This window comes from Pithys albifrons, chromosome 7 (genome assembly GCF_047495875.1).
Source record: "Pithys albifrons albifrons isolate INPA30051 chromosome 7, PitAlb_v1, whole genome shotgun sequence".
Lineage (NCBI taxonomy): Eukaryota > Metazoa > Chordata > Aves > Passeriformes > Thamnophilidae > Pithys > Pithys albifrons.
The window spans coordinates 41,908,581-41,969,528 of NC_092464.1; the positions used below are offsets into that span (position 1 = coordinate 41,908,581).

At 39.7% G+C, this 60,948-nt stretch overlaps 1 protein-coding gene across 1 annotated transcript; it reads left to right on the plus strand.

Moving 5' to 3' along the window:
• The first annotated feature begins 7,477 nt into the window (after positions 1–7,477).
• STT3B (STT3 oligosaccharyltransferase complex catalytic subunit B) lies at positions 7,478–59,923 on the plus strand. Its single transcript, XM_071561135.1, has 16 exons — positions 7,478–7,904; positions 30,465–30,573; positions 32,197–32,484; positions 34,145–34,210; positions 37,703–37,802; positions 42,260–42,358; positions 43,618–43,764; positions 47,133–47,181; positions 48,794–48,948; positions 50,342–50,553; positions 50,651–50,838; positions 51,320–51,491; positions 53,911–54,084; positions 55,018–55,131; positions 56,115–56,327; positions 58,288–59,923. Exons 1-16 carry the CDS (start codon positions 7,672–7,674, stop codon positions 58,366–58,368), a joined length of 2,400 nt encoding a protein of 799 aa, XP_071417236.1. The 5' UTR covers positions 7,478–7,671; the 3' UTR covers positions 58,369–59,923.
• Positions 59,924–60,948: the final 1,025 nt, after the last annotated feature.

The window sequence follows — 60,948 nt, forward strand, 5'->3', positions numbered from 1 at the left end:
TTTCTCTATCACTTTAGAAAAAAACACATCCACCTTTTACTTGACAGTGCAGGTTAAGACAGTGCACCTTAAGCTACTGGCCACAGTGGGGTGGTGGAACTGCACAGAAATGACACTGTATTTTTCCCAAGCCTGTCAGAATTACTCTAATGCTGTTAAAAGAGCATTTGAACATCGTCTTCTCCTTGTTGTTACCTAACATAATGAGTTAATGAAGAAAACAAGAGTGTCACAAATTCAAGTCATTATTCTCTCTGGAAGAAGGATAATTGTTGCAGAAATAAGAAAAGATTAGCATAATTCAATACTAATAATTCAAATGGCAGTAATTAACACCTCAATAAAAATTGTCTAGGATTCCCACACAAATCTTACCATCTGCCTGCAATAAAAACCATGAAGTGTATCTCTGCTTCAAGTGGAAGTCACATGAAGGAGATGCAAGAAGAACCAATTCAGCAAATTAAAGAACCTTGCAAGTCAAAATAATGGGCGTATTTTCTCTAAAAAAGAGGCTCATTATCTTAAAAATTCCTGAATTTATTCTCAATATTAAGAAATAAGATCCTCTCAAAAGTTGTGGGACTCCATAAATACATACAGCCTCCAAACATAACATTCAATGTGTGGCATTGTATAAATAAGAACAACGTGTTAACCAAAAGGCTTTTGAGTAAAGTAAAAAATTCCTGGTAACCAGCAAAAAGATATCAGGATGCAGATAGCTCTGTCACATTCCCTGTCCAGCTTGCCCAGTGGACTTGGAAACCTGTATTGGGTATTTGGGTATTTTAAACATTATTATTCATTGTTTCAAAAAATATGATAAAGAAAACAAACAAACGCGTACCAGAATTTCAACTGGATAACAATAAATCTGGGATTCAAGTACTACAGTCATCTACAAAAAGCAATTCTGGGAGTAAGAACTGAAGACCTACAGATATCACAGAACATGGTGTCTCAATTCACATGTGGACGAAGAGCAGTAAAAACCTCCTAGTAATTTTACTGCAATACAACAGTCTTTCTCTTCTGAAGCCTATAATTATTTGATGCTGCTACAGCAGCCAAAAATATTTGAGTCATATAAAGTCATGAAGTAGTCATTGCTGAATTCTCTCCTTGACAATGATGGAGTCCTCACTTCACATCTATATGTGAGGATGGGTTGAAACTACACTATCCCAAAGCACCCATAAGCTCCTGGTTTGTGCTGCATCATGCATTTTGACACAGTTTATTCCACAAGAAACTGACTTAAATTCTTTTGTAATTCTGATGCAGTTATTAATGCAGCAGCTGACCAGAAGAATACCTACAAGTAGTCTAGAAAGCAACAAGCACAATTAGACTGAATTGCTAGCAAGAAAAAAGCACTGGAAAAAACCTGTTGTAAACTTTTCTTTCCTCAAGGCTATGCACATTTAGGCTACAAACCCAGTTACAGAAAGCACTGCACAATACTTGCAGAGAAATTTTCAGGCATGGGGAAGTCTTTGCTGATACTGTACCACACAATCTTTTTTTTTTCCTACTGAATTAGTTAATGCACTGAAGTATTCTTTGGTACTGTAGAAGAACTTTCCAACTTAAACAACATGCTCAAACTTACCAGCCAAACTAAAATCAGAAGAGCTAAGCTTTGATGGACTATGGCAATAGTTTACAGACACTCTTCCCCTTCTCTACAACTGCTACAAGGAGCTGCATAGAATGTTCTGGTGAGGGAGGCAATGAAGAAAAATACAACTCAAAGGTAATCAAAATCCCACCAAGAAAAAACTCCCACTAATTTCAACAGGCTTTAAACAGCAACATAATTATCTTTCCTCTCTGCCCCTCGGTTCTCTGCTGCTTCCACATGTCTTACCTGATGCTGTAACAGCAGTTGTTGTTACAGCCAACAGCAGAATGCTCTTTCCTGTATTCTGCTCTCCCCTCTCACTTCAATCTAGTGACAAAATTCACCTTAACCACAACTAAGCAGCAAGAGATGTCATATATTTAAAATGGATACAGCTCTTACTCCACTCCCCAGAGGTTGGCTTTACCCTCCAGCTGGTCCCCTTAGCAGCTCTCCTGTTCCAACAAAACATTTCAATAAGACCCAGTGCCTACAACATCTGGGTACCCAGCATTTACATGTTAAACATCACACTTCAGATGGGCCATTTAGTGATGTCCCTGAAGAAATTGGCCTTTTTAAAACTTAATATTTTTTTGCTGATCATCCTCAAGGCAGCACTTTCCTTCTTACCAGAAGGAATAAAACAAAAGTTTTGCAAAAACACTTGACTACAGCATTTCCCAAGAACAACCAAGTTCTGGTTAAGGTGTTTGCAAACACTATAGATGGCAAAACACGCTTCAAGAAAGGTACTCCAGAGGTCCACAGGTTTTAAATGTTGCACAGCACTTACGCACGTGAATTAGAAAATACAGACATAGGATGTTGAGTATGGTATGATTTTACTTATTTAAAGAAAGGCCCAATGTGTGCCTCTTCCTCAGCTTTTCTAACAAGAGATGAAGGCTTAGCAGGGCTGGCACCAGCCCACCAGATCAAAAAAAAAACATTTCTTCACAAGAAGTAAAGACAGGTTGATGCAAAAGGTTATGGTGGCAAAAGAATATGCCAGGGGTTCACTCAGGAGAGCAAAAAGCATTGTGACTCCTGTCAGGCCGATGCAAACTGGAGTGACTTTTACTACTGTGCAGATCATGGGAAAGGAAAATGAAGCAGTATAATTAAGACAGGAGAAGCAGAGGAGCAACATCAACCAACTTATGTTTAAAGTACTGGAAAGGAAGAGATCACGTCAAACACTGCTTTAAGGTATATGTTGAGTTTCCACTGTTATTGAATTAAATCCTAGATGGAGCCTTTGTCTAAATAAACGAGTTGCACTATTCCTATTCAAATCAATTACAAACCTCTCTGTGATTACACAGGTGCACAGTTCTTTGCAGACAATCTTTTATCAATTTACAACAGGCTTAAGTGATTTACACACATCCACAAAGGGTTGTAGCTGCTGAATTAAGCCAATTTTAAAATTATTTTAAAATCATGTCATTTTGTCTACACGGAGACCAACAGACAGTAATTTTTCAATGTATTAAACTTCAGATTCCCCCCAAAAATTATGGGCAATAGTGTTACGTTTTCTCTCATTTAAAGACCATCACGCATTTTTAAACAATGATCATCTGAGCACACAGCTGAAATCAAACATCCCCCACCACATCAAGGCATGTTCAACTGTGCTGCTCTAATATTCTTCACTTCAGGAAGTATTTTGACATTGATTTCTAATGCTATCCTCAAAAGCTTAATAACTTGTTTACCTCCAGGACCACAAAGTTGGAAAGACTGTTTAAGACACTTGTTTATTCACTTCAAACCTGAACTGCTCTTTAAATGGCTTTCTAAATTAAGGTGTCTACTCCTGTTGATAAGCACTGCTGAACTGCTGCTAAAGAATTCTGGTGAAAAGTATGAACAATTCCCAACAACCATGAGTTTGTACTTCTGGTTAATGATTTATTTCCTGGATGTGTCACGTGCAGATTCTCCTGCCCCAGTTTTGTTTGCCATTCTTTCAGTAGCAGGCTCAACATCAGTGACACGTGTTGAGAAATAAGGAACTCTCATCTGACAGTTTCCTATATGCAGCTCCACAACTTTCAAGATATTCTAGTTTGTACAACCATAACATGAATTCTGCACTTGGCATTATCTCCTGTATAATTCCATTATTAAGGAAGCTTGGAAGTGAAAGATTTTTTTTTCCTTAAGACACCTGGCTATTATTTTACATGCTCAGAATAGGAAACCGATTTTCTATATGCAAAATGATTCATAATCACTATGCAAAGTCAACTCCTCAGTCACTAATGTGGACATTTTTGTAGGGTTTTCTGTTCAAAGAATGCACCACCACACAGAGTGGAACAAATCACTCGGAATTACCTTGAAACAAATCAAAGAACATGAGAGGATAGGAGAGGAAGGAAGGGAAAGTAAAAATAAAATAATATAAAATAAAAAGTTATGCAAAACATCTTTCCCTATCAAGTTATTACTATTAGTTGAATGCAGTTTCCTGTAGGCACATTTTGTATCTCCTCTACAGAGATGTACTTTCCCTTGCTGTCATGGCAGTATCGTATCAAACCCACTGAATCCTTCCATCTAACTATGGGAGTCTCTGAATTTCCATTTGTGCGCATTTGTTTGATTGATTTTAAAGTAAGAACATTAAACCTTATTCCATATAACAATTCAAACAATATATTTACAGAAACATTAATAAAAGCTTTTACTAGACCTGTGCTTTTGCTGCCACTAAATTTCATTGCCAAAGCTCTGAGATATTCAACAGTACAGACTTTTGAACGGTTTGAAAATGAATAGGCAACAATATCATTTGTTACCAATGACAAAGAAACACTTTACCATTAGTCAGCGCTCAAACAAATCACATTCTCTGGGCTTGTCTATGCTCAGAACATTGTCTGATCTAACTCTGACAGTATAGTCAGAATGATAAAACTTCCCTGCTGCAAGTAAAAGTTATAGCACTGAAATTTAAAGTAAACACCATATAACCTTATCCACACCAGGACCTGCAATGATTTCTAAATAAATCAGATTTTCAATCAAGAAAATTTAACATTGGTAGTAAATTTTACATAAAAAGAAGCTCTGATATACACATCTTTCCCCAGCTAATATGAATCATTAGTCTTTTTTGGCTTCTTAACACGCAGAAAAATGGTCAGGGAGGGAGGAAAATACAAAGGTATTCCAAGTACGACAGTGCCATTTAAAGCAGCTCCTCTGCTGCATCATTAATCTTGAACTGCTGTTACCGAAAACAAGATCCCAACTGAGAGAATGGAAATTCAGAAAAGTAGACCAAGACTGACCCTGTTATAAAATCAGCCAGTACCTTTTAGAAAACACTTGACAGCTGCAAATTTCTGGTCACGTTCATTCTGTGTTCATGAGCCAATTAAAAAAAAAAAGTCCTTCACTTGAAATGTCAGTTGTTCAGCTCATTAAAAAAAGCTCCACTGACAACACTAGAAAAGGGGCAAATGTCTAACTTGGTCTATCTTGAACATATTATTGGCCTAGTTAAAAAAGAATAAGAAAGAACACAGTATTAAAAACAAAAACAACAACAAACAAATCACAGCTTACACAAACAAACACCCACCAAATGAAAACTTAGCCTTTCAAGAGCCAGCTTCAGCAAAACTGAAACTCAAAATATGCTGCAAGTTTTCCTAAGCCTTATTCTAAAAGAGTATCTGAAATGGGAGTCCTTTAGGAGAAACAGTGCATCAAAGTGTTCATCTTAAACATATAAACACACACACCTGACAATACAGTGACTGGTTTCACAGTGACCAAGTTACAGCTGCTGACTAGTGCAGAGATTGAGGAAAAATAGTTGCATTCCCTATAGACTGGCAAACAGAGCTTTCCACTAGAGGAACAACTTTAATGGAGTATTGCATTCAGCTCTGGGGTCTCCAGCACAGGAAAGACATCGAGCTATTGGAGCAAGTCCAGAGGAGGGCCGTGGAAATGGTCAGTGAGCTGGAGCACCTCTCCCATAAAGACAGGCTGAGAGAGTTGGGATCATTCAGCCTGGAGAAGGGAAGGCTTCAGGGAGGCCCTACAGCACCTTCCTGTACCTAAAGAAGGCCTACAGGAAAGCTGGAGAGGAATGTTTTACAAGGGCATGGAGTGACTGGACAAGGGGTAATGGCTTCAGACTGAGAGGTGAGGTTACATTGGATGTGAAGAAGAAAGTCTTTGCTGTGAGGGTGGTGAGGCACTGGAATAGGTTGCCCAGGGAAGTTGTGGATGTCCCATCTCTAGAAGGGTTCAAGGCTGGGTTGGCTGGGACTTGGGGCAGCCTGGTCTGGTGGAAGGAACTCTGCCCAGGGCAGGAGAGTAGGAACTAGACAATCCAAGATACCTTCCAACCCCAACCATTCTACAATTCTGAAATAGAAAGGTTTGCACTCTGCTTGCAAAGAAACAGTTTCCTTCCTCTGCCAAACAAAACAAAACCAAGGACAACAGCAAGGACTAATTAAACTTATATTAGTCAACTAAGGCCCAGTGCAGTCCCCATCCAAATAAGTGAAATTGAACTGCAAGTCTTGAGAACCTCTGAAGAGCATGTTTGTGTACCCAAGGGAGTGCCCAGACCTCAGACAATAAAGTCCAAGCTATTCAATTTCAAAAATGCAGCCCTACACAGAAGCCACAAAATGAGCTGTCCGTGTAAACAGCACGAACAGGCGCAGAGTTTTGTTTGCTCTGCCTGTGCTCGGTGTCACGCTCGTTCCAGGCGCGCAGGGAGGCTCCGACACCGCGGGGTGGGATGGAGGTCAGGCCGCCCAGACAGCGCTGCCTGCCCACGTCTGCAGCCTTCGCTTTATCCACCTTCTGCTCTAGTTGCAGGTCTCACGAAACACTTGAGGAAGGTACAAGGCTGCCAAATAGTATTTCAAAGTGCAAACTCCTGAAAGAGAAGGAAATCCCCCCTAACCTGGCCCGGGCAGGTGCCCTGACGGGGGCGGTGGAGTCCCCGTCCCTGGGGTGGGTAAGGAAAGGCTGGAGCGGCACTCGGTGCCACGGTCCGGCCGACACGGGGGTGTTGGGGCACAGGCTGCTCTCCATGATCTCACAGGACTTCGCCGAGCTGATTCATTCGCTGATTGATTCCGTGAAGGCGCTTCCAAGGCTCTCCCTGACCTTACCCCGAGCCACTCACTCCTCCCAGCTGCCCAAGGGCAAAGCTCTCCCACCCCCCTCAGCGCGGCCAACGCCGTTCCCACCGGGACAATTAAACATTCCCGACAAAAGGAGTGCCCGCCCCCGAGGGCTCGCCACGCCCCCGCCCCGCGGACTACAACTCCCGGCATGCTCCGCGCCGCCCCAGAGCACGCCGGGAGGCTGAGTGGCCCCGCCCCGTCGGCCCACAAGCGCCGCAGCGCCCTGGCACGGCGCCGGGGGGCGCCTGAGGGCAACCACGTGACTCGCACGCCGCGCTCCGATTGGAGGAAACAGCTGCCAGTCACTCTCCCAACGTCTGGAAACGGGCACAACGTCCCCTGCGCGCGCCGCCGCGCCGCTGCGATTGGCTGCTCGGGGCTGGCCACGCCCCTTTCCAATACCTGTCGCTCCGTGACAGGCCGTGCCCGGAGCTGCTGTTCGAAGGGCGCACCCGGCGGGGACCAGCCCCGCCCCATGGCAGCGCCGCCTTCCCCCCGGAGCTCCTCCCGCTCCGGTGGGGCGGCAATGTCACACCGCCCGGGAGGGACGGAGGGAAGCCCCGCCCCGGCCCCTCCTCCCTGCTCCGCGCCGCGCGCGCGCCCGCCGCCCCGGCCCCGCCCCCTCGGCCCCGGCCCCGCCCCCGGCCCGCCGGGGCCCCGCCCCCCGGGCGCGCGCGGCGGGGGCTGGTGACGGTGCGGGCGGCGCGCGGAGGCAGAGCCCGGGCGCGCCAGGAGGCGGCGGGAGCTCCGTGAGCAGCGCCGGGAGCGAACGGGCGCGCCCCGCCCTTCCTCCCTCCCCTCCTCCGCCTCCTCCTCCCCTCACGCGCCGGGCGGAGGGAGAGGCTGCGAGGGAGCCCCGGGTACAACATGGCGGAGCACTCGGCCCCCGACCACAAGCACAGACCCGCCGCCAACTCCGCGGCGCCGCTCCACAGCCGTGCCGGGGCCGCGGGCGGCCTGTCGGGGGGCCTGTCGCAGCCGGCGGGCTGGCAGTCGCTGCTCTCCTTCACCATCCTCTTCCTGGCCTGGCTGGCCGGGTTCAGCTCCCGGCTCTTCGCCGTCATCCGCTTCGAGAGCATCATCCACGAGTTCGACCCCTGGTGAGTCCCCGCCGGCGGGCGGGACGGGGCGGCGGGAAAGCAGCGCGCCAGGAGCGCCGGCGGGGCGGGGGAGACCCGCACGCTTCTCAGCCCCGCGGCCGCGGGTCCGGCCGAAGGGCCCCGCGCCCGCCCCGCCAAGTTGCGCCCTGCGGAGGGAGCCGAGAGCCGCGGCCGCCCTGGGAGCCGGGCGGGGAGAGGGGCGGGCGGGCAGGAGCGAGGGAGGCGGTGCGGGCGGGACACGCTGGGGCAGGTCGGAGGGAGCGCGAGGGGTCGCCGCCGCAGGGCGGGAGAAGGGAAGCGGTGCCGGGCGCTTGAGTGTCCCTCGCGGCGGAGACCGCGGGAACGGCGAGGCGGCAGTTCCGCCGGATCCCTTGGAGTTGCGGCAGGACTCTGCGAGGGGCACGGGGAAAGTTGTGGCGCTGGCTCGGAATCAGGAGCTGGGCGGGAGCGAATCGGGGGTTGGTGGCGAAGCGGCTGTGCCAGGCGTGACCCGCGCCCCGATCCCGGTCCTGCCGTCGCGCCGCCGGTTCCAGATGTGCGGTGCGGCTTCCCGGAGTGATCTTTCCTAGAGTCCTTGTCGGTCGGGGAGGGAGGAGGGAGGAATGCACTGCAGGAAGTAATCTTCATAAAAGTGACTTGAGGGATTACAGCGAAATGGGTGACATTGATTTACTGCCAGGTGTTCCGAGGCTGCGTTTCTGAGCCCAAGGACTTTTGCTGTTTCCCACACATCTTGATTTTTCCAAAGATTGCTTTCCCTCCTGTGGAAGCCGTCTGTTCTTTTTCCCTGTTGGAGGGAACTGAAACCATTTTATGTATGAGATCAAAAAATGCTGCACTCGTTCCTTACAGCAAGACGAAGTGAAAGATGACGAGGCTTGTGGGGCAGGTTTTTTTAATGCAAAAACGTGACAATGAAATTTTTTACTAGTGGTTGCTTCATCCTGGGAATTCGTGGGATTTTTAAAACTTTAACCAGGATAAGTGGCAGATGACTTTAGAATAATGAATTCTTAGGTTTTAATTTAAAATTTTGTGTCTTGGGTCTTATTGTTAATTGCACGAAGGAAGGAGATGCTTCGTTTTGAAGTGCATGGTAGATGTTCCGAGTTAAAACTTCATCTGAATTTGTTATTGAAATTGTACTTCTCTGCAAAGCACGCACTCCACTTCGATAGTTTCAAAAGCATGACTTCCTCTTTCCTAGCCTGCTTTCCACACCCCCCCTCGTGTAATCCATTCACAAATCATGGCTCAGAATAGTGCATAGAGAACAAGGAATTGCTTTGTTTTTAGATGCTGTCTAAAGTCATAAAGCTTTGTGATGTGAAAGCAGAGTATCTCAAAATATCTTCAAACTGTCAAGTAATTGCCTGTGATATAAGGGTTTTTTCTGCAAACGTAAATGAATAGAAGGAATGCAAACTTTCAGTTGATGAAGTTAACAACGGGGGGAGCCTGAGTTAAACACATCTACAGTGAGACTATGAACCTGAGGTTGTATCCTATGGACTAGTTCTCAGGCTCTCCTAATCTAAATTTAAGCACACAGACTTTCCTTTCTATCATTAAGGAAACTTCTAAGCATGCAACCTTATTTTTTGGTGACTTTATTTGATCTTTATAGTCAAGGCTCACCCTTGGATACATGGAAATTTTACAGTGTTGAGTTGTGTAACTTCGGTTATTAAGCCCCGAAGGACACTAAAATGGTACTATGGGAGTTCAGTTCAGTCATGGTACGGCTGTAAAGATAAACTCCTGCTTTAAAGCAATGTGTAAATTGATGCAAAGTCATCTTCCTGAGTACACAAACAGAAGACATTGCTGCCCCTGCTGCTGTATGTACCTTTGTTAATTAGAGAATAGATGAAGTTGACAAAACTCATTGATTTTAATGCAGGTCTGTGAGAAGGAATTGAAATGTCAAGAATCACGCCAGTGTTGTGTTGCTGCATGCCAAAAATGGTAGAGGCAAATGCACTTAAGTTAATTAGTAGGAAAGAGAACCTAAAATGGTAGAAACTGAGGGAAAACAAAGGGCTTTCTCTAATACAGTGCTAATATTGGTGGAAAGAGTGAAAAATGATGTTGCTCCCTTAAATAGTGTCAAGTAGCTAGGTAGGAATGTTTTTTCATAGTTGGAAGGGTCTTACAAGTCTGAGTGGAATGTGGGAAAGGAGCTTGTGAAAACAGATTAAAAACAGTGTTTTATTTTCATTTTTTTAAACTACTTCTTTAGAAGCTTCTCCAGGTAAACTGAATTTTCCTTTTTTCTTTTTTTTTCTTTTTCCCTTTTTTTTTCTTTTTTTTCCCAGGACAGTGTCTGTAGTCTTTCCTGGTGGAAGAGTTCCATATTTTTCTCAATTCTTTTGGCTTTTTCTGTCAAACTTGCATAGGGTATCTTGCAATGTGTTGATAAGTCAGTCACCTATTCTCTAGTATTGATTTTGTGATCCAGAGAGGAAGCTGAGGTGTATCTGATAAAATGAGGAGCACTAGGCAAATCATTTGTACTCCTGAATGGAAAAATATTGTTGCCTCTAAGGTGTAGAAAGCTTTCCCATTTACTTAGGAAGCCAGTTTTCTGGTTTGGCCGTATGAATCATGGGACATCTGAGGTGGGAAAAAAGGTAGAATTGCCTTGGGTTTTCTACATATTAATTGAATCAAATATGACTTTTTTTTTCTTAACATCCCTCTCAAGCTGTGTTTCTGACAATAAAATTGGGGTTGGATTTGGGATGGAGGGGAGGTTTGCTTGTTTTGTAAAATTAGCCACTGATACTCACTCAGGTTGGCATTTCTTCCCGAAATTACCCAAATGTAGTACAATAGGCCAAGGCAGTAAAGAGAGGACAGTGTTTGGTTTTGATGTCCATTAAAATACAAAGCCTGTGCAAGTAAAAAACAAACTGGTATTTTGAGGTCACCTTGCTGTCACTTAAGAACTCGTGACCTATTCATCATGACCAGGATTCCTGGGGTTTTTTTCCCATTAAATACCAGTTTTATTTTGGTTTATTTCTTGTGTCTTGTTTACTTTCCATACTTGAGCTGGTCCAAAGACTTTGAAAAATGTGTGTACTTTCTAAGTCAGGTAAGCCGATACATGAAGTCAGGCAGCATTGACAATTAAGCTGTGCCACTGACAAGCCAAGAACTTGAAACATGGGTAGTGATGGTATGTGGGAATGAGCAGGTTTTGTGTCTGAAGTTTGGTTCATCTGTTGTCTGGTTTGGCAGCTGGGTGGACCAAGAGCTTAATTTCTGTGTTATGTACACACAAGTGCACAGTGAAAGCTTCTCATGAAAGTACAACAGCAGGTTTAACTCAGCTGTCAAGGGAAAGCATTCTTTCTGTCGGGTGCTGCCTTAAATGCCAGCATGGCTGCTGAACCAAGGAAACCAGAATTATGGAGCACTTGAACAGGGGCTGCTTTCTATGCGCTGGTTTTCTAAAGTATGGCTCTGGCGTGCCCATGTGCTTTTAAATTTGGCTGCTTATATCATATTTGTGTATATATAACAATCTATACATATCTGTGTAGTATAAGTATACAGAGAAGGTATGTATATCTAGCACGACTTGCATTCTGATACTGCTACTAACTGAAATGGTAACAACTTTTGGTACCTCGATAGTCTTCAGGGAGTGCTGTCAAAATAGCAACGTTCATTCTGTTTGTACAGTTCTTACCATTAAGTCACACGTGTGAGAACTGTATCTGAATCATTAATCATATCCCATGACGTTAGATCTAACTTCTCTCTCTCCCTGAGAATTTTAACATCTTGCTAAAAGCCAGATTAATACCAGTCAGGGAAAGCTTTCCTAAGCTGGAATGCAGAAGCTGGTGTGTCTGAGCATGAGCACCTCTCTGCACCAGTTTGTGTGTGCAGGATGGCACAACCAGTGGGTCTTCAGCAGTTACATTTGCCTACTTACTCCTGCCAGGAAATGTTGTCTCACTGCCCTGCCAGTTCCTGGTACTGAACGGCACTACCACAAGTCCCATATACATCTTTGCCTCTTCCAAACCAGCAGCATTGATTGCTCAAACCACCAGCAATTTACCTGCCATTAGAGTGACCACGGTTTACTGTAGCTCCCCGAGGTCACATAATTGTGTTAGTGACAAGTGCAGGGTTTAGACAGGAGAGCAGTGCACCCTCTCATCACTGATATCATCATCTACCCTTAGTGGGCTTTGGTGACTGGGGAGGAACTGGTGAAAGTAAACAAGGTCAGGGTCATTGCTTGCCTTTCAGAGGCAGGCAGGAAGTTGAGGTTTTCTGTTAGGCACTGTCAAGAAGACAGGTTTTGCTGTATTCAAAATCTTGTTTGCCAGATGGATTCTTGAGTTGTTATGAACTTCTTTCATTAATGAAAACATAATTTAACACCTATAAATACAACAACGAAAGCTTTATCAAAATACAAGTTGTGATTCAAGTGAACATTAGAAGTGGTGTATGGAGGTGATGGATCACTGAGGGTTGTGTATATGTGTTGTTTCAGTTGGGAGAGAGTGAGGTTGTGGGTTTGTGTTGTACTTTTGCTGATCTGATAGTTGCCTTCTGGAGTAGTTCTGTCACCCACTGTGCAGTGCTGCTTTTTTCTTTGTGCTTGCTATAAAACAGTCATAGTAAGTTGATTCAATGAGGTAAATTGTCAAAATACTGTAACATTTTAGTTTCCTGAACATGTGCACCACTAGTTTTTTATATTACAGTTTAGCCTCTTATTTTTGAGGAAGAATATGAGCATTGGGAGGGAATGTGAATAGTGACTGACTTTAGAGGGTAAACTGGGATTGAGTGATAGGGAGAAGACGTGTACATATAAAAATGGAGTATGTTAAGACAGTGGAGCAATAGGAGTGATGAAAGAAAAGGTGAATGAGCATACGCTAAGCTGGTGTTCATAAGGAGGGGGGGGGAAATGATGTAAAGAGGATGATGTTGATAATCTCAATTAACAATGCCCACCCAGGTCACTCGTCTGGCCATTGCTTACCTGCTAATGACTTCTTGCCGGGCAAACACACAGCAGATTGTACAGTAAATGCTCTCTTCTTGAGGGGTGGCAGCCACTTTTGTCTCCAAACTACGATCTTTCTGGAGGCTTCCAACCCATCCCACAGTCTTGTTGAAGGACAGTATGTGAATATGGATATGTTTAGGAAACATTTTCCACTGATTTTAGGATTCTTTTTCAAAGCAATCCTTTTTGTTTATAAATTTAGACAGCTTCCAGACCTCAAAAAAGCATTGGATTGCAGTCCGGTTTGAATCTAATCACTTTGAATTGATTTTGAGATGTTGCAGATGTCCTGAGATTTGTATTAAAAACTTGCTATACTGTCTTCATTCACTAGTTTTTTGATTCTATGAAATAAGAAGTACTCTATTTCTGTTTTATTGGGATATGTTTTCAAAGATTGTATACTGACTGTTAACATTTGAATGAGGAAGGTCTTTCATACTATAGTATGAATAATTTTAGCAGCATTTCGGGTAGCTCAAACTCATTACTGTCATTTTATTATAGGAGGAGAAATATTCTAGCATAGTCTCCAAATCCGATTCAGCAAGGCCTGTGTGTTCATGAAAGGTTAAAGTTTTTTGTGTCAGAATAGTCTGCCAGGTTTCACCACCCCACCACCACCCACCCATTAATGAGGAAGATCCAGATCAGGCATCTTTTTTGATCACTTTTATTGCAGTATGACATGGGTTGAGAAACTGTTAGCACAGGTTAGTCTGGCTCTTGGGGTTTCCAGATTGTAAGGTATTTCTTAGCTACTTGGAGGGAGCTGCTCTGCAGCCAAGTCAATTTTTCTATAAGGTTGATATGGCATTAGCAGTGAGGATGATGTGCAGTTGACTGTACCAAACTTCTCTACTGCTTGTGAAATTGCAGAAATAGGTAAATATTAGAAATTTAGTGGAAGGAGGATAATCTGGGAAAAGAACATTGCACAGAGTTGCAGGCACAGCTGAGACTGCTTTGTTAGTGGGGAGACCTCAGGCGAGATTTGTTCAGTCAGATTGATGCAGCTGAAAAGCGGTTCACCGTGTGGTCTCTTAAAACAGCAGTCATCTCACAGTCAAGGCTCTGCTCTGTATCTACTGGTGTCTTCTACCATCTTTACTGAGCAGGCAGTGTTTCTTTCCTTCCTTGCACAACCTGTAATTGGGGTGAAAACCTCATCAGATTTCATGTGGGTGCAGTAATGGGGCAGTGCATGGTTGGAGGGAGAGGCCGTGCTCATCAAACACGTGCAGAGGGTGGTTGAGTACAGAGACTATTCCCAGTCTCTGTACAGTCTTGTTTTGGAAGGTGAGACACAATGCTTGCAAAATGGGGACCCTTTTATTGATTTATGGGTAGCAGAACAAAACACGAAAAGGAAAACATATCTGAATGTTTTATGTAGGCTGGGTTGACTGAACCATCAAGTTTAGCTTTTAATGCCATGATTTTTTTTTAATGGTCTTCAGCAAACACAAACACTAACTAGAGCAAATGCTGCAATGAAAATCCTTGAATGGACTGTTTTGGCAGGTGTCTTATTATTTGAACAGCTTAATATGTTCTGGTTTTGAAAGAAAAATTTGATTTTATTGCATAAGGTTTGGGGTGGTTTATAAAGGTTACCTTTTGCTTCCTATCGTAACTCTCTCTAGTAGTCTCTGGTTTTGGCAGCCTGTAATCCTAATACTCAAGTTTTTAAATCTGTCTCATGCTGAACTAATGGGGAAAGGGGAGAATAAAAATTTTGGCCAGTACAGTTGGCAGGAAAATTTAAAATCCTATAGAAACTAATAGGTTTTAAGTGGGTTGAGGGTAGACTGAGTTTAGGGAGGTATCTTTGTTGTTCCACAAGAATCTCTTCTGATTTAGTCAGGTTATTTTCCATTTAATGTCTATCTGTGCATGTGTTGCAGAGTTTCCCCCTTAATTTTTGAAAATTCCGCTCCTGCAAGCCCTTTGAGGTGCATTTGTACTGACATTTAGGGCTAATCCTGAGGGCCTCTTTCTACTTAGCAAAGCCATTAAAGCTGCTGCTTTTGGAGCCTTTGGAGCCTGCACCCTGTAGCAGGATGTGTGCTGATACTTTTATTATTGTTATTATTAACTCTTTCAGCAAAACTTCTAGTCATCAGTATTACTACTTGCTTGGAGAACAAAGTGAATTTAGGACAAGTCTTTTTATAGTATGTCCAACACACAGACCTCATTTCTGGCCCTAGAGCTGTGCAGTTTGTGGTCTCCATCTGAGCTGGTGCTGGGAATCCAGTGGAGGTGTTTTTAATGTGGAGACCTGCGGGGTCTGGGCTTGGGAGGTGCTGTGAGATTGACCCTAATGCTGCTCCACACCTTACATAACCTGAAACAGCCTCAGGAATGAAGTTAAGGACATATTTACAAACACAGTAGATCAGCTTCTGTATTTCCCAACTTACTGCTGCTTTCCCAGGGTAAAAGCTCCTTTGACATACAGAGAAATACTTTAAAAGTTCTTGCTGTTATGTGCTGCAATATTCCTGCACTTTAGAAAAGGAAATGGTCTGTTTCAAACAAGGAGTAACTGAGTGTACACTACTCTTCTAAGAGCAGGAAATGGTATTTAAAATGCCTTGTCTGCTGTGGGAGACCCAACTCCAGTATCGTGCTACTTTTTTAAGAGCCCATCTAACATAAATAACTGGAGTATGTGGACTGTAGAGATAATTACTGCCAGGTGTTACAATGCTCATCATACAATTTTCTATGGCAGGCAGTGTATTATGGGTTATATTAGTTTGTTAGGTAAGGAGCATGTTCAAGTTCTCTCCAGCTGATGATCCATTGAGAATTGCAAAACACCTTTTCAAAACTTCGCTCCCTTAAAACCAACAAGCAAAGTCCTTGGGGAAACTACATTGCTATGGAGGATGTGAGTTTGGCTTGATTTTTGATTTTTGGTGCTGTACTTAGTGGGATTGCTATTATCTTCCAGATTGTTTAACACAGTATTATTTATTTAAAATAGTGGCTCACTGGATACATTGGCACTCTCTGTCCTGTGGGTTTAACATGGATTTTGCGGAAGGCAAAAATAGCCTGTAATTGTGTAATTTTCAACTGTTGTAGCACACGTGGCTGGGCAGCCTATGTTTTGTGAGTTCTTTGGTTTATTTTCTTCAGTCTCTGCATTCTCTTTTTGCAATTGTTATACTATAAGTGGTAGTCAACTTCTTTAAATCCAAACAGTGTGATTTTATTTATTTTTATTTCCATCTTCCCAACAGATGGCTATGTTAACAAATTCTAGGTATGGAGAAAGTACCTCTATGAGGATGCAGCTGATCGGGAGGAGTACACATTGAATAGAATACCTGTGTGCTGTAGCCACAGGATTTGAAATACAGCAATGCATTTTCTTGATGCAGAAGCAAAACAACACAACAGGCCTCCTTGTCCTAAATACTTTTCTGTGTTTATGCAGCTTTTTTTTTCCAATAATCTATCACATGTGTTGAGTGTGTATCCTTCTTATTCTAACCATATCCCAAGCAGCTCTTGGAAGCTCAGTTAAGTAACTTAGAATTTTATAAATATTTTTTGAAACATATATCTTGAAAAAGGCAGCTTCATCTTCATGGTTGAAATATTTCATCATTTGGGTATTAAAGGTCTTTAAAATGTCTTTAATTCTTTCTGTGGCAATAGATTAAATGTCTTAAAGTTGCAATTCTTCTAATTTAGAAAGTCAGCAAAACAAAATTGGAGCTTTGGCATTTTATTGATGTTAATGAAAGTAAATGGATGTCTTTTTGTCTCACGTTACTGTAGAATGAGAGTCATGAAAGCCAATGCAGGGTTTGAGTTTTCCAAGAAGTTGTGTAATGCTACTGTGTTTTGACTGTTTTATCTTACTCAGGTGACTAGAGTGATTTATCTAATGTCAAATGTCTGAAGTAACATTTGAAAAACTACTGCATGTGTCTCACAATTCATTTTACTCTGTAACAGTTTTAATCTTTCATTTGCCAAATAGAAAATGGATTTCGACTTTGGAGAGACTACCTTAAACATTTGCAACAGTATCTTAATTTGTGATGTCTCAGGGCATCCAGCAATGACAAATGTAATTATTCTCCTATGGCTAAACATGTTCAGGAGCCAAGGAATTTTTAGTGCTTTAATTTTATGTTTTACCACTACTTCACCAGTGCTTGCCCCACCCTCCCACAGTAAAGCACTCCTTGCTTGGCAGAAGACTGGATGATATGTTTTGCATGAAATATGTCGTGCTTGTAATTGTTTCATCACTGATTTATTTTCTAGCCTTTGCTTTTGTAAGCCAAATTCGGGGTCCTGTTTTTCTTTATGCTTCCCTTGTACTCTAGTTTCAATGCAATTTACGTAGCTACGCACATCATGGTTTTCCTTTGTTGAGAGTATGTTCTATACGGCGCCATCTGCTGTCCCTTTCTACCTTCAAGCCACAGAACAGCTTTAAATGTTGGTTGAATTTACCTGGGAAGTTAAGCAGTGTTGTCCTCTGTCTCATTATCTGATGTGCTGTGCTGGAGTACCCGTGGGTCTTGTTTATTTGTTGGAATATCTAAGGTACAACAAGGTGCTGCTGAGCTTGTCTTCACCAGTATGAAGTGGCCTTATTTTCATCTAATCCAGTGAAGTAGTTCTCCTGAATTTCCCATCATCTGTTGGACATATGTCTGGGGATAGTTTTCTGTTGCGTTAATGAGTTAAAGCAGCTCTCAGAGTTCTGGTAAGCACAGGTGTTGGATCTGTAACTTCAGGCACAGAGAGGAAAACTCACCTCTTGCAGTGGCAGTGAGCGATTGTATTGGCACATCTTGTACCCTGATCCTGTCTCAAGTATCCATGAGTTCTCTGACCAGCAGGTCATGGGTTACTAAAGGGGTGACCATATCAATAGTTTCTGCTAAAGTTCTTTTACTGTGCTGTAACTGTTCGAAAGTTACAGAAATTACTGAAATAGTTACACGGGATATTTGGGATCTAGAGCTGAATCCCTTTTCTCAGCAGGAAGGCCGGCTCTAGTTTTCTCATCTAAATGCGCATTTGTGGAGGGAGTTGAGAAGGTGTACAGTCTGGTGGGGATTGAAGCGTGAAAGGTCCTGAACAGACCCATTTAATTCATGTCTGGAGAGCAAGGAGAGAGATTTACGATTATTTGACCTAATAATTGTCCCTTGAGAAGTTCTCCTAGGCCCTTCCCAACAGGTCTCACATATCCCCTGCATTATACCATATTCCAACCGCACCTGAATTGCAACCAAACCTCTGGCTTTAATATCCTCCTTTCCCCATTTTCATGGGCAACCAGGCACTAATTTTGTCTTATCCTGTTTCATGTGGCAAGTGGGGGACCAGGGAGAACATGGCACCTGAAGTTGGTACTTGTGATTTAATAAAATGGCATTAGAAATGAAACTCATCCTTTACTAATACAGGATAGAAGGGCTGTAGCTTCCAAACTGTATGTACCATAGTAGTCAGCTGGTCAAAGAGGTGATTTGTTTTTTGAAAGGACATGTTCTTACACATATGATAGAGGCAATGGTGGTTGTAGTCTGGGAATGTTCTATAATAACACCTGTGACAGCTTCAAAACATCTGTGAGGAGACTGAGAGAACTCATTGCACTCTACAACTTCCTCATGAGGGGAAGAGGAGGGACAGGCACTGATCTCTTCTCTGTGGTGACCAGTGACAGATCCCAAGGGACTGGCCTGAAGTTGTGTCAAGTGAGGTTTGAATTAAACATTAGAAAAAGGTTCTCCCCCCAAAGGGTGGTTGGGCACTGGAACAGGCTCCCCAGGGAAGTGGTCACAGCACCAAGCCTGACAGAGTTCCAGAAGCATTTGGATGATACTGTCAGGCAGATGGTGTGGCTCTTGGGGGGATGGTCCTGTGCAGGGCTCAGTGTTGGAGTGGATGATCCTTGTGGGTCCCCTCCAGCTCAGCATATTCTGTGTGTCATTGTAAGCCTGGCTTATCTTGTGTTCCACCACCTTCACATTTTAAGGTCATTTCTAAACTTGTATTGGATTTTCCTAAAGCAATGGAGAAGCACAGTGAGATACTCAATAGCCACACTAAGTAAGACTAAGCAATACTAGAAATTTTATCACGTAATGAGAAAACAAACATGTAACTTTAATTTCATATTGTACATGGCAGGAATTTAATATTCATTGTATATACTGTCTTAAATGCTGAGCACTGTAGTCATCGCAGTACAGTTAATCTTTAGCATTTCTTTGTGCATACCTAAGGAGGAAATAATGTTTTGTTATTGCACTTTTGTGTTTCTTGTGCAGAGTCTTTATAGAAACATTGGTAACCATTAAGTCCAATTCTTAACTGATTTAATTAAAATAATTGAAAACTTTGGGGTTTTTAATTTAGACATGCTTTAAACAGTATGAAAGATACAAAATAAAAGTAGTGGGTGACTGATCTTAAATTCTGCTTGCCATACTTACTTGAGAGTAAATCAGATGTCAAAAGTGGATCAAGAGTGCAAAATATGATTAAAAATATAAACTCCATTCTGTGTCTTGAAGGGAAGAATAAAGGCCACTTTCTGTTTTCAGCTATGTCCCTGGTCTTTGTTTGTTTTATCAGTAAGTTCCTGTTCCCGTGTCAATTTTCTCCAGTATGAGTGTATATATCAACCACTTTGCAAACAGCTGGAACATTTTCTGCCCTCAGCTGGAGACCACCATCTCTTCTGTTGGACTGTATTAACAGATCATGTGGGTACTCTTAATCTGCTTCATAGAAAAATCAGTTGAAATAGTTCAGATCATAGAATCATTTAGATTGGAAAAGACCTCTATGATCATTGACTCCAACCATTTACCCACCACTGCCAATTCCACCAGTAAAACATGTCCCTAAATTCCACGTCTGTACCTCTTTCAAATGCTTGAAGGGTTGGTGGGTCAGCCCCTTCCCTGGGCAGCCTGTTCCAATGCTTTTAATCACCCTTGCAGTGAAGAAATTTTTTCATGTACCTAATGCAAACCTCTCCTGGCACAACTTGAGGCCATTTCCCCTTGTCCTGTCACTTGTCACCTGGGAGAAGAGGCCAACCCCCCAGCTCACTGCAACCTCTTTTCAGGTAGTTGTAGAGAGCAGTGAGGTTGACTGGACCAGTGCTGAGTACAGAGGGACAATCACTGCCCTGATCCTGCTGGCCACACTCTTCCTCATACAAACCAGGATGCCATTGGCCTTCTGGGCACACTGCTGGCTCAAGTTCAAAAGGCTGTCAGCCAGCACCTCGAGGTCCTTTTCCACCAGACATCTTTCCAGCCACTTTGTCCCCAAGCCTGTAGCACTGCATGGAGTAACAGTGACCCAAGGGCCGGACCCAGCACTTTGTCTTGTCGGACATCACACACTTGGCCTTGGCCCATCGATCCAGGCTGTCCAGATTCCCCTGCAGAGCCTTCCTACCCTCCAGCAGATCAACGCTCCCACCAACTTGGTGACATCTGCAAACTGGCTAAGGGTGCACTTGATCCCCTTGTTCAGATCATCTATAAAGATGCTAAACAGGACTGGCCCCAACACTGACCCCTGAGGAACACGACCTGTGACTGGCCATCATTTGGATGTAACTCCATTCACCAGCACTCTCTGGGCTTGGCCATCCAGCCAGTTTCTTACCCAACAAAGAGTGCACCAGTCCAAGCCATGAGCAGCCAGTTTCTCCAGAATGCTGTGGGAAACAGTGTCAAAGGCTTTATTAGAGCCCAGGTGGACAAAATCCACAGCCTTTCCCTTCATCCACTCAGCAAGTCACCCTGTAACAGATGTAGATCAGGTTGGTCAATTAGGACGTGCCTTCCATAAACCCATCCTGCCTGGGCCTGGTTGCCTGGTAGTCCTGTATTTGCTGCGTGGTTGTGCTCAGGACGATCTGCTCCATAACCTTCCCTGGCACTGAGGTCAGCTGACAGACCTGTAGTTCCCGGGATCCTCCTTCCAACCCTTCCTGTAGATGGACATCACATTTGCTCACTTCCAGTCAGCTGAGATCTCCCTGGTTTGCCAGGACTGGTGGGTAGTGACTGAAAGCGGTTTGGTGAGCACGTCTGCCAGCTCCCTCAGTACCCTGGGGTGGATCCCATGCAGCCATATAGACTTGTGTGTGTTTCTAAGTGGTGTAGTGGGTTGCTGACTGTTTCCCCTTGGACTCTGGGGGCTTCTTCCACTCCCCATCTCAGTCTTCCAGCTCAGGGGGCTGCATACTCAAATAACAGCTGGTCTTACTATTAAGGACTGAGGCAAAGAAGGCATAGGCACCATTTCCTCCCACATCCAGTAAAAGGATGGAGTTCTCCTTAGCCCTCCCCTTGTTGCTGATGTATTTATAGAAGCACTTTTTGTTGTCCTTTGCAGCATGGTGAGAGCGGTTTGCTTTTTAGCCATGATTCAAGCTCATTTGTCCGATTTGCACACAGCGGCACATTAGAAGTGTCTCTGCACTCCTTTTGCTAGCAAAGGTTACCTGAAGGATAACTGCCAGAGGTAAATTTGTGAGAGTGGAATTCAGTACAAGGCATCCTAGAGTTGGGAATACCTTACCCCTGCGCCCACCTCCCCTTACCCATGCACTTTGGGCTGTAGTCATGCCTTTTTCTTTTCAGCTTTATTTGATTAGGGCAGAATTAGATCTATGTCTAGGTTCCTGCACACCCTGGTTGTATTGTTTGGTTTGTTCTGCAGGGAGCTCTATCTATATATGTACTTACTCACAGGTAAAAATTGCCCGATCCCTGCTACATTCCTGCTACATTCCTGGTGAATACAATATTTGTGTCTGTTTATGCCAGGTTACTGAAGGGTTAAGCAGAATTTGAGCAGACATATTTAATTTAGCTAAAATTAGGTCTTTAACCTGTCTGGTGTTAATCACCAGGCAGAAGTTGTTCAAGTTAGACTGTCTGTTCTGCTCTTAGGAGTCTTTGTAGTATCCACTCTGAAACGTTAATTTTTATTTTCTCAGCAGTCATTGTAGTAAAAAGTAAGGCAGTATTGCAACAGATGGAGCTCAACAGGTGCGCTATGGGACATCCAGCTTCTTGGACTAAACATGATCTACATACAGAAAGAACAACTGAATGAAAACATAGTCAGAAAATTGAGGCAACAGAGACCTAGTTGCAGGAGGAAGAATAGCAGGTGCATTAAGAAATGTGCTCAAGAGCAAATACTTGAGGATTTTTGGATGAAACACTACCTTATTTTAACTTGCTAAACTGACTTAGACATGCAGTCACAACACAACACTGTAGATACTTTCAATTTCTGTGAGCTAAAAACCCTCTGTTGCCATGATTTGTACAGAGTGGTTTGATATCTGATGTTTGATTCTGTCTGAACTTACTCATTGTCATGTTACACAGAAGTTCAGGTAACAGCCTATTGGTTATTGTGGGGTGTACAAAATAATTTCTGCTAAAGCTCTTCTGCAGTGCTGTAACTCAATTTTTAGGCAGAAATGAGATTGTCACTGCTTAAATATCATCTGTGATGTTGGGGATCTGGAGCTTTTCTAAGGGTCCTATTTACTGTTTACCATGCCTTGTATTGTACAGAGCAGAAGCAGTCTGCCAGGCCAGCTTGCATCCAGACTGATTTCTTAAATTTCACTTCATGTGAAGTGATTGTGAGGTTGGTTCAACTGCATTTTGATGTAGGTGGTACTTCCTCACTTGCCACTGCATTGTGGCATATAGGTGACTTTATTATGTAATAGAAATTAGGACTGTGCCACATACTCCCACATAGTTAAAATACAATTAAAGTACCTGTAGTGAATAATAAATTTCTTTGATTTTACTCTGTGTTTCAGACTATTGAAAAAATTAGTTTTCTCTTCTGGGCACATAGTAGATTCTGCTACAGGATAGCAGGTAGTATGTTTGAGGTCAGTTTTGTAAGAGTCTATTATGGTTGTTTAGGTGTTACACTTTGCTTTTCTATACTAGAAAACTGTGAGAAAAGTGGCTTGAGAGCCAGCTGTATGTTCCCAGTCACTTCTTGTGAAGCAATCAAGTTTACTTCATTGTTGTGTAGTATCAGATATTTTACAGAAAGGGTATTTTGCATCTTAAAATACATTGTTCAGCTTACGACCTTTTTTATTCCTTCCTGCCAATCAGATCCTCATATACCTTAACTTCATGTAGCCTTTGACTTGGAAGATCTTGGAGTTAAACTGCCTCCATCATGTTAAAAACAGGTACAGCACAAATCTGTTTGATCTGGAAGAAATGCCCTTTTTGAACATTTTCTTGAATCTGGTGCAGAACCTTCAGATTTGCAAGATACAAGGCTAAGGTGCCACAGAGTAGCCCAACAGCACTCAGAGAGAGGCACAGCATTACAGAGGTTGTGGTGGTGTGTACTGTGACGAGCAGAGAACTGAGGCCTCTGGAGAAGCTGATGCTGTCAAAAGATACAGAACAACATTGCCATCAATGTTGATGCCAGTTGTACTGTAGTGTCTGTGGTAAAGTGTATGTCTGGTAGAAAAGGAAATGAGCATTCTGTTTCCCCCTGTAAGAATTTCAGATGTGTCTGTTTCCATCTTATCTTTGAAATCTCTTGGGAATTTTGACTGTCCCAAGAAAAAATACCATCATCACTTGCTTTTTAGGTCTAAAATGTTGGTAAATGTTATGAATGGCAGAATTCAGTGGCAAAGGATGCATTTTAATATTGATAAAACTAACATTTTTCATAATAATTTGCCATGAGACATGAAATGGTTCAAAAGCAAGACAAATAAAGTAATAAAAAACCTTAACAGGCATCAGAGGAAGTGTCTGAAATTGCAGACAGATACTCGCCCACTCCAGTGATGATGGGAAGCATATCGTGGCTTCAGATGGTGGTATATTATGTGAAAAATACAAGTTGTGGTCATGGAATGCTTTAAAAAGCTTGCAGTTCTTTAGAAAAAGTACTGGAGATGCCCTGGGTTCTCTGAAGAAGTTGTGACTGACTGTGTGCTCCTGTAGGATTTCCTATCATTAAGCTACTGGCAGCATGCAGTTCCTGATTTTAGCACTTGCTAAGCATGACATCCTATTGCAGGCAGTGAAAATACCATGCCAAGTAGTGGCAGTAGGAGTGCTGTAATCCTTCTTAAACACATTGGGGACAGTCTGCTATTCTTAATGGTAATTCTTAATGGTTATTCTATAACCATTCTGATCGTCTTCAGGATTTCCACTGAGCAGAGTTGAATGTTGGACCTGAAGAAATAGGACCCCTGGTTATTTTTTTTCTGCATCCAGCTTTTGTTTTTTGAGCCTTTCCTTTCTACTTACCCATCAGGAATTATTCTAATGGTGTTGCAAAAATAGTTGCTGTTAGTTGAGGTTTATCTCAGAATGCAAAGAGCAATTGCGTATCCGAATATTGATATAAAAACATAAAGACTAAACAATCAGAAGTTCCATATTTAACCCCTAAACATCAGAATTAGGATGATATTAAACTCCACATCTGTCAAAGCTTTTATTTTTTCTTTCTGATGGACTTGAATTAATAATTGTCTTTCAATCAGCTTTATTACAAACTGTGCAAACATATTCCATGTCCCTTGTGAAAGACTGGGTAGAGTTCCTGTGCTCGTGACTCCCAAGTGTTTGTTGTCCAGTGAGGTGCAGAAGCTCCAGCTGAGTGTGTGAAGGGGTAACAGTTTCCACATAAAACCATGGTAGGTGAGTGCCTAGAGAATTTCCAGAAAGAAGATTCGTGAATACATAACAAATTATATATAAATGTGCTAATTAGGGATAATTCATGCAGTGTATGTTTGTATTAGATTTAGGACCTAGTAAAACCATTCCACTGACATGAGATTAAGTTAAGAAGAAAGGAACGAGGGATTATTCTGAGATATAATTGCCTGGTTGCTCTTCCATCTTGCAGAGATATGTCAGTTTTGGCTCAGAGAAAGAGAGGACCATCTTCCATCTCATGGGTTTTACACAGGTAGAGCTCAGTGTATGTTTTCTCCATTCTTACAGTGAGGTCTGCCACCTTGGGTTTGGGTTGGGGCCATTAGGAAAGGGTCTCTACCTGTCCTAAGTACTTTTGCCTGTAGGTTTTGCTGCTGCAAAATTCTGATCTTTATTACTTGAAAATGACTTAAATGTCCATATGTACTTACCAAACCTATAAATGCAACACAAGTAAGGATTTTCCTGGTGAGAAATACTGGGGTAGCGCATTAAATTCATTATGTGATTCATGGGGTACTGCAGTTCCATTTTAAAAACCTTATGCAGAACTCATTGTGGTAATTGCTTATTCTTGGATTCAGAGTTCAGAATAAGACATGGAGGATGTTGTGCTTGTAGTATAATATGTAGGCAGGCAGGTGTTTTAAAATCTAATGTGGAGTACTGTATATATGCTGCTTCTTTTCAGTGGAAGCTACTGAAGTTTCTCTTTAGATTTTCCATAGGGTGGTGTGCTGAATAAATTCTTCCTTTGGATCCAAAGAATATGTCGGATGTGGAGTCAATCCACAACTATCTTTTTGAAGAATCTAGACTTGCAATCTCTAATTAGATGCTGTGTGGCAGAATTGATTCTGTAATCTGCATTTGCATTAAAAACTGACTCCTAGAATTGCTCAGATAGCTTGTAATGTTCACAGTTTGTATCACGTCATTTTTCTGCATTTGCAGATGTGAAAATTTTGTGCATCTGCAGATGAAGACTTTTAGAGCACAGAAGCCTTTATAACTGCAGGCTTAGAAAATTTTCAACAGATTCTGCCAGTAAGGAGATTACATATTCTCAGATGGCTCTAAAATGCTGGATAAAAAGTCTGGGTGCTGGGGCAATAATAGCATGAAATCGGTTGGGGCTTAAACAGTCACCGTTCCCACAAGAAGCAGCACACTGATCTTGTGCTCTGTTGGAATGGAAAGGTCAAATGAATCCCATCACTGTCACTGTAATTTGCTTTAGGTGTTGTTCCTATCTGGATGAAGTAACTGCACTGCTGTACGTGTGCTCTTATTTTCTGTATGTTCTTATTTCCTCAGTAGGCTAAACTTTATTTTATGTTCAGCTTAAATAGTGCTTTGTCAGGGAAATGCTAAACTTAGGGATGTCAAAGCCTAAGATGTCTCTTTATAAATATATCAGTAATTGTTGCTGTGAGGTGCCAGACAATTCTGTAGCTCCTGGATAAGGGTGAGTGCTGTGACGAGCATTAAGTGATCATCTTACAGTATTACCTTGTGTCATCAAAAAGATAGTTCATAGGATGGAATAAAAATCAAACCTAAGCATGAACAGATAGTTAAGATTATGTATTAAGAGTACATAATATATAGGTGAAAACTGTACAGGCTTTACCCTGCAAGTTGCCTGGTTAAGCTTTCTAAATTAATGTTGCTGCTAAAAAAAAATTATGCGTCTGTTGAGTTACTTTGCTGCTGCTGCTGCTTGTACTTTGTTCTGTGGTAAAATATGCCCTAGTTGTCTACTGAACCAACTAGTGTAGGTATTTCTGGTAGTGCCACGAAATTAATGGTACCATACACAGAGGGCTTTTGTGATCACTAGGCAATGCCCCCAAAGGTTTAAACTACAATACCTACCTGGTTTGGCAGCTGGGACTTGGAATTCTGAAATGTACAGAGACTGTTTGATTATTCCTTTAGAGCTTAGCTTGGAGATCAAGACAGTTCAAACTACAGACCTGACAGAAAGAGGCAAGGAGAGCAGCAGAGCATCCCTTTTACTCCTAGAATGTCAGCTAAAATAAGAAAAGCCAACACTCACTAGTGCTAGTCAGGCCCTTAGTTGAATATTAGCCAGCATGTATCTTCCTCACAACATGGGCTGGGAACTTGAGCGTTTGTCTCAGTCTTTCTAGATAAGTATTTAATTAGGCATGTGCTTCACGTAATTTTGTTCTTTATTCTTCTCAGGTCTGTCTCAAATTGACATGCCTCAAAGGGATGAGGGAGGATAAAAAGGGAATCCTGGGAGATGGGTAAACTGTTCACATACCTCAGGACCAGATGAGCATGAGGATTGAGGGTGGGAGAAAAGGGGTCCTTTCCTCCACTCTGGTTCTGTCACATAGTACTGCGTGCTATTTATTTAGTCGAGGTAACCAGCAGAGCACTCCAGTGTCTCCTTGCATAACATGTGGCAGATCAGAAAGAGGACTGGATAAAACTCCCAAGTATCACCTATTCTTGCTGCTGCTGGAGGTGGAAGAACTGGGGCAGGTAGTGACATGCAAGCCTGAAATGCAACCCATACCCAGCACGGGTTGTGCTTTTCTCCATTCTGATTCCTCCCTCAGCTGCAGCCCTAAGTCTCCCAGATGTGGGTATAGGCAAAGGCATCAGGTTTTCTAATATTTTCCAGGGCTGTTTTACACCCCTGTGAAACCTACAGATGGTTGCAGATACTGAGACAGCGCTGCTGTGGAAGTACAATACCACTGTGCTGCATTTCAAGCACAGTTTGAAAAGTACCAAGGTAGTAAGAAGGTTGTGTGACTGTGGTTTGTGCTGTGATACTGTGTTAGCAGCTATTTCCCTTCTGGATAAAAAGGAAACAGTTTCACAAGGTTCAGGCTTGTCCCTAAAGAAGAGTGCTATGAAGTGGGTAAGCAGGATCAGAGCATCATTGCACGGTTGCCAGCCCATACTGTTGTCTGATGCACTGCCCATTGCTGCCCCTTAGTCAGTGCCTGAAGCTGGCTTGGATATTAAGCATCACTCATCAAGCTTTTCCTGATGTGTGTTTAAGTTTATATTGACATTTTAATTAACTTTTGTTTGCAGGTTACCTAGTGGAAGGTAAAGTGGGCAATTTTTTCTTTTAAGTCAAAATGAAGTACTGAATTCAGTTTCTAAATAATTTTTGAGATTTTTGTGTCCCGAAGGTTATTTCTTGTTCTCATGTAAAGGTCTTCTCACAGTGAAAAATTAATGTATCTGTAGTATTGCCAATAATTTCTGCTGCAGAGACGTGCCCAGCTGTCTCTGCACGCTTTCATTTGTGGCAGAAGAAGCAATCGCTTTTTGAAAGAAGGGTTAATAGATTTGTATCTCTCTAAAAGTACACTAGGAGGGAAGATTAAATTCTTACCTCTGAAGTGGTAGAATTAAAGTGCTGTTAGGGTGCATTTCAATTTTGAATTATTCTTATTAATGACCTAATGGGATGCTGCCAAAGCATAAGACAGTTGTTCACATCCTTCTGAAGTCAGTTTTGAAGCTGTACTGGTTTCAAACAGGAGGAGAATGTCAATATGTATTCTTCTTGCCTGTTCCATTTGTTTCACTAATCTTTTAATGCTCTGTAAGTAAACATTAGTCATACTTTTGTAGCCTCCCTGAGTCTGAGTCATGATTTAAAAAGTCAAAAGTAATCCATGTTAGTAAACACTTGCCATGTTTCCTTTTAAAGTTCCAGGATAACAGCATTGACTGGATTTTCAGTGTGTTCTAAGCCTGCTCCGTAGCTGGCTGGATCTTCTGCGTCCTGTGCAATGTGAAACTCCTGATTTGTTTCATGCTGAACTGCAGGCACTTGGCACTAAACAAATTAGCAACAGGCCTTGCTGTACTAAGATAAGGGGCTAATTTCACAGGTACACCATTTCATACATCACATTATAGTTGACAGTTCAGCACTGGAGAATTAATTAATATTTAGAAATCTAGTCAAATGGGAATAGTTTTAGGCTTATTAGAAACCAATGTCACATTGCTGTTTGAATCAAAGATTTCTAGGTCAGAATGACTGATGCTGGTCTGACTTTTCTTATATAAACATGACTAATAATTCTGAGAGTCCACAGTTTTATTAGTTAATGTATCCTGTATAGCTGCTTATTTAGCATATAAGAGTGCTCCTGAAAATACTTCACTGTGTTTTTTAATTTGTGTATTAAATGTCACTTCACTGATGCTGAGATAGTTGTCTGTTGAAACAGACTGCAAATTTGCTGACATCTGAACTTGAATTTCAGTTCTTTTTGTTCCTTTACTGTGTAGATGAAGAAATCTGCTCATGACCTCGGTGTGGTTTTCCTTCAGATATTAGACCTGTACTGATTAAACGGTCAGGAACTTGATGGGTTTTGCAGACTTGAATGACATTATCTTGTTTCTGTTGAAATTAATTAGTTCAAGTTAAACCTGTAATATTTTGGGAATCTTAAATATGCAAAGATTTGATGTAGTTTTAAAATTTGTGTTAGAAGTGATGCATGTTACTGATATAAGTGGACACTTCCATGAAATACACAAAATGAGAAACACCTCAGGTTTTCTGGTCTTGAATACTCGCAGTGTCTGTGGAAGTCTTTCCTGGTGCTTTCCTCATCTAACCTGTTGTCTGTTGTGGTATTCCTTTTAGCCACTTGAAACTAACGAATATAACCTTTAATGCTTCTTTAATTAATTTCACGTTGGTAATGAAACTCCAATTAGAGTGTCTGTTAGAGGGGTTGGCTTTGTGGATGTTGCTTTTTTCAGAAGTTGTGTTTGCCCAGGCTTTTCTAAGCCTAAACTTTCTCTGGAAAAATTGCCATTATTGATACTTGTAGCCCTTTAGTTTGGCTTTGAATGAATGATCATGGAAGTGCTGCTGGTTTGGGGTAACGTGCACTGTAGTTCTTCTCACAGCCTGATACCTCATGTCAAGAATTGATGCACCTCTTAATAGTTGAAAAGTTTTGCTGTTAGAAGTTTGAGGTATTTTGTGCCAGGAAAATGAAAGATTAGTGCCTTAATGGCAGTCCATTGATGTTTGTAATGGTTTGTAGAACAAACTGAAGATATGCATGGGAGAGCTTTTGTTTTACAAGACATTTTCTGCAGCAAAATGTACAAGATTTGAAGATGAAATTTCACGTACAGAGATTCTACATTGTATTGATTCTTACTTGATTGAAGAGAAGGGAATTCAAAGAAGGGAATGTGTCAGGGCCATAAGTTTGATAGTGGGAATAAACAGGCTGATTCCTGTTCCCTGTTAGTACATTCCCCACTTCTCAATTTTACATGAAGTAGAGCAGCAGCAAAGGTACCACGTAGCTATCCTGCCTTACGATGGGAGTCTTGCATTGATTCTTCCATGATTTTAATTCTGATTTGCTGGATGTGATAAACTACATTTGAAAACCAGTAGCTTTAAAAAAGAGTTACCCAAAATGATCAGTGTTTTTCAGAGTGATAGAAAACCTTTTAATGTTTACAGATGAAAAACCTCCCACCAAAGACTGTAACATGTCATCTATGTACATACACTGGCTGTAGAAATGAAGAAAATATAGTTGTTAGTAACTGAGAAGTTAGTAATGTGCTTTAGAACCCCATAGATTCAGAGAGGACCACTGCACTCCTATACTAAATGAGACACTAAAGTTCTTGATTTTTAACTTAACAGGTTCTTGATTTTTATCTTAACCCCTAGTCTTTTTTTCTGTTTCTTTCTAGGTTTAACTATAGATCAACACATCATCTTGCATCTCACGGGTTTTATGAGTTTTTAAATTGGTTTGATGAAAGAGCATGGTATCCACTGGGAAGAATAGTTGGTGGAACTGTAAGTATTGTAATAATAACGTAAAGATAACTTTGCTGTAAGTTTTTTGAACTTTGAATACAATTTCGACATTGATGAAAGGAGAATCTGAATAAAATATGCTTTTAATTGTCAAATTGCTGCAGAGAGAATATCAAGATGGTTTTAATTTTTAGTAACAGAAACGAAGGGAGTCAACATGCTTTAGTCTTTATCCAACAGGACTTCCTTACATATAAACTTACAACAGTAATAATTAAGGGCGTTACTCTTGGAATTCTGGTACATGAAATCAAAAAAGGAAAAATAATTTTTTAGATTTCTTTTTTCCAAAATGGTTTAGTAAATCTCTTAAGGTACAGGTTTTAATCCAATGTATATATTACGTAGACTTCATGTACATTTGGAAACAGGTAAATCAGTGTGGCATCTGTATGAAGCATCAGGACTGGTTAATATTGGCATTGATGCGAGTCCAAGATGGGACAGAGGTACGGAACAGTGTATCGAGCCAGAATACAAGTATCGTTCATGGGAATGGCTTTAGTAACACTTCAGTTACTAACACAGCCACATTTCTTAATCTGTGAAAGTTCAGTAAAGGTTTTTGATTATAGTATATACCGTTTAAAGGAATTAACAAGTTTTTTGTAACAGTTCACCATTTGTTTTAGTATCTTAAAAGTACTTGAGACTCTTTATGTAACATATAAGTGCGTGTTTTCCATACTTGTCTTATATGAAGTAAAACCCCTTTAAGAAAGAGAATTGAAATATATGCAAGGGAACATTCTGTCATCTGTTAATTTATTACAATGCCCTTTTTAGTTTTTGAAAGAAACTAAGGCAGGTGGAGTACATATTAACTTTTCTGTTATATATTGATTTTTCTAATGTTGATAAATGTGGGAGGGTACAATTCCTATTAAGAGTATTTTAAAGTTCTTCAATATTCTATGATAGATTCAATAGATTTGTGTAAGTCTGTGCTGCCTTTCCTGGAGGACATCTTAATTCAATTTTACAGGACTTTATTTTAATCTTTCATGTCCAAAGATGTCTCCAGATGTCTTAGAAATATCTACTACTCAACTGACCGACCGTCAGCTTAGCAGCTTTAAAAAAAATAATGTTGTTGATGCACATCTTTCCCCATTGGTACCAATAAGTGAAGGAATTGCATGGTGTATTTTGAAGGAAAATGGGTAGGGCTGGGAAATTTTGGGTTTCTTCTTACTGTCTTAGGCTTTTTTTTTTCTTCTCTTAAAGCTGTTAGCTGGCCTGAAATTCTCTTGCAGACTTTTAACTTCTGCTTCTGTAGCTTAATGGCAAATTCTTTCATTATATGATAAATGTCAAGCAAGGTAGGATATTGCCTGTATGCAGCTTATTCATTTATGAAATAGATTATATGTTGTTGTTACCATTTGGGCAAAATTTAAAGAACCTCTTGTACTCAGTGGTGTTGTCAAAACATGATTTAAGTAGTATTTCAATAATTCTATTTACTTATGCTAATGTTCAGTGCTTATGTCAACTTAAGAAATTACTGTTTCATTACTAATTATTTGTAAACAAAGCTACCATGATGGTTTTCTGCAATAACCTGATGTTTCGGTTTGTTCTGGTTTTTTCCCCTTGTAGGTATACCCAGGACTGATGGTGACAGCAGGCCTTATACATTGGATTTTAAATATGCTTAATGTGACAGTCCACATAAGAGACGTGTGTGTGTTTCTAGCACCAGTTTTTAGCGGCCTTACAGCTATTTCTACTTTCCTGCTCACCAGAGAACTGTGGAACCAGGGAGCAGGGCTTTTAGCTGCCTGTTTCATCGCCATAGTTCCAGGATACATATCCCGATCAGTAGCAGGATCGTTTGACAATGAAGGCATAGCTATTTTTGCACTGCAGTTCACATACTATTTATGGGTAAGTAATTGCTGAGTCTTTTGCTTTGGAAAGGTTTTTCAGTTCCTCCTCCAACCAAGTGACTGATTTTTCTTAGAATCCATTGAATTCTTGTTTTCCTCCCTCTCATCCCTCTTCCCCTTGGCTCTTGATCAGGCAAGTACTGGGAAGTCACATGGTCTGATCTACTCTATAATCATGCTCTTTAGTTTGCTATGCAAAAATACTGTTCCACTGAAGTGTGTGTGTCCTATAGTAGTAATAAAAATGATGATGAGTCTATAAATTTAAAACAAACAGAGGGTTGTTTGTTTTTCAGTTTGGAGGTATTAAAATGATATGTGCATCAAACTTCAGCCTCCTTATATGGCTGGTGAAAAGTGGTGGACTGAATATGGAGTGCTTTGAGTTGTTCTCTGAAGAAGCTTCTGCCTGGGTGAAGGGTCTGGGCTTTGACTTAAATATCCAGATTAAATACTCAGAGTTGTCTAGAGCAAGATTTTAACTTTACTTGCATGCTTTAAAAAAATAGTCTTAGATCATTTAATTAGCCACTTGCTAAAGCAGCTTGTCTGTCGCTCCTTAATCTGTATGTAGAATTTCATCTGTAGTGTAGTTTTGCATGAAGGAGTTTAGGTGAGCTGGAGCTTTTCTGGAGTGTTGAATTTACTTTAGAAATAACATAAATAGCATAACTATATTGTTAATTCAGCATAGACAGGGTAACATAGTGTGCCTTGTGTGTTCCTGGAATGCATATACTTTTCACATAAGTATATGGTCATTACACCTTTCTTTTAATTTTGTATTCACAGGTATTTTTAGCTTTAGAATATTTCAAACTTGGGATATAGTTGGTAAGAATATAATGGAGGGGAATTGAAATGTTTCATGACTGAGTGACTGATGTTACTTAAATGCACTTTCTTTATATCTGGTCTTAGAATAAGGTGCAGCTGTAAAGGTGTACTGTGTTTGATAACAATAATAGTATCGACTTACATTGTTATTTTAGAGTAACTGAGACACAATAGCAGCTCTCTGTTAGGAGGTAATTCATATTTAACTAAACTGCATGTGCAGTAATACTTGCATGGACTCCCACAGAATTATGTGTGAATCAAATATATGTTACAGAAAACCTTCTTGCTTTGTTTAGTGTCTGTTCTTCATTGCTATTTTCCCGCACCACCATCACCACCATCAGTTTATACAAGTTCATACTCCTAGGGCAGTTTATGGATCCTGCCAGACTTTTAGTAGTATCTGGATGCTCTCATTGAGCGAGTTTTGCAAAATACGGAATTGGTCTTACATCTGTAATTGCAGAGCTGGGTCAGATACGAGCCACAGTAAGGCATGGCTAGTCAACACTTAGAATTCTGAAGTGGTCCAGTGTCTCAGAGGAAGTAGCAGAGGCCTTGCAACTACCTTTCTACATCAGATCATGAAACAGGGAGTTTGGGTTGTGTGCTGCCTCTGCTTTTGTTGGAGAAATAGATTCAAGCTCTTTGTGTGTGAAAGCATTGCATTTGTGTCATGATTTTATGGACATCGATTCAGAAGCACAGAAATATAACTTGATGCAGGTTAAAGAAGTTCTCTGTACAGTTGTTTTGAAACAGAATTTTGGAGTATTGTCCAGTGTTTGTCATTCGTAAATACTTGGGTGTTTTTCCAGGTGAAGTCTGTGAAAACTGGGTCAGTCTTTTGGACAATCTGCTGCTGCCTATCCTACTTTTACATGGTAAGGCTTTTATATATATAACAGCTAAACTATTTGAGTAGGGCTTACATAATCCATATATTGACAAATAACAGAAGGGTATTTTAGCCTTTATTGGAGCCATAATATAAAATTGTTGCTTCATATTGCTATTAAAACCTTAAATAAATGACTAAAAGCCATGATAAATAAATTGATAATATTTCAATAAATATAAAGCAATTTTTTGAATAATAGTGAAGTATAAAAACTTACAAATGTTTCCTATGCTGTGAATAGGTAGTCTGATTCAGCTGGATTTTTATTTGAGTACATGTAAGTTAAGGTATAATTTTAATATTCATGTGTCTGTGTGTCATTATTACTGAAGTGAAATAACAGAATATTTGGAATATAAGGACAAAGTTGCATTTTTATAACTTTGAAAACTATTTCTTTGGGTATAATTATGCCATAAAGCTTACCACCAGAGAGAATGATTTCAATGTCATAATAAATGATCATAAATAACCTTTTCATTCTTGATCTGTGAAAACGAAGGCTGTTGCAGGGATGTTCCTAAGGGCTAACAGAGGGGAAAAACAGTAGTAAAACTGAGAAGATAAAACTAATGGAAAAATGGAGGGAATTAGTTTTCCCCTTCCTCCATCTTCTGCAACCTTAGACTTGAAGAATTTTCTTGTATGAATCAGTCAAAGGTTCTTTTCCCCCTTTTTTTATGTGCCTGTATGAAAATAAATTATCGTTAAAGTAGCCAGTGGTGGATCGTCAGACTAACTGCTTGGTGACAGTTAAGGTAGAGGTCTCAAATACTGCTTTTCTACTATCAGGTAACTAGGTTTGCAAGAAAAAGGAACTTTTGGACTGTTTTATGTGCCTCAAAGTACAGGGTTAATTCAAACCTGGTCTGGATGCTGGCTAGTTTCCTCTAGCTTTAATGTGCATTTGGTTTCCTGGGAGACTTTTGCTGTTAATAGGAAATAACAGCTCTGTGTTTGTCACCAAAGAGGATAGGATAGCTATTTCTTGGTAGGGCAACATTTATTTCATCCCCTATTTCTCCTCCTTTTGGCCAAGTCATTAAATAAACAGCCACTTCTTTATACACAGCTTTGCTGTTGATACAGCATTACAGTGAAAAGATCCTGTAGGTTTGGAATGTGCTTCAGTGCAGCATAAAAGCAGGCAAGGAAGTTCTTGAATTGTTATATTTATATGCTGCAGTCTTTTTTATGTAGCGCCAGAGTATTGGCAAGATTTTTCTAAAATTGCTCTTCATAAACATACAGATAACAAATATTTTCACAATTCTACTGCTGAAAAATCACACAGTAACAGGTTCTTACTGTCGTGGTCTGTGGGACTGTGTGAGAGGGAGAGGATGTCCTCTAGTGTGTGCATGATGAAAGAACTTAAGGAATCAATGTCATCATGACATTCAGTCCTTGAATGTAAAAGTGAGTTTTTGTACTTGCCTTTCAAGTGCTATCAGAGCATGAAAGGTTAAGATTCATCCCAAGTAGGTGATGGCTTTCCATATATTGTATTTCCCTCTGGAAAGCAGTTTTAGATGCCCTTCTAGACATTTTATTTGGGTAAATTTTTAGAACAAAATATAATTCTACAATATGTTATGTAGTAATAATTCGTCTTTCTCTGATGGAATTAGTTGTTTTCAGTGTAAGTTAGAAGTTAAATCACAGTTTTGAGGGTGTAAGAGTCAATTCTTGCATGGGAAGTTTGGGGAACAGTTTCTTGAAAGGTGAATGGATATTGTCTGAACTGTGACATCTTTCTTGATCACTGAATCTGCTTAAAATATATACCTAAATCACTGTGGTAATTTGACTCATATAATTGCATTCAATATAGGGGTTTTTTCCTTAGAATTTTATTTTTACCATTTATTTTACCTCAACAGCTTCTGCTTCATACAGCTTTTCATGACAAGGAGGTAAAATAAAACAAAGCTGTACATTGAAGCAATCCTTGTAGCCGAAATAGCGTTTCCACTCTGCCAGTCTATCAGGATGCTTCAGTTTTGTTGGAAAAGTTCCAAAATGCATCCCATTCAGTATAATCTTCAGTGCTTAGATTTTGTTTAATATTTTTGGTAATTAGAGATTGCAGGTTTCTGATCCGTACAAGCTGTTTGCCACCTCCTTTATTCAAACCTTTCCCTAAATATAACGGTGTTCTAACTGGACATTTGTACTTGCTCTAGTCTGTCTTACATGTCTTCATGTTTTCTCCCATTAAATAAATTTGCCTGTGTAAATCATGGTACTTCATGCTACTGATTTGGCAATAGGATTGTGATAATCTGAAATGAGTTTTTAAAAAACTTACATGATTTCTACTTGTTTTCACACTGTCTGAATGGGTTACCCCAAATTTTGAAATGCTGGGGTTTGTAGTATGAGTGTCAGAAAACAGTGATACTTGGCCTCATCCTTATTTTAGACTCTCTTTTACAGAACATACTGATTTGGGTTTCTTTTGGGGTTCTAGGGCTTTAAAAAATGAATCTAAACCTTAAAATACAATTTAAGTGAAAACCACATTAACTGCTGCATTCTAAAAATGAAGATCTAGGATAGGGTGCATATGGGAAAAGTCTGGCCTGTAATTTAACAAGAGGACATGTATTAAAAGATTGTCTAGTCAACGTTAACCCTTCTAAATATGTTAGAAATTCAGATAACACATTGTAATAATAGCTCATTAAATCCTTATCTAAACCAGCAATCAGTGATGTGTTAGTAACATTGTAGTGTTTCAGTTCGAAGTACACCATAGCAGTCCTTATCAAGGGCTCTTATTGCCACAGATTTGCAGTATCCATGATATTGTTGTGTATCATTCCACAGGGCTCAGTCCCACTTTTGTGTGCATCTTCACGCTCCTTTTTTTCTTTCCTTACACTGCAACCTGCATTGGTTGCTCTGCTCCAGGAGTTCTGCTCCTGAAGGTGTACCTTGTTCCCTTTCTCTTCTCTGCCCCGAGATGGTGTTCCCTGTCCTCAGCAGAGTGCAGAGCATGGCATTAAATTTGTATGTCAAAAGAAAATTTTGGATCCTTCATGGGATCATAGAATATCCTGAGTTGAAAGGGACCCACCAGTATGATCAAAGTGCAGCTTGTGGCTCTAGGGATCCTGCTGCCGCTTTGAGCTGCAGCCTTCACCATGGGGGAAATGCCCCAGCAGCCCATTCTTGTTTGCAAGTATGACCAGATTAGGCCATAAGGAGGAGATCCAGGAAGGATGACCTTGACAATCCATCAGCCCATTTCAAAAGACTTTGATGTAGGGGGTTTTATTGTGGTTAGTTTTTCTTTGATAATAAATATTGAGAAGGATTCTGGTGGTATTACTAGTAATGCTGACTGCTTGTCTAGAGGGGATTTGTATTTTCTTGTTAGACCATCAGAAGGTATAAATAAATCCAGCATTGGCTGTCCTAAGAATTTGCAGATAATTTCACATCTGATTTCCTGTTCCATTTGCCGTAGGTCTCTGCATGGGGTGGTTATGTTTTCATCATCAATCTTATTCCACTGCATGTGTTTGTTCTGTTGCTGATGCAGAGATACAGCAGGAGGGTCTACATTGGTAAGTTTTGTTCATTGAACATTCATTGTCAAATGCTTAAACATGAGATATGACATTAATTGTACTGAAGTATTTTGTATCAAGTGGGTATTAAATAATTGCATATTAGATTGAACTTTCTTAATTTGATTACTCATGACAGTTATTTTCTACAACATGGAAATAAGGAGTTAAAGCATACACTTCTAAAATTTTGTATATGTAACCCCTAATTAATTTTCTCCATTCTAGGGCGTAGGAAACAAAATTGGGTGGTTTGCTGTAGAAGAATTCTTTAAATATATTTTAAATAGTAATTACGTATATGCCTTTAATAGTGTTTCTTTTTTTTTTATTTTCCTAGTATGCAAAACAATTGCTATTTTTAAAAGTTGTGCAGCAGAAATTATGACAAAATATAGTAAAATACATAGGAAATTTTAAGCAGCCATGTACGTTTTATGTAACCAAGACCAGGAGCAGACAGTAGAATCTGTCCACTCCATGTGAATCCTTAACATCTTACTGGATTTGTCAGCCTTCCTTCTAGTTTAAGGAATGTGTGAATAGAGATTTTAGGATATTAACTTTTTAATTGATTTGCCTGACATTTAAATACTCTATAAACTGTTTTAACAGACTTTTTGCCAATAAAATCAGTGGGCCATGATATAGGTGTGTGATTGAAATAATAAGCAATTCAGGTATTCACAGGTTTGTAACTTGGCTTCACATTAAAAGATCTTCCAGCTTTTACAGTAGGTTTTTTGAGAACATAATGTGAGCTGAAGTGCAATCACAAGGCATTTCATATTTGTAAATGTATTTTTGTTACTCATTTTAATACTGCTTTATCTTTTTATTTTTAATTATTTTAATGCCATTTTTAGTGCCTGCTGAAGAAATTACTTTATGTACATGTATAGATGGAGCCTTATATGCTTCAATAATTATGCACTTTATTCAAGTCTAGTTTTGAATTTTTGTTACCAAAACTATAAATGTTGGATTCATATTTCTTTGTTATCCTATTTATGTAATTGAGAGTTCTCAATTACAATTAAAAAAAAAGGAAAGAAAGCTCTAACCAATTTTTAATTTTTAATGTCTGTATTAGTTAACTTCTTCATTAACTACTTCTTCATAACTTAAGGGGAAAGTAATTTATCTCATTTTACTTTTTTAATTGTTTTATTGAATATTTTCATTTTCCAATTTCTGTAAGTTACGCAAGAGAAAATTAAATCAATTAATTAAAAAATCCTGAAGCAATGTGGTGGCCAGAAATAATGAAGAATAAGTACTCTTGCTTTTTCAGCTTTCAAAGAACTAATCTTTGAACTCTGGGAAAACAGCACTGCAGGTTCATATGAATTAAAGGTTTTGGCAGATGTTTGTTTTGCAAACAGCTACAGTGTTTTGAGATGTTACTGCCCCTCAGCAGTGAGGGATATCTATTGCCGTGGAGTTGTCAGAAGGAGAATGTGATCGTTGCTCTGCTGTTTGTTGCAACTGCTGCTTCATTTAAGCTTCCATGGGAAACTGTAGAAAAGTCTGTGCAACTCACATTGCTGTGTAATTTCTAGGTTTGTTTAACAAGAAGATATTTTAAAAGAGGTAAGAATGTTCAAGGACTTCTGAGAGAAAATTCAAGAGTGCCTCATTTCCAAGCTATTCAGATAGGGAGAAGAGTTTAAAAAAGCTCATTGAAACAGGGAGAATGAAGATATTTTGGGGAGTTCCTGTGAAATGCAATTGTTAGTGTGCCTGCAGCAGTCCCATAATTCTTAAAAAACTATTAATGTACAGCTGAAACTTTTGTGAAATATTATCAGCTGACAGTAGCTACTAAAATCTGCATCCATTTTACTATTATTGGGAATTTTGGGTGTTTTAATCTCTAGATCAATCACTGAAGTTTATTTTAGACTAGCATGAGTCATTTTGCAGAGGCTGTTTTACATTTAATCAAACATAGTAACATAAATGCAGAGAACAATATTTGGCAGCACCAAGTTTTAAAAAATAATTATGTTTTCCTGGTATGTTTTTCATACACCAAAGAAAAGGTTAATGGGACATGATCTGATATGCTTCGGAGTGTAATTCAGAACCATTTAATTCAGAATAAAAATTTCCCAGAATGTGAAGGGTTTGCCAAATTAGAAATATTTTAGGACTTGGAGGCAGATGGTTTTATCAGCCAGATCGCTCCTGACCCACTTGGCATCAGTGGTGATAATGCCACCAACATTTGAAAGCTCAAGCTGTTCTTTTATATTTTCATCTTGACAGTGGTCAGTGCCTTTCATTCAGATTCTACTGGTTTAATCATGACAAACAAGTGCTTACAATTCCAATATATTAGCAGTACTTGTAAAAGTGAATAATCTCTTTATACAAATACAGCAACCATTAATACTATTTTCTGTTATTTTACTTGGTTTTTCCTTAAGTCATGCTTGCACACTTAAAAGACTTGGTAATTTTCAATTCAATTTGATTTTTTTCCTTACAATTTTTTAAGCTCTCTATACTTACCAGAATATTTATTAAGAAAACACTTGAGCATTTTCCAGAATGTATAACTTAATTTCAGTAACTCCTTGTTCTTTGTCTTGGAATTTATCATTCAAACAGTCAACAGGCATTTTGCATCCACTACTTCAGTATTCTAAAACTTCAGATTGAGTGGCTATTTCTAGTGATTGTAAACCATTCATTGAAAGTATAAGTATATGGGCAAGTATATGATCATATTCTCTGGAGAAGCTTTTCCGTAGGTCTTTCCTGTGTTTGTGGTATATGGCAACTTAAATTTTTTGTAAAATTAGTTAACCCACAGTAGGTCAGAATGTTTTTGTTCTGGACTTGGTCAAAGTTACAGCCATGAGAACAGCTTGCAGGAATCAAAATTAATTTATTCTTGTGAAGATTGTCCAAACAGTAGACTATAAAGGAACACAGAAAGTTTGTGATGATGTTTCATCTTGATGTTTCTAAGTTCCTAGAAAAATTGTGTTATTGTGTAAATTTTTTTTTTTTCAATACCAGGTCTTTGTAAGAAATGGGAGTAAGGGATTGGGGTGGGGTGGGCCAAGCATATAGAAAGTAAAGCAGTTACAGGACTGGACTTAGAAATGATGACTTAAGTGGTCTAACAAATGTGGAATGTAGTGATTTATGCCAATCATTGAATTTCCACAGGATGGCAGTGTTGTAACAGTTGCTTGGTACACTAAATGATTTATGTTGTAATGAACTCTTCAAAAATTGAGCTTCCTACAGGAAAACGGTATTTCAGTGACATAAGAGGGCATAGATCAATAGCTGGGCCAAGTCGTGCAATACAGATGCTTGAAAGAGTACACCAAGTGCTTGGAAGTATCATCACTGTCACTTCTGACTGTTCTGGAACATGTACAGTACTTGGGGACCGTGATCCCTCATGATCCCTCAGAGAGACCACACAGGTGCTGTGGAAATGATACCACTGGTCAAGGATGCTCTCCCCAGAACTGATCTCATGGACGTTAGCAAAGGATTATGTGAGAACAGGGATCTCTTAGTAAGATCCAGGCCGTAACAGAGACAGTTGTTTAGGATTTGTAAGAGCATTTAAAGATGTGGAAGGTGTATTGTTGCTGTTTGCCACTGAAGGAACAGAACCGTTTGGACTTCAGGTTGGCTGGTTACTTCAAACACAGTCAGACTCATGGCTGTTCAGAGTTGGTATTTTTATCTTCTCCTGTCTCCTCTTCACCCTGTAATACCGAGGACCGAAACCTCTTTCAAAATAAAGTGTATGATTGTTAGTGCATATGTAGTAATAATTCATGGGTTTAATACTAATGTTAATATTAATTATGTTCTTGTCCCTACTTTCTGCAGGGTTATAAACCCCCATGGTTGATACAGATCTATCAATATATAAGCTTAATATTAATTTTTAGTTCTATTACGTTTTCAGTTTCTTGGCATCCCTCTACTCATGTGTTAAAAAAAACAAGTGTACCTCTTTGCATTTTCTAAATAGGTAGTAGATTCTTAAATGTTTTGCTTTTTTAAGGTTTGGTCCCTTCAATTTCTCCTCATATAGAACGCTGCTTTTGTCACTTGTCTGAGAAAATTCTTTCCCCATCCATGACCCTCAAAAACAGGATGGGAAGAGGAAAAGTATTTCCAAGCTGGAACATCTTACGTAGATGGTTTATTTCCCTAAGAGTGAGAACTGTGCAATTAAGTGCAATAGTACTCTGGCACTTCATCTGAATGGATACAATAGACAAGTTTATTCTAGTCCGAGAAGGAAAAAAGTAATTAGGATGGCCAAATTATTTAGAATGATACAGTTCTGTTTCAGTGTCACTGAAGTTAGGGGGAAACATGGACCTTACTTATGGAATCAGTGCTTTTTGAAACATGTATTAATTTTGTTCCCATGTTTCTCCCCCTCTCCTCACGTTTTTCTTTCCTAGCATATAGCACTTTCTACATTGTGGGGTTAATATTATCGATGCAAATACCTTTTGTGGGATTTCAGCCCATTAGGACAAGTGAACACATGGCAGCTGCAGGTAAGAAAATTCAGCTTGTGCTTCCAAGAGGCAGCTTAGCACAAGAAAACCTCAAAGCCTTGTGGCTTTGTTTCCTTCCTCATATTAGAAAGAACACATACTAACAACCCAAATTGTAAAAGATGCACAATTTAGTGTCTGTAGGGAAGTTTTCTTTCTAATTGACACATTATTCTCTTTTTGTGTGAGCTAATGGAGGTAAAATGCCTCCATAACTCTGGATCAATTAGCATTTTGACAAGCACTTACTTTACACATTGATAATCTCTCCTGTTTTGCAATACGATGTTGCCTTCAAGCATTGAACAATTGAAACATTCCTCACTAGTAACACACAGTTTTTACTGAGCAATTTGGTTTTAGAGTTGATAGTCTTCTGTAGTTTTTCAACATGGGTTACATACAAATTACTTAAATTATTAATCAGAAGGCTGACTTTTAAATAACTGATTTCAATATCGTTTGGGGTTTTTTTAAATTTCTTTATGTTGATTTTTCAGTAGTTGTTGACAGTCAGACATCTTGATTTCTTGACAGCGATAACCTCTGCTAACACCGAGTTTAACTGCATGCACTGTTTGTGTGATACAGTTTAGTTTATTCAACTCCTCTGGGTTTTTTCTTATGTGTAGTCACTTATCAAAATGCATTTGGGACAGTGATTGGAATATCATTAAAATTTAAATTAGAAATACTTTTAAATTTGATGCTTTTTTGACAATCTGAGTATAATAGAGGAAGAAAAAATTATCAAACCACATTTTGTTTCTGAAGAATTTTATTTATTTAGTGAATAGAATTTGTGTCTTTCTCTAGGAGTTCAGAACTAGTGAATTTCATTATGCACCTTAAATTTGTTGCTTATTGAAGAAAGATCATTCAGCTGACTTTATTTTATTCTTCTATCAGCTACAAGTGAATTTGCACATTTGAATGGACCCAGCACTGGATTGATCTGATTATATATATTGAAATTAATGATAACAGAAAACAGTGTCCAAGTTCTGGGTTTAATGTTAGAACAGCCTTTTGAGGGTGTGGAATGTTTTCTCTCATTGGAGGTTTGTCTTTGCAAGAAATTGTCATCCCTATTAAGTATTAAAGGCTATTTGTCAGAAGGTGATTTTGTACTGGTTTCTAGGTGTTAGGGTGTACCTTATGTTTATTTTTCTGATTCAAATATAGCCAAAGTATGTCAGTTGTTTTAACAGCTGTTACTGCTTTTGAGTGTTTAAACAAGAACTTTCCTCTCTCTTTAGGTGTTTTTGCACTGTTGCAGGCGTACGCATTTTTGCAGTATCTGAGAGACAGATTAACAAAGCAAGAATTTCAGACTTTGTTCTTCCTGGGTGTGTCACTAGCTGCTGGTACTGTATTCCTGAGTGTCATCTATTTGACATACACAGGTAAATAATGTGAAACTAGTTTACCTTCAGAGCAGGTAAACCTGGTCGTCAACGTTTGGTTTAGCCTAAAGTAGTTGCTGGCAATGCCACGGCAAAACAGTGCTCGTGTTACTGTATGTTTCTTTGTGCTGGAATTCTTTGTGCTTTCTGGGCTGCAGACAAAAAACAATGTTGTAGCATCATGCCAGTATTTTGGGCTTATATACAGTGCACACAATGATGTAAGAAGTCAGAGGGGATGAGGAACAGAACTATAGCCAAAGTGTATTATGAAGGTACATATGGCTAATCTGGTCTGGATAGGTCAAGGTCAAATGGCTTTCTTTCTGAAATACTTGAGTCTGATGCCTGTCTGACTGCAATTAATGTGTAAATTCTGTTTTAATTCTGTGGTTCAAATTCCAGTCTTCAAGACATCTTTGCCTAATCTCACAAGAACAAGCTTGCCTTTGCTTGGTTGCCATCCTCAGATAGCTCACTGCAGCCTTCTGATTCCATGGCATTCCTTTGGTGACCTGATACAATACTTGCTTTCCCTGATGAAGAAAAGCAGTCTTATTTTCCTACCTAAATACATTACCCATGCAGAAATTGACTTCTGCTTGATTTAAATGGCATGATCTTAATATTATACCTCACATACCATTCTGCTTTGTCAGTGTTTCATTTTGAAAACAAAGGGGTAAAGAAAGAAAAAGGAAAAAAATCAACCAAACAAAACCACAGAAACTAAAAACTCCATGTTTCCCTGAGATAAAACTTGTTTTCATTTTAACTGACTTCTTTTGTGTACTTCTTTTTAGGAATGTTTGTGGCATAAATTTTTTTGTATCGTTTAACATTTTGGACTATTTAAAAGCAGTTTTATTTTTTTCAACTATGATACCATTATTCCAAAAGAATTCCTAGTATCTCTATTTCAAAGTCATCTAAAACTTGATGGTTGATTTGCTTTTCAGTGCATATGGGCACATCCTTAGCAAAAGTTTTCTGACTGGCATATCAAAACAAAATTTACCTTCTAATCTCAGTGTGAAGCAAAATATGTATTCTGTTGCAGTTCCTTAGGAAGTGTTGATTTCAGCTTCTAAAATCCACTGTCAGTATCACTGCTTCATCAGTTGGAACAAGCCTTGTTCCCTCAGCCTCCGATGTGCTGTGCAGTCTGGACTCCGGACCACTTCACAGCACTCTAATCCCTCTCTATTTTCTTAATAATCCTCTTGCAGAAGGGTGCCCACATCTGGATCGTGTATCAACCCTGCAGCAACTGGAAAAAGGGGCTTTAGGTTTTGGACTTAAGTCTTGCCTTCCATAAGACATGTCAGCTGCTCTTTTCCATTTAGTTTGGTTCATTTTGAGCACTGCAGTGTATTTATTTTTTACTAGCCAGCAGCTGGATCCTGATCCACAGAGTACTGCTTTGAGCTCATCAGGACAGCCAGTTTACAGCCTGTCAAATGGTCCGTTTGTTCAGCCCATTCTGCTTCAGCTACAAATGAGGATTGAGGAAGATGGTTCAGAAAGCATGGAAAAATGTATTTCAGGAGGGCTGTGCTCCTTGATCTTTTCAGCAACTTGGGTTACTGGCCTGTAGCTTCCCACACAGACCTCCTCGCCTTGGCCGGAGGTGTAGCATTAGCCATCTCCAGGCACCCTTATCACCCAGATGAAGATGGTGGACAGCTGTCATATGGGCCATCTCTTTCAGCACCCTCAGTTGAATGCCCTCTGATCTTGTCATGGATGCATCCAGAGAAGATCATAACTAGTAGTTCCCTGTCTGCTGGCATCTCCTTCATCTGCATGCAGTGCATTGGGAGAAAGCTTTTCATCTGAAGACTGAAGGGAAAAAAATATGTCTTGTCACAGAACATCACAGTATTTAAATGTCCAAACCAGATACTAAACTAAACTCTCCAGTCAAATTATACTAGTTTTAAGTATCAAGATAGAGGGAAAACTTTCTGAGTCATGCACAAAGACTTTTATTTGGGTAATAAATAAAAGGATATGTTGGATATGGGTCAGCAGTTCCCTGGCAGCCAGGAGGGCCACCTGTGTCCTGGGAAGCATCAGGCACAGCATCACCAGCTGCTCAAGGGAGGTGATTGTTGCACTCTACTTTGTACTGGTGCAGCCTCACCTTGAATATTGTGTGCAGTTTTGGGCACCACAATATAAGAAACATATTAAGCTACAAGACAGGTTATGGTTAGGGTTAAGGAGGGTCACGAGCATGGTGCAGGCTCTAGAGGGGAAGCCATATGAGGACGAGTGGCTGAGATCACTTGGTCTGTTCAGCCTGGAGAAGAGGAGACTGAGGGGGGAGACCTAATTGCAGTCTACAACTTTCTCACAAGAGGAAGCAGAGGGGCAGGTACTGATCTCTTCAATCTTGTCACCGGTGACAGGACTCAAAGGAATGGCCTGGAGCTGAGTCAGGGGAGGTTTAGTTTGGGTATCAGGAAAAGGTTTTTAAGCCAAAGGGTAGCTGGGCACTGGAACAGGCTCCCTGTGGAAGTGATCACAGCACCAAGGCCCTCTGAGTTCAGGAAGTGTTTGGAAAATGCTCTCAGGCATGTAGTGTGATTCTTGGGGCTGTCTTATGCAGGACCAGAAGTTGGACTTCGATGATTCTGATGGGTCCCTTCCATCTCAGCATATTCTATGATTTAACTTCTCTTACTTTACCTTGTCTGTATCTATCTTCAGAAGGAGCTGCAACAGTTGCAAGGGAAGTGGAAATAAAATTTAGGAAGAATCTTACTAATAATTTTTGTCTTTCATCTGAAATGGCACTGTGTTTTTTCATCTTATGATATTCAAGTATCTAAAGACCTCACTTTAAAAAGTAATATGTAAAGCTTAGCATGTCTGGTAGCAGTTTTTGTGTTCCATGCCACATGTAGGTCCCTCAGTGGAGAAATAATAAGAAAGCAGCATTTTATCAAGTGTTAATGTTTAGGCATCATTCCCAGTTTCCTCTGGTGCTTCAGAAAAATAAAATACTTTCTTATTAGTTATGTTTCTTTTTCTTACATACCTTTACAGGGTAGAGTTTGCTATCTGTCACATTCTTTGAGAAATATTTATTATTGCATTGCTTTGTCTTTTGGAGGTGTGCGCGTCTTGATACTCAGGTTGTACTCGCCAAGTACGATGATCCTGTAAATGTGTTCTAAAACTATCTTGCTTCATGGTTGGTAGATTTTATAGCCTGCCTAATGCAGTAGGCCTGGTTCACATATATCACAATTTCAATGAAATTCCTTTGGTTTTGTGCTATAACTTGAGGGAGTAGAAAAATTATTGCATTTAAATACCCAGACAGCAAAAGACTTTTCCCCCTGGATTCTCTTTTTCAGGTTATATTGCTCCTTGGAGTGGCAGGTTTTATTCATTGTGGGACACTGGGTAAGTAAGGATACGAGATTTAGATATCAATAGCATTCTACTGAAAACTAATAATTATTTGCTCTCCTCATCCCTGAATCCATTTAGTATTTTAGAAAAGGAGAATATCGTGGGCTTTAATCCGTTATCTAAAGAGAGTATTTGTAGTAACTGTTTCATGATCTTTACAACTATTTCACTAATTTGTCTATTAAATTTCTTGCTTCTTTGAAAGTCTTTGAATGTCTAATGGTTTGTTTTTTCTATATGAAACTGTATTGTGTATGGCAGCATAAAATAACTAAAAGCAGGACCAACACTTGAGGCCACATTTGAAAATTATTAAGGGCATTAAACATAGACTATTTTCATTGTGCAACATTGCATGAAATCACAAAGATGTTGCACATATAATCTTGCATGTTGCCTCTGTATTATGTTCATACATCTGTTTCATGGATAAAGATGTCTCCTCTGAGTAATTCTGGTTTATAAATGTGTGTTTTCACAGGTTAAAAATCTTGTTAATCTTCTGTTTTAGTTAACCTTTAAAATCCAATGTTAGATTGTTTAGCTAGCCAGGAGAATAGGAATAAAATGGAAAGTATTTTTCTTGGGTAAATATTTTAAGGTGGAATTCAGTTGGTAGGTTTTCTTGTAGTTTAAAAGCAGGGGTAGAACTTCAAACTTTGTGCAGTTCAGGGTTTTTTCAGGCTCCAAAGTCCAGCTCATACAGGGTTCTGTACCAGCTCTGTAGTAAAAGTAGAACAGATGTCAGTAAAGAAGCCTGAGTGAGATTTATTTGAAGAATATCTATATGTTGTTCTTTGCCTGTAATGAAGTGGTCTGTACATACAAAGCATTAAACTTTTGAGGGCTTGTCTACATTAGAAAAACATACTGTGTTAAAACACACGATGCAGTTTTGAATGGAAATGAGATCTCGGTGAAGAAAAGGACATATGTTTGATACCACACCATTCAATCATGCAGCACCCTAGATTAGGCCCATATGTGTCTGTCTGTAACACTGGGCACAGTTTTGTCCTTGTCTGCACTGAGTGTTTGACAGGTTGTTTAGGTGACCTGTATTTCCAAGTGTAGACAAGGCCTGATTTTTTCAGCATCTAAAAGAATGTGGGTGCATCAGTAACTGATCTGGTATTTAATACTGTAACTTCCCTTGCTAAGAAAAATGAAGGTATTCTGTGTAGAGGAGAGTTTTTGAAATACAGTGTTGAAAATTTAGGAGACTTTATGTCAGGTATGACTTAACTCTTCAAAAATGTAATGATGGGGCTTCCATAGCTGTGTGTTTTCATTTTGGTGAATTTGGCTTTGTATGTAGCCATAAGCAAACAAAACATCCATAATTTCCCTTGTCTTAATTAGTACAGAAATAATCCCTTACATTGTTGTTTTAAATAACTTCATACACCAAATGCTTCCTAGATACAGTACGATTGGGGGGTTTTTTTGGTATAAGAGTTTCATCAGATTTCTGCTGAATAGAGCACTTGACAATTTAAATTGAAATGCTTCCTTTGAAATGAATTTAAGAATTCCTAATGTTTACAAGTTTTTATAATTTTATCTTTTCAAAATAATTTGAACTGAATTTTTTTTAAAAAAGGTATGCGAAAATTCACATCCCGATCATTGCCTCTGTGTCTGAGCATCAGCCTACAACATGGGTTTCCTTCTTTTTTGATCTGCATATTCTCGTGTGTACTTTCCCAGCAGGGCTGTGGTTCTGTATCAAAAACATCAATGATGAAAGAGTCTTTGGTAAGAGAAAATATTTTAAAATTACTTTGCCTTCAACTTGATTCTGTTTTGGTTTTGTTTGCTCAAAGCTGATCTATGGCTTGTTCTAAAAAATGTTTAAAAGTGATGTATTTAAAGATGATTATTGAAAGGTGTCTGCACCCAGTGGTATTTAAAACTGTTTATAAAAAAGCAGAGTTGCTGAAATGGTGATGGAGTGCAGCTCCAAGAGGTGGGGTTGAATGAGGTGTCGCTGTGGGTCGGTTCTGCCGCAGATTTCTGAGATTATCCATGAGGCTTGTAAGGATGTGTTTTGGGGTTTTAGCCCATATGGAGGAGTGAAGATTACTCAGGTGTTGGGTTTTTACAGGGACAGGAAGCTCCAGACTAACAGAGCTGCCTCGTTACCTAAAAGGTGTGTGGGGCAGTGGGAATGTTTGCTGGGTTAAATCCAGTGACTCTGAAGTATTCTGTGCTCTGTGGCTTACAATGAATCCTTGTGAAGACCAGTGGGGCAACTTGCTTTCGGCTTCCTACTGCTGCATCATCCATTTAAGAGAGCAGAGAGACACCTCTGAGTGAGGATGAGGACTCATAGTGCCTCACTACAAAGCAAAAGATACTTATGTAATGTAATCTGATAAATTAGTGTCCCTTGATGATTTCTGTGGCAAATCTTTCACAAGAGGATGTTGTTAAACTGTAGCAGACAAGGAATCTCTCACAAGGAACCCACTATGAGATGTTCCTAATGAGTGTATACAGCATTATTTGAGGGGGGGGGGGTCCATCCAAGAAAAGTGTTCTGAATACTCCTTATTATTCTGAAAATCTTGGTTTGAGTTTAGGGGGAGGCAGAGTGTAAACAGTATTCTTCAGGAAAACATCCTTCATAATAGGGCTCACAATATAATATTATTCATCTTATGGAATTATAATGTAGACAAGCCCCCAATTTGTCCACAGATATCTTTAGCTTAAGTTAAATTTAATATTTGCATTAAAATGTAACACTTCCTTTTTCAGTTCCAGTAACTTGTTTGGTCCATGTCTGTTTGACCTTTTTAATCAAATGAAGCTACCTATTATTCTAGTAGTATTTTTGGCGTGTAATATTAAATATCACTAATAATGTACATTCTGACACATTATTAATGAATATGAAAATGGGGTTGTGTTATTGTTAGCAGTTGTCAAGGTGAACCTCAGGAAGGGTTTGAGACTTAACAGGCATAAATGTTAATTCAACTGTACATCTGTAAATTAGAAAGCAATGAAATGCAAGATGCACACTCGAGCCTTTATACAGACAGATGCTCAACTCACTTCCAGAAGTAGTTTTATGGAGAAGCATGTACGTGTGCAGTCAATGAATTATTTTCTAAATGTCATCAGTAGGTTTGTTTCTTTGCAGTTGCTCTGTATGCAATCAGCGCCGTTTACTTTGCTGGAGTGATGGTTCGACTGATGCTCACCTTGACTCCAGTGGTCTGTATGCTGTCAGCAATCGCTTTCTCCAATGTCTTTGAGCGTTATTTGGGTGATGATATGAAGAGGGAAAATCCACCAATAGAGGACAGCAGTGATGAGGATGATAAAAGGAACCCTGGCAACCTGTATGATAAGGTGAGAGGAGGAAGCAAGAGCTAAAAGTCAGGAAACATGGATTCTATTGTCAAGGGTGATAAAAGTTGCCATAACAGATAAATTTGTGTTTGTTTAGGCAGGCAAAGTGAGGAAACATGTATCTGAACAGGAAAAAGCAGAGGAAGGACTGGGTCCAAATATCAAAAACATCGTGACTATGCTGATGCTGATGTTGTTGATGATGTTTGCTGTTCACTGTACCTGGGTAACCAGCAATGCGTACTCCAGCCCCAGCGTGGTTCTGGCCTCCTATAACCATGACGGGTAAGTGGGGTCTGTGGGTCTGAAAGTGATTAAAGGGCAAAAGCCTTTCTACTGCCTTTGCATGAGCAATATGCTTTACTTTCTTTAAAATCACTTCTTATTATATTAAGGCAGAATTGTCACTTGAATAAAAAACCCTTAATACTCTAATTTTCAAAAAGATTTCAACGTTTTCTGAAAAACTTAATGTAAATATATAAAAATAATTCTACACAAAGCCAATAAAGGTGATGGTTTAAAAAGCACCTGGAAAACTTGTTTAAGAATTTGTTTGAATGGAAATGCACTTAGACATATCTTTAGAAGCAGTTCAGCTTCTGGCCATTCAGCTGTCAGAGAGTTCAAACTTGAACTGCTAGTGACGAAATCCCTCAGAGGGAGCTGAAGTTGTAAGAAAACCCTTCTTTGTAAGCCCAGATTTATTGTGGTGCAGTTATTGCTAGTATTTGTACTGATGAGAAGAAAATGACCTGTTTTCCAGCACCCGAAATATCCTGGATGACTTCAGAGAAGCCTATTACTGGCTCAGACAAAACACAGATGAGCACGCCAGAGTGATGTCGTGGTGGGATTATGGTTATCAAATAGCAGGAATGGCCAACCGAACAACCTTGGTTGACAACAATACTTGGAACAACAGCCACATTGCCCTGGTAAGGGTGATAGTTTTCTATGGAGTAGAAGCACCAAAACGTTTCCGTTGCAGTCCAGTATGAATTTGTAAATGTCTCTTGATAGATAGTGTGATATTAAGGAGAAGTTCCATAGAGTCAGAAACAAAAAGGTGGAAGGAACATGGTTTTTGCATTTATTAGAATTTGAGTATAGGGATTGATTTAGCTTTGTTTACTTGGCACTTCCAAGACTTCCACTTTATTTTCCATTCTTTTCTTTGTGGGAGGATAAACAAAAGCTAATGTAACCATTCCACTTGGGATTAGTGCTACAGCAGTTTAGCTGGTACTGCTCCTTTACTGGCCTGTCCAAAATGGGATCATTTCAGTTCAACAGTATTATTGCTGAATGAATTTTGAATGGCATGTGAAAACTGACCACACAAATTAACAAATTTTCAGGTATCTTGGAAATTAGAGAAAATTTGACTAGCAAGGGAAGTGTAGCAGATTTGATGCAATTCTGTCTTCTCAAATTTGCAGTTACACAAAAACATCTGCACATTTAATTTCTTACACTCCTGAAGACTAAGCTTCAGCTTTGTACATTCACATGCTTAAGGCAGGGTGTTAGCACTGCCTGTGGTTACAGGGGCACCACCTTGGGCAACTGTTTCAGAAATCAGAGATTGCTCTACACTGTAGCTGGGTTGCAGCCTTACCAGGTGCTATGAAATGACTCATCCTCACTCTGGCATGACATCAGTCATCACTCAGTGCCCATTTCTTCCGAGAGTGCCCTGCTATGGGACAGAATGGAGGAAGGGCTTGAGGAATGTATTAGGATAGTTTCTTGTGTCAGTAGTGAGTACAGCAGTTGGAACAGATCTGCCTAAAAGCAGTGTACAACAGCAACAGATTAATGAAGCTGTGCTCTGAGCTTACAGAGTCCTGAAAATGTGTACTGGGGAGGGGGGCAATCCCATGTACATGCTTTTGATAGGGGCCAGAAAGTCACATCAGCCAAAAGCAAACTTGGGAAGTTGTACTGTTGGTGCTAATAGCAGTCTGATATCAGTCAGCAAGCATTGCCGTATACTCTGAGGCACTTCTAATTTGGTTGCTGTCCTGAAAGCATTAGTGTGTTTTGATGGATATTCAGTTCTGATAGCTCTATGTGCCTCCCTCTTCTACAAGAGGTAGAGGTGCAGATGCTGTATCTAAACCCACAGATCCTTGCAGGACAAGGGTCATCATGTGAATAGAGAGACTATGGAGGTCATCTGTGTTGCCTAAACACAATAACCATTCACATTGCAGCAATTAGCAATGATGGTTTTCAGTAAAGAATTCTCTCCAGTACAACTGCTGCTGCTGTCAAGTTCCATTTCAGAATGAGCACTCCATAAGGGGGGACCCATCAATAAAAATGTGCATCGTGGCGAATACCTGAACTTGTGCTCTAAATGAGGCATGCCCTGGAGATCTGTCCAGATGATTTCCTCCTGCACAGAGATGGAAATCTGCCAAATAACCTCACATTAATTAAGATAATGGCCAAGAAGCTGAGGTTCTTGGTCTTTTTGACAGCTTGCAGCCAAAGCTTAGCATTCTCTAATTACACTCTTAGCTGAATGGTACCAATTCAGATGCAGTCTTATTACTGTTGTATAATAATCCCTTTCACTACAGCCACACATTATTATGTTTTAAGTACAAGAGCTTCAGTAGCAAACAAAGCTACTGAACTGAAAGCCACTTGCTGACCAAAGTGAATTTTTCAAGTGTGGTAAGTGATCAGGATGGAAGAGGTGCTGGATACAACTTTTTAAAGTTTTATTCTGAGACTTTCTCTGTAAATTTACCTTGAATTCAATGCTAAGGGTGCATGTGTGCTACTGAGACTAATGCTGCATAGCTGTTTCATTAATGAAGGACAGAGCTCAAAGAAAAAGAAAAGGAATGACAGTTTAAATAATTTATTTGCTTTAGGCTGTGTCTAAAGCTTTGAAAATAATTTGTAATGAGGAATTTTCTGCCATAAAGGTTTTGTCAATACAGCTCTGACTTGAAAAATCTGTAGATGCCACAAAAGAAAACACCTTTGTTGCTACATTTTATACTCAAAATACTCATTTCAACAGGCAACACTCTTCTTACAGAGGAAAAAATATTTCAGTTTAGGTTGGACTTTGGAGTTTCTAAATATCCACAATGGGTTTTCTTTATCTAGAATGAAAATGTTGGCCTTGGTTGGTAAGTATTTATTACAGAATCACAGAATGGGTCAGATTGGAAGGGACCACAGTGGGTCATCTGATCCAACCTCCCAGCTCAAGCAGGGTCCTCCTAGAGCACATGGCACAGGATTCCTGGGATTTGGTCTGTCCCTGTTGATCAGTGGAGTTGTTCAGTAGGCAGCTAAGCAGATATTTAAGATATTTTTGCTATGATGCAGGTGGGAAAGGCAATGTCATCAAATGAGTCGGCAGCATACGAGATCATGAGAAGCCTGGATGTGGATTATGTTTTGATTATATTTGGTGGTGTGATTGGCTACTCTGGTGATGATATTAATAAGTTCTTGTGGATGGTGAGAATAGCAGAGGGAGAACATCCTAAAGATATTCGGGTAAGTGGAACCTCTACTTTTCCTCTTTTTTTAACCTTTTATTTATGTTACTACTTTCCTGGTAGTGCTCATTACAGTGGAGAGAAATCCCTACTACTAATTGCAATTTTATTTGAAAAATGTGCTTGAGTTGTTTTCCTAGAACAGTAGGTCAGTAACCTCAAAAGCTTTGCTTTTTTTGCATGATACTGAAAGTACAGGATCTCTTTTGTAGTTCTTGTGTGTGTCTCACTGTGTACCATCACATAGTTGAAAAAAATCAGGAGTGTTCAGACTGTTTAAATAGTCAGCATTACAAATTTCTTCAAACTCTGTAATAGTAGGAGACAAGTGAAAGTGTTAATATTGACTCGTGTAGAGTTTAAGCTGTTCAAACACCTCCCAGATTGCAGAAGTCTGTAGTAATATTTTCTTAAGCCTAACAAAAACTTTCAGATATTGAGCACAGGCTTAAGGGAGTAGCCCATGTGTGTAGTTTCATCTTGTACTGGAGATGGAAATGGCAGAAATTCTTTGTCTAAACACTGTGCACATATGAAATTTATGGTAACCCTGCAGACCTGTTGTCAATATATTATCCATACAGTGCTTTTTACCTTTCTGAAGAATCATTTTCATAGATGCCCAACTAACTTTTACAGTGTGAGATCAGTTTTCCAGCACCACTTACTGTGAAGTGATGAAATTGTAGCAGGAAGATAATAGGGATTTAAGGAGACTGATCCATTGGGGGCTGGGTGACAAGCAGGTAGTTTGTAACTATTTCACCTTTAATGAGCACCATCATTTTCATTTTAAGGTTGCCTTAATTCAGCTTTTAAACTGTAAAAGTCAGTTGAGGTTCTCAGGGTTTTTTTTGTGGAGAAAGGAAGGAGAAATTACCTTAATATTTCAGTTTATATTGACTCTGTATTGTCTTTCTTTTTTTTAAAGGAAAGTGATTACTTTACCCCTCAGGGAGAATTCCGCGTAGACAAGGCAGGTTCTCCAACTTTGCTGAACTGCCTCATGTATAAAATGTCCTATTACAGATTTGGAGAGATGCAGGTTAGTGCCACAAATTCTACTGAATCGTATTTGAAATGTGAGGAAAAAATGTTACTTTGATGTATTTTTTATCTCTTAGATTAAGTATTGCAGTGGAAGAATCAGCAGTAAGAGTGGGCTTTACAAATTAAAACACACCCAGGCAAGGTCTGCTGTACATAACCATTAGCAAAAAGCATTTCTGCTGCTCACCTGCACTTGTACTTAGTTTTTTGCTGTCCTTCACATTGCCCCAGATGAGTTATCTTGATTCCACTGTGCTGTGTGCTCACAAAAGCATTAACTGTCACCTTATGGAGAGCTTGCTTCTTGTAATAGCAACACACAAGTGAACTGTTGTCTATTTAGTATCTGTCACAAACTACATGATTTCTATCCAAGTCGCATCATTGTATTAAACAACACTACCCTTCTGTAGTAAGGGCAGCAGTTGTCATCCTGCTTTGAAAGCATAAGGCACCAGGATGTAGCTAAACCTGGTTTTTAATTTCCTTTCTTTCCCTTGCTGCTGTCACCAGGGGTTCTTCCTTCTGCTGTGTTAGCCCAGGAATCCTTCATTCAGCAGATCCCATTTGTAACACGGGGGGGTCAGATTTAACTGATAATTGTGAACTATTTCCAGATTGTAGGGAAAACCATGAAAGTGTAAATTGCTGCACTGTAGGAGAGAGCACTGTGCTGAAAAGCCACTGCAGGCTGCCACACCTCCAGCTGTCCCTTGAATTGTGTCATCACTGAATGCGGACATGGCATATTTTTTGAGACATTAAGTGCTGTGTCCTGTGACAGCTGTAGGAGTCAGAATGATTTCTTCCCTTTCTTAATTGTAAAAAGGATCTGAGAGATTTTTCTGTGTAGCAATAACCAATGCAAGAAAAGTGTTGTGCCTTGACTTGTGGCCTTGTGATATGAAATTCCACAGTTTGCAGTGACCAGTGTTTTGGGTTTTGTCTCGAACTAATATGCAACTTTAATTTTTATAGCTGGATTTCCGGACACCCCCAGGATTCGATCGTACACGCAACGCAGAGATAGGCAACAAAGACATTAAATTTAAACATCTGGAGGAAGCCTTTACCTCAGAGCACTGGCTTGTTAGAATATACAAGGTCAAACAACTAGACAACAGAGAGACATTGGATCATAAACCTAGAGTAACCAACATTGTACCGAAACAGAAGTATTTGTCAAAGAAGGTGGGTTCCCAGTGAAGTAGCTGAAAGGGGTCAGGAGTTTATTTTTAACAGTGAATCAAATAGCTGGTGAATTATGTATTTCCACTAGCCAGAATGTTACGGATACTGTTCATGTTAGTGTCCAATATCAGACCTGCCTGCTGGTAATAATTGTTAATTTACTGTCTGCTTAACTTAAAAGCATGTGAAGACACAAGGCTAGATTTTTTTTAGGCAGAACGCTAACTGGAAATAGAGTGTGTCACTGACTGTTACAACTCTTAAGTCTTCATGTAACTGGAAGTATAATCTCTAAAGTACATCAATTCATGTTTCAGTAACTGGCTCACTAAGTTAATAATGTGGAAGTTGCTTTCTGACGTTGTTTGAAAGTAGTGATGCCTAGAAGTTTAAAAATGGCGATTTTGTATGAAATAAATTAAATATGAAACTTTTGTTGATGGAACTTTAGTGTCTGTCTGCTTACTGTTTGAAGTCATCTTCATGGTTTTAAAAGTATTTGTTGTGCTTTGCTACTTCAGCCTGTAAAGAAAGATCTGTTACCAGAGGCATTGGGGAGACTCTTACGGTCCTCTCCTTCACAACATCTGTTTTCTATATATTCAAATAGATGTTGCAAAAGGAATTCCAGAAGCTGGTCTAGTAAACTTGATCAGTATAGGCAGTAAACTTACACTGTGTCATGGAAATACAAGTAAAGAATATTCTTTCTAAGTAGAGGATGTTAAATGTCAAGATGTTTATTTTTCTAATTGGATGGAAGTACATAAAATAAGGCATTTGGGAGTTGCCACTGAAGCTAGACATTATCTTGAAAGGAAATTATAAGCTTTATTGTGTCTATCATCCATTTAACACTAACTTTTGATCTTAAGTGACAAGCGAAGCTACATTTAGCCATGATAGATGCACTGACCCCACTTAAGCCATGGATGGGTCGATTCTCTGTCTGAAGATGATACAAGTTGATGCAATGTCTGATCCATCACCAACTCTTGCAGTACAAACAGGCTCTACTTCCCAGAGAAATCAGAGAACCAGTGGAGGGCATAGGGCAAATATCTAAACTAGGATTTCTTAAATGCATTCTGAGGGCTCCTTAGTTAAGTAGCCACAGTTTTTCAGCAGTTGATTCCCTACTGGAAGTTCAGTCTGTCTCCTGTCATGTTAGGAATGACATCGCTCAAGGTCCGAGATATGATGTGTCTTACGTATTAGTTTGTATCTGTCTCAACATATTATAATAATGTTGTTGTTACTGTTTTAAAAAAATTTAATTAAATTGACATGATAGAGCCTGCTGGTAAGCACAGTACAGTGCAGCAAGTGTGGGAGCTGCCTCCTGGCAGTCATGTTGAATGACAATTGTACGTGCCACACACTTAACTATGGACACAACTTTGAAGTTAATTTTAACCTGTGACCAACATTAATGCTTCCCCCCATTACTACCTTTAAAAAGTGTCTAAAACACGCTAAGTAGCCTACAAAGCAACAGCAGAGCCCCGAAGACTAAAATGGGATTATTCAGGTTTTTTTCTTTTGAAAAATACCTTGAGCAAATATTTCTACCTAACTTCTAAGCGAGCGAAATAGTACAAAATATGCAGAAAGGGATTGCCAAACAAAACAAACACTCTACACCAACTGTGCTCTTTGGGCATATTAAGAGTTTTATGATGCTGGTTAATTATTAATTCTGCCTCAGCACAAGCTTTGAAAACAGTTCTACAGATCTGGTAGATGGGGCTTGCAAAAGTGCATCTTGTGCAAAAGCAACTGGTGGGCAGGAATTAACAATGCCAGCATCAAAAATAATAACTGGATAATGCCTAGTTGAGGGCTTAGCATTTAAGCTCTTTAAAATCAATCTAAAGATCAGGAATTGAAATGCACAACGTTAAACTGCGGTCAAGACTAAATCATTAACTAATACATGTTATTCTGTTTTTCTTTTTAGACCTCCAAAAGGAAGCGTGGCTACATTAAGAATAAACTAATTTTAAAGAAAGGCAAGAGACCCAACAGGAAGACAGTTTAAATACACTGTTCTGATTGCTAATACGAAGCAGTTGTCCTTGAGATAACCAGTCTTTGCCTTTAGCTCAAATCATGTTTCACAGCAACATGAGGGTACAGAACCATCATTGGTCCAGATTATTGTATAAAATTTTCAGGCAATGTCTGATTAAAAGTATTGGCTTATTGAGAACAGCTGTTTTAGATTTGTAATGTGAAGCAAGATAGAGCTGCTATCCAAGTCTAGCAGCATTTTTTTTATTGGTACATATTATCCTTCCAATATGTTGAGAATTTGGACTGACTTTACCAAAGAACCCTGTAATTTGGTCCTTGGCACATGCATACTTGTCAATCTTTTTTGGAGAACACTGTTCAGCTGAATAGCAGCAGTATCTAAACTGGAATGGTGACATCTGAAAATGCCTCTTTTTCAACAAGAAAGAGGTGGCAGAGGTCTCCCAAATTCAACTTTCAAAACAAGTTACTCCCATGATTATTTGTCAATGGTTTCTTTCAATGTCCTTTTACTCTTGCTGCAGGCTGGTTTTGAGCTGGAGTGTAAGAAGCAAAGCTGCAGTTTTCACAAGAGGTGACAGGACAGATTAATTGGACCAGCTGCTTTTGTTCTACAGGGGACTGCAGTATTCCTGCCTTACATTGCCATTCACAAGGTAGACAAGGCAAATCTTGCACACCGTAGATACAAGGGCTAAATTTGTAACCTCCTGAAAGATCTGAAACGACAGTAATGAATGCTATAGTAACATACAACTGAGCACCGTGTAGCAGCTGGTGCTTCAGAACAGAAATTTATCTATTTTAGGTGAATGTTTACATTGGTAAAACAAGTATAGCCTGTTTATTGGGGAAAAGAAGGTTGACAGGTATACAAAACCCTTTTTCTGTGGCTATTGGAGGTAGAAGATTTGCAAACCTCTTCCCCCCTCACTGCCTTTCCTGTGAGGGTAGAAGTTTTTCTGGATATCTGTTTCTCTGCATTTTTATTTAGAGTGCTTACATCAATTGAAGAAATTCCTGCTGTAGTGCTATTTGCTTTGTCTGTCTTTTATACTTTTTTTTAAGTGGTGAAAACTGTCCAATTAAATGCACTAAAATATAAATGGAGACTGAACATGTTCACTTTCCAGCTATAGAACTTTATACAGACTTGAAAATTTTCTTTAATTAAAATGAAAGGGTTTTGCAGTTTGTTTTCCTGCCACAGGTTGTAACTTTTTATAGAAAAAAAACCTTGCATCAATAACTTGATGTAAAATGCAGAATAGTATGTACCTTTCATGAAGAAAATGTAAATTTACAGTGTTCTGTGAGAATGTTACTGCTGACTTCTTTCTCAAGGTGTAGAATATTTTTTTGATTTACGAACTCATTTTTGACTCCGATGGTTTATACAGACCAATTCTACAGCTGCAACATTTTCACAACAGTAATTAAATCTGGATTTCTGGCCCCCTGTCGTTTGGAAATTTCATTTTATTTTGTTGCTTTAAAGCTCAATGCAGACCAGTTGTTGACTGTAGGGGAAAATAAAGTTAATTCAAGTTTTGTGTTAAGGCTGTTGTGTCAGTTTTGTCGTGATTACTGTGATAACATGTTGCTTATAGCCCTAGTCATAAATTAAGTTATTGGAACTCCATAATCCATCTCCTGATCTCATGAAGCTGCTGCAATGAAGCCACAGCAGCTCCTTAACATCCCTCCAGCTTAAACCTCTTAAGACAAATGTAGTCCCTCTGCTGTTCTGAATTTACAGTGGCTGCTGCATTTTCAGGGAACAGCAGCCATCTTTCCCAACCACATGTATTGCAGCATCTGAGAAGCTCCAACTGTTACAGCTGCTTTACCCACCAGCACAAGAGGGGATTATGTGATGCACAGTTTCCAGTAACTTGCTGCTTCCAGGCAAATCTGGATCCTGCCCCATCACCACTGGTTAAGAAATAAGGGATCTAACACTTGGAAGAACACCTGAAGGCAGCAGGGCAGATTCTGCCAGTCAGTCTGTGGCTTAGCAGTAACTCAGCCCTGTTTTAAAAAAATACAAGATTGTCCTCCCATCTTTAGGGATCCTTACAGTGCATCGGATTGTTTTCCACCTTAGCTGACAGTGTTCTCTTTAACATCAGAAATAAGTGAATCTAAGCCACCCAGAGCAATCCCAGCCTACCACTTACCTGAGCTTTCTGAACTCAACTTCAAGACTTCTGCCAATTTTCAGCAGTTAAAATGAAATTAGAAGTCATTGAGGCAGCCACTTAGAAAACAACAGTACAAAGAAGAACTGGCAGGCATTGTCTCACCTTCCTTGGTTCCTCAGGAATTTTTGCACACCTGCATCCTAGAACTACTCAGGTAAATGAACTCCCACCTGTTCTCTGGGAGAACTGAAAGCACTTTCACCAGCGAAGATAACCACCATCTTGCATCATCCTCAGACACACCTCCATGGTCTATTTCCTTAGCTACAGCCTTTGTTCTACTAGGTCAAATTTTGAAGCATAATTTGCCATAAAAGAGTAAAATACTAAGTAAAAAAAAATACTTAAACCTGTTTGGAGTTGCTAAGGAACTGAAACAG

Excerpts from the sequence above, each read along its gene's own strand:
- STT3B (XM_071561135.1), top strand. The coding sequence starts at position 7,672 with ATGGCGGAGCACTCGGCCCCCGACCACAAGCACAGACCCGCCGCCAAC. Across the intron at positions 34,211-37,702 it reads GCCTATCCTACTTTTACATG|GTCTCTGCATGGGGTGGTTA; the intron begins GTAAGGCTTTTA and ends CATTTGCCGTAG. Across the intron at positions 43,765-47,132 it reads CATCTATTTGACATACACAG|GTTATATTGCTCCTTGGAGT; the intron begins GTAAATAATGTG and ends TCTCTTTTTCAG.